The following is a 72,089-nucleotide window of genomic DNA, read 5'->3' as shown; positions in this document are numbered from 1 at the left end:
ATGTGAAGACTCTGGTAAGCCACCAGCCACGTGGCAAGGTATAGATTTATGGAAATGGATTAATTTAAGCTATAAGAACAGTTAGCAAGAAGCCTGCCACGGCCATACAGTTTGTAAGCAATACAAGTGTCTGTGTTTACTTGTTTGGGTCTGAGCGGCTGTGGGACTGGCGAGTGACAAAGATTTGTCCTGACTGTGGGCAAGGCAGGAAAACTCTAGCTACAATGGCACCCAACGTGTTGGCAAGAGTTTCTACCTAAAACCTGAGAAAAGATTCTAAGATGGAGCTAAAAACAGCTTCCTAATTGTCTCTCTCAAATGAGCAGCAGCTGCCGGTTTGAGTTACTGGCGGGTTCCTGGCGTGTGCGCTTGATCTGCAGTATGGCGGAAATGAGGCCTCTGCAAGTGGCACATTAAGCTGCGTGGTGGATTTAGTCTTTGCTAGTACAAAACAAAAAAAGAGGTTTCTGGGCTACACGCTGCTTGGATAAAAGCATAGACCCACGATGGCTCCCAGAGCTGGCGGAAAACGTACCACCGCCATGTTGGGAAGCTGAAGTGGGCGGAGCCATCAGCCACAGCACTGTTTCAGGCTTAAACGGCTGCAGTTTAAAGCAATAGGCTCAAGGTAATATAAAAAATAAGCCACGTAAAGATGGCTACCACACAGAGAATCTGGATTATGTTCTCTTTGATATTCGTAACTGAAGAAAAAACATTTGATTGCAAAAGCTGTTGAGTTATGCCAAAATGTATATTTTAAAGGTACCTTGACTTCAAAATTTGGATTTAAGGATATGTTGCTTTGGAAAAGGGGTTCTGTTTTTGTTTCTACAGAAAGCCAGGGGCTATGGATTTGTTCCAGATTAAGATACATCAGGTTTGACCAGCCAAGACCCCCTGAAAGGTCTTCGATGACACCATGGCCCAGATGATCCAACATCCAGAATCGTTTCAAGGCAACTGGCTCAGACGATACAGCCTCGCAGACTACTCCATGATCCTTAAATTTTCTTTGTGTCCCCATAAGATACAGCACCCCCCTCCAGCAGGAAGTAGTAAGAGAAGTTACGCCCAAATTCCCAAATATACCAAGCTGGCTTTGGAGATGTGTAAAAGTTAAAACCTTCCTTTTTAAAAAAAGAAAAGGGGAAGTGCTGTGGGATGGTCTATATGTCAAATTGCTCTGATTGGTCAATAAATAAAACACTAATTGGCCAGTGGCCAGGCAGGAAGTAGGTAGGACAAGGAGAGAGGAGAATTCTGGGAAGCAGAAGGCTGAGGCAGGGAGACACTGCCAGCTGCCGCCATGACCAGCAGCATGTGAAGACTCTAGTAAGCCACCAGCCACGTGGCAAGGTATAGATTTATGGAAATGGATTAATTTAAGCTATAAGAACAGTTAGCAAGAAGCCTGCCACGGCCATACAGTTTGTAAGCAATATAAGTGTCTGTGTTTACTTGTTTGGGTCTGAGCGGCTGTGGGACTGGTGAGTGACAAAGATTTGTCCTGACTGTGGGCAAGGCAGGAAAACTCTAGCTACATATAACCTCACCAGTGGGGATAAGAATTTGTGCTGAGACAGATCCACAGAACTCATTGGCCAGCCACTGAATGGCTTTTTCAGTCCAATATTCCAAAATCCTTCCACAATCTTCCCAACACAATTTGATCAGGTCTGTCACAGCAATAACCCACTATTGTGGCACCAATTTCTGTATTATTTATGGTTTCTATTGCTGTGATAAAACATCATGACCAAAAACAACTTGGAAAGACTTATTTTGCTTACATGTCCACATGCCTGTTCATCAAAGGACAGAAACTCAAATAGGGCAGGAACCTGGGGGCAGGGGTTGATGCAGAGACCATGGAGGAGTGCTGCTTACTGACTTGCTCTTTGCAGTTTGCTCAGCCTGTTTTCTTATAGCACTCAGAATCACCCAGCACAGGAGTAGTACCACCCACAATGTGCTAGGCCTTCCCCCATCAATCACTAATAGAAAAATATGCCTTATAAGCTTGTCTGCCTATATCATGATCATATGGATGTATTTTCTCCATTGAGATTTCCTCTTCTCAGATGACTCTAGCTTGTATCAAGCTGAAAAGAAAAATAGCAAGTATGTGTACTAAGTCTGCTCAGTTACCTTGTACATGGCCTTATGTCCAGTCTGCATAGGTGCCTGGCCCCACTCTTGTGCACACAAGTCAACTCCCTCATAAAACACTTCTTAAAGTAGAAGCCCAAACTGGAAAAGGTACCACATATTTTTTTCTGTCTATGACACTCCACTTTTAAAAACAAAGCTACAACTCCTTGTCTCCTGAATGCCCTTCTTCTATTAAATGGGTCCAGGCCTGAGAATACCTAGTTTATACTGACAGCTGATTTTGTGAGCTTTAACCAGTTAGTTGTTTCATGCCTCTGAACCATAATTTATGTAAAATAAATGAATATTTATTTACTTACTTTGTTTTTCTGAGACAAGATTCTCACTATGTAGTCATCACTGGCCTAGAACTCACTATATGAATCATGCTTACCTTGAGTTCACAGAGATCCCACCTCCTCCCTCCCATGTAATGGAATCAAAGGAATAAACCACCATGCCTGGCCATTTATAGATTTTTTTTAAGATGGTGAAAATGTCTGACATATGTAAAGCCACTTGTGATACATAGTGACTGCTCAGAAAATGTTGTCATTAGTGTTATGTGTCCTAATGCAGATTCTCCCTTTCCCACACAATGATATCATGACCCTGATATCAAGTTGCCTTTGAACAACTTTTTCCTTGGACTTTAAGACTTCATTCACTTTCATGGTAGTTCACTGCTTTCCTCTTGGTTTTTAGTTGACTGGGATTTTCTCTGATATTTGACCCTCCTGTGTACCACCTGTGGACTTGATATACCTCAACTCACAGTCCTCATCCCAGTCACAGTGGAGATGCTGTGAACAGAGAAAGATGACCTCCCCAGGAAACTTTCATCCAGGCTCATGTCCATTCCCACTTCCTATCAGTTGTTTACTAAGTTGTGAGTTGAACACCTGACACTTGACCTTGCCATAGAAATAGCCTAAGAGAAAAAAAATTGAACAGTGAATCTGTTTCTGGCTGTCTTCAAATCTATTTTGCTTATAATGCTTTAAATAAGGAAAGTAAATTTGTTGAAATGCAATGAATTTATGTCTGCCTGTGTCTGTTTTCTGGTTACCTACAAATCACATTTCTAATCATCCACAATGTGCCCTTTTCTCCTTTTTTGCAGGAAACGTAAAAGCTCACAAATGTGTCCTTAGATTAATCTTAGAACCTATAAATTGGTTACTTGATGTGGCAAAAGGAGTTTATAGATATTGTTAAGGGAAAGAGCATTGAAAGGAAACTCCTTGGTCGTCTGAATGGGCTTCATCCAATCATAGAAGCCCTTAAAAGCCAAGAACCTTTCCAACCCACAGTCAGAGAATAATCAGCGGTCTCTGAGAGCCACAGTGTTGGTGTCTTAAAGATGGAGGAAGTCTCCACAAGCTGAGGAAAGTAGGCAGTCTTTAAAAGCTAGAAAAGGCAAGAAACAGATTCCTCCCTATGCTCCCCAGGAAAGAAACTGAGTAGGTAGCTTGTGCCAAGACATTCACTACACTCAGAGGCTGAGGCAGAAACTTCAGGAACTCAAGGCCAGGCTGAGCTATATAGTGCGTTTCAGATTAGCATTGGTTAAGTAGCAGAGAGGTTGGGGGGAGGGGTCTGAGACTACAGTTCTGCTTGCCCCTGTACTTTAGCCCAGTAAGATCTGTTTTGGACTTTTGACCGAAAGATATGGTAATTAAAACCCATGCTCTTTTGAACCATGGTATGTTCATTTCTTTTAACAGCGAAAGGAAATCAGTAAATCTGTTGTTAAATTTATGCTTTGAATTATCATAGAATTTTCTTCAAATTCGTGTTGGTCGGTGGGAATTAAATTTCACCAAGACACAGGAGACAGGTGTAAGTCTGGTGTGCTGTGGGCGCGATCCGTGTAGTGAGAGTGGGCATCCTCAGTGCAGGTTCAAATGAAGTCTCCCTGCACATCTCTTAGTGAAGCTGCACAGCATTTCCGGTTCACAGTCAACAGTCTGTAGGATCGCTCCTTTGCCTGTGGTGTTAGACTCAAAAAAGCCAAGTGAGGCTTTCCGGAACTGCACGCCATTCTTACAATGTGCGCAATAATCATATCACAGAAGCGACTTTGGTGAGCTGTGGCCCAATTAGGTCATTTATTAGCTTCATGAATTTAAATAGCCACTCATTACTCATTTCCATTTGTCTGTATCTCATATTGCATACCTAGAAACATTAGAACATTTATTGAGATCATGTCTCAGCTCTCTGTATTTCTCCAAATTACTGTACTCTGTCAGAATATACACTTCAAGAAAAAAAATCCTGCTTCATTGCTGATATATAAACTGAAATACAGTGTTAGTCTCTTGTTCCTGCTGTCCCCTCCACAGGAAATGGCTTCCATTTACTTCCTTTTAACATTTATATCCCTTGGCTAGTAAAATCCTATTCTACTTTCAAGTCCCAAATGTCACTTTTCACAAAACTGCTTTGACCACAGCACCAGGAGTTAATTTTGCTTCTGTCTAGAAAACTAGCACCTCCTAGCTATGGCTAAGCACAGACAGTTATTAATCTCCTTTTTAAAATGTCTTGCATGCAAGCAGACTACAGCCTCCTGCAGATGGGGCCATGCTCCTTGCTGTTTGCCAATAGTAAGTGCTTAGTAAGCGCTCTCATCTCACTCTGCTGCAGAAGTGGCATTCTGGCCCTACCTCACACCCATTGTCTCTCTCCTCTGACCTTTCCTCTCCTGCCTCTCAATATACTCTGTGGCAACCTTTATTACCTATCTCTGCTTTCCATCTAACTTCAAGCTGTCATCCAGTCTCAGCCTATCAACTCAGCTCTCTCTTATTTTCAAAAATTCCTTCATAAACCCCACATCAAACGCTAGCCACACCACTGGATTTTTCCAGGGCCATTTGTCTTTGACCAAATAGAGTTGTTAACAACTATAGACTTGTACTTCAATATCTCCTACTCATGCTCCCATGCTCTGCCCACTTCAGTTGAATTTCCACCCCTGACACTTCCTAAATGTGCTTATTGGAGGACTGCTAGGTGCTGTCCAGTCAACATAGCCAGTGGTTTCTCTAATACTTCTCTTCTAGACATTAGGTTCCATCACTGACAATGACTCCCTTCTTGAGATGCTCTCTCATGATTTCCCTTGGCCTTTTACTTCTCCTTGCTCATGCAGCTAACTCCTCCCAATGATAGGAACTCTAACCCAGACTCTCCCCTGTTTGCTCAAAAGAATTTTCTAGAGTCTTTCCCTCTCCAAAGCACCAATTTTTGTGGGAGAAAAAAGGCAAATTAGGCTAAGGTACTGGTTTATGTCAACTAGACATGTATGCCACAGTTATCTGAGAGGAGGGAATCTCTATTGAGAAAATGCCTCCACAAAATCAGACTTCGGGCTCTCAAGCCTGTGAGCACCAAACCTGCTGGTTCTGGGTTCTCTAAGAAAGCAGGCTGCATAAGCCAGTAGGCAGCACTCCTCCATGTTTTCTGCTGCATCAGCTCCTGCCTCCAGGTTCCTGAGCTGTTTGAATTCCTGTCCTCACTTCTTCAATGATGAACAGTGATAGAGAAGCACAAACCAAATAAGTCCTTCCCTCCAACTTGCTTGTGGTCATGGTATTTCACCATAGCAATAATCACCCTACTTAACATAGTGTTATTGTTTGTGGTGCCATGTTTGAGTTCCTGCCTTGGCTTCCCTTGGTAGATTGTAGTTCAGGATATGTAAACCAAACAAACCTCTTTCCTGCCCAAGTTGCTTTTAGTAATAGTGTTTCACATCAGCAATACTAGCCCTAAAAAAAAACATTCAGTAAAGCCATAGTTCTCAAGAAGTTCATCTCTTACTGCAAAGGGCTCATGGCAGACTACCTTATCCTGAGTTTTTGATTTCCTAAAGGAAGTGAAAACCCCTAGTCTCTGTGCTCTAATACACCCTACACTGCTACCTCCTACCTCTACACACTCAGAAATAGTTTTTCACCTGCTATACACTCCACACAAAGCAGGTCTGTCTCTTTCAGAACATCATCCTTCCCAGTACCTGAAAGTCATTCAAGATGAATTCAATGTAATCAGTTGAAAGCAGCTCGCAAGGTAATTGAAAACAGTTCTTCACACTGCTATTTCCATCATAAAGTTTGTTGAACAGTTGTAAACTGATTAATGTGATTTCAGTGGAATACTCAGTGCTAAAGGTCATCCAGTTGCATAGCAAAATTAGAGAAATAGGAACCCAGAGCAGCTGTGAAAACCACAGCAAACGCCTATTGTTTTTACTAATGTATTATTGGACACATAAAATATTCATCTGCTATAAAACTCAAAGGGCACATAACTGAAGGGAGAGTGTTTCTTACTCTCTTCATTTAAGCTATCTCCTTCTGGAGACATCTGACTGATTTCTTCTATTTTACTCTCCTGCCCTTGGCTTTGGTATATATAAAAATTCTGGGCTCTGGGCTCTAATCAACCCTAAACTTCTACTTCCAACTCTGTACACTCAGAAATAGTTTTTGACCTGCTATAAACTCCACATAGAGCAGGTGTGCCTCATCCAGAGCAACATGTCATGTCATATCATATATATATATATATATTATATATATTCCCATATCTCAGCTCTGCAGCTATTAAAGTATGGGATCCAGTGCCTCCCTTAAGAGGCACACTCTGGAATATTTTTTTCTCTTGGCCATGATCTAGAGAATTCACATATTTCTCTACTTGAATTAGAATTTAGAATTGGAATTCTTTCTTCCAAATCATTATGCTTACTAGGTTCTTTTGCACTTGGATACTACTGTTGTGGAAAATTGTTTAACTATGTAAAATGTATTGCATTTGTTTATGTTGCAGAATATTTGTCTAACTATGTAAAGGTGTGTTGCATTTGTTTAATGTAAAGATGTGTTGCTGTTTTACCTTGCCTGCCTAAGGCACCTGATTGGTCTAAAAAAAGACTGAATGGCCAATAGTGAAAGAGAGGTATAGGCAGAACTTCTGGGCCAGGAGTGTAAGGAGGATGAGGAATTTAGGCTTGGGAAAGAAAAAGAGATGAAAGGGAAATGCCAGGGACCAGACAGACAGACACGAAGAAGTAGGAAAATAAGACATACAGAATGAAAGGAAGGTAAAAAGTCCTGAGGCAAAATATACATGAATAGAAACAGGTTAAATTGTGTTAAAAAAAGCTAGTGGGACAAGCCTAAGCTAAGACTGAGCATACATAATTAAGTCTCCATATCTTTATTTGGGAGCTGGTTGGTGGCCCAAAGAAAATTTCAACTACATATTACCAATCATTGAATGGAGTGATAAATCTCATTATACAGTTATCTTTCCCCATGTACAGAGTATTGAAAAACCAAATCTATCTTTTCACATACTGTTGAGATCCAAGATATTACATGTCCACTCCTAAGACAAAAAGTGTCAGTGTCAGAATGCCTGAGAAAGAATGACAGGACATAAAGCAAACCTTTTCAAAGATAGTCATAAATTTTTAGTTATACTTTACCTCAGTGTCCATAGTGCCAACACTTTATTTGTGTCTCTGTGGATCCAACAATGACCTAGTAGACACTACTAAAGGTAAAACCAGAAGCTAAAAGATGCTTGATTTGCATTTATCATAGCCCTCTTGTTCCCATGGCTCTACCTCTGACCATACTGATACCAGATAACAAGGCTCCAAGAAGGAATCAGACTTAGTTTTGGTGTCTCTTATCATCCCAACAATGAAAACACAGTATCTGTTTGAATGCCACTAAAATGCATTCCAAAACTTTCAAATTTTGGTGTTTGAATGACGCATTTATTAAAGTAACTTATCAATGCGAACTAATGTCAAAACATCCATTTAATCTTGTATATATACACCCAAAAGACTCTACATCCTACTACAGAGATACTTGCTCATCTATACTCATTACTGCTCTATTCATAATAGCCAGGAATGGGAAATAGCCAGGGTGTCCATCAACTGATAAATGGATAAGAAAATGTTGTGTGTTTATTATGATGGTATTTTATTTGTACTGAAATGTGATTTCCATTGTATGTTAATAAATAAAGTTGCCCAGGGGTCAGAGCTATTAGAGCCATAGAAAGAGTGTGGCAGTGGTGGTGCACGCCTTTAATCCCATAGATCTTTGTGTGTTCAGGGATACAGCCAGCATTGGAGCCATACACCTTTAAGACCTGGAGGGCTGTACTTACAGGCAGTGACGAGGCAGTCATGTGTTTGGGTTTACAACCAATGAGAAGGCAGAACAGAAAGACTATATTAAAGACAAACACACAGGAAGTAGCTCTCTTTCGGAGAGGTAGGAGCACCGCAGGAGTAAGGGTAAGGTTTTAGCTCTGAGCTCTGACCTCTTGGCTTTCTCTTTTACATTGGTTCTGTGTTTCTTATTTAATAAGACACTTGGTTACATCTACAGTTTATGAAACAGGATATGAAAAGCAAAATAAAATAATAAAATGTGAAGATAAATGGATGGAAGTAGAAAAAAATCATTTTGAGTGAGGTAACACAAACCCAAAATAACAAATACTGCATATTTTCTCTTATATGTGTATATTAGATTATAAGTTGTACATATCTGTAGATGAACTTCCTTGTTGGAACTGCCAGTTCACAAATATGAAAGCTTGGCCTTAGCTTAGGCTTGTTCCTAACTAGTTCTTATAATTTACATTAACCCATATTTTTTAATCCACATTCTTTTACATGGCTCAGTTAACTTTACGCTGCACTACCCATCCTGTTTCCTCCCCATCTGCCTGGCAACCCCATTTTCTTCTTCCCTGAGTGCTCTCTCTCTCCAGAAGTCCTGCCTAACCTCTTCCTGCCTAGCTAATGGCTTTTCAGCTCTTTATCAAACCAATCACAATGACACATCTTCACACAGTGTAAGGAATATTTTGCAACACATATATGTCTTCAAACCAAATAACCATTGAGGTTAGTTAGCTAATAGGGGACCAGGGAATCCACAACAAGCTGCTCCATCTCTCAACATATTGTCTACCATTTTGTTGATGTTAGCTGCTGGGGCTGATGTGTAATACTGGTTTACTTTTCTAGTCAGTGGAACTTTCAGGACAAGGGAACCTATCTCTACGCTTCTTTGTTGGCAAATCATCCCTTGAATCACAAACTTCTAGAAAAATCCTACCAACTTGGATGGTTTGTGAGATTTCCTCAGGCATAGCTGCCAGGCAAATGGACAGTAGAAGTCAGAAATATTTAACCAGAGAGAGAAAATCAGCAATCTTTGTGCATCCTTATGCTCCATACCTTTGACTGAAAAAGATTGTCAATGGAGGCAACTCTCTTGTTACCACTCAGAAGCTCAACATAGTTTGCAGAACCTTTTTGCCATCTCTACTACCAAGTGAATAAACAGAACCTGCATCTGCTGTGGGATGTTCTATATGTCCTGTGGGAGCTCGTTCTCGGGTTTCTTGTGGCTTTACCCAGCAGGTCCGCATAGAGGATGATTAGGACCACAGACCTGAGTGCAGATGTCTGAGATGGTCTGCACTTGGCTGTGCTGTGGGATGGTCTGTATGTCAAGTTGCTCTGATTGGTCAATGAATAAAACCTGATTGGCTGTTGCTAGGCAGGAAGTATAGGCGGGACTAACAAAGAAGAGAAATAAAAGAACAGGAAGGCAGAAGGAGACTGCGTGGAGGGGCCACCAGGACAAGGAAGATGTAAAGTACCGGTAAGCCACGAGCCACATGGCAAAGTAAAGATTAATAGAAATGGGCTGAATATAAGAGTGAGAGCTAGACAATGATAGGCCTGAGCTAATGGCCAAGCAGTTTAAATAATGTAAGAGTCTGTGTGTTTATTTTATAAGTGGGTTCCGGGACAGGCAGGCCTTGGCGGCAGGAGCTGGAGAGAAATTCTCCAGCTACATGCATCCTACAAACAGCATCTGTACTTTAAATGTTTGTTGCCTGCATGGTCTCCTGTGTTGTTTCTCACAGATTAGTCATGACACGGAAGCTAATCTCCGACAATGAGTGTGCCCCCTCTATCCCACCTAGGCCTAAGAACGTGGAGCTCAGTGAACCTCATGGCACCATCACTCAAAAACCTGAAGAAACACCCAGCACTGAATGAACCGAGTCACACACACACCCTACAGCATGAACAAAGGGGTGAAGTAGAAAGCACATAAACCTTCATCTGTCTTCTTTTTGTCTTGAACTTCTTTGGAAGGTGAATGGTGTGGTGATGTTTTTCATACTTAATAACATGTGGGCATCTTTTCTTCTTTTTTGAAATGGGGTTTTACTCTGTAGCCTTGGCTGGTCTGGAATGCACTATGTAAACCAGGCTAGCTCAAACTCAACAGAGATCCTCCTGCTTCTTTCAATGCTGGGAGTTAAAGGTGTGCATCCCATGCCTGGCCCATATTGACATTTTAATGGAAAAACACATTCTCAAGGGCCCCTGATTCCACTGTAAAATATTTTATTATAGCATCATTCTTTATATTGCATTTATTTATTTCTCTCTTTATCCATCCATCTCTCTGTCTCTGTTTCTGTCACTCTCTATCACCTATTCTCTCTCTCTCTCTCTCTCTCTCTCTCTCTCTCTCTCTCTCTCTCTCTCTCTGTGTGTGTGTGTGTGTGTGTGTGTGTGTGTGTGTGTGCATTTTTGTATGTGTATGTGAGGGTGAGTGCCAATGTGTACATATGAGGCCCTTTTGATGTCAGTTCTCTCCTTCTACTGTCTGGGTCCTGGGGATCAACACATGTCATTAGGCTTAATGATAAGTGCCTTTACTCACTGGGCTGTCTTGCTATCTCTACAGTATTATTCTTAATATGTATGTACTTTATGTAAAAATAATGTTTATATATTGTTGCTATACAATAAAACCAAAGCAAAACTGAAGGTCAACAAATGTGGGAAACATAAAATTAAAATGATTTTTTTAAATCTCAAAGACAATTTTATTAGGGATTAAGAGAAAACATACTACAGGTTAGTACAAAATCCTGGCAGTTGCCAAAAGAGATGGATAAAATGTCGCACTTCTTAAGTTAGCCATGGGCTAGAAATAGTTTATTAAGAACAGCAAAAGCAGTTAAGAATACTTGCTGCTCTTGCAGTGGACTGAGGTTCAGTTGTTAGCATCCACATGGCAACCTGAAGCCATCCCTAATTCCAGTTCCAGGAGATCTCACACCTCCCATTGTCTCCACAGGCACCAGACATGCACATCTTTAAAATAAAATACTAATTATTAAGAACAATTTAAGTGTTATACCCCAGTTGATTCTCTACCCTGGTTCGGTAGTAACTTGAAGATGTTATGCTTCATAGTCCTGTTCCACTCTTGTTCCTGCTCCTGTATGAAAAGTCTTCACTGCTGAGCCATCCCTCCTGATTTTGATTATGTATTTTGAATAGTGACTTACTTAACTTAGTGTGGGTATAGTCTTTTTGGTCTCATTACTGACTTTTGTCTCTGCGGTAATGACATATGGTATTAAGGACTGACTCATATATTTAACATAAGGACTATAAATATATGAAAATAAGACAAATATCCTAGAAAATAGTTGAGTTGGTTTTCTTAACTCTTTGGCTCTTTCGGTGGCCCACCACCAAGATCCCAAGTAAATACACACATGGAGTCTTATTCTTTCTTATGAATACCCAATCTTAGCTTTTCTCTACTTAAATTATCCTGACTACCTTTTGCCTCTGGACTTTTATCTTTCTCTATTCTATATAACTTTTTTTACTTCTTACTCCATGGCTTGCTGTGTAGCTGGGTGGCTGGCCCCTGGAGTCCTCTTCTCCTCCTTTTCTTGTTCCTTATCCTCTCTTCCCAGATTTCTCTTCCTATTTACTCTCTGACTGCCAGCTCCACCTATCCTTTCTCCTGCATTGCTATTGACCATTCAGCTCCTTATTAGACCAATCAGGTGTTTTAGACAGGCAAAGGAGCACAGATTTACAGAGTTACAAATGCTACATAAAAGAATGCAAACACATCTTTGAATTATTAGACAAATGTTTTATAGCATAAATAAATGCAACACATCTTAAATTAATATTTTACAACAAATACTGTTTATTATTTGCTAGGTTTAAATTGTACATACACAAATATATATATATATATATATATACATACATATCCTTACATAGTAAATATCTAAAATTTATCTGAATTGAACTCTTTTGAATATGAGTAGTTTAAATAAAACCTATGGTGGGATCTCCAGTTAGTTAAAATTCACTTGTCTTGTAATTTTGATTCTAATGTTGGATTTACTCAGAATGAAATATATGTGTATGTAGAATATAAAGATGCATGTACATACAAAAGCCCTTTAAAATAGAATTCATCTTTTCCTATAACCAAAATGTTCTCTACCTATAAAATAGATTTTTGCTAGCATTAGCATCATTGCTCAGGTTTGTATTTTCATGTTTCTGATCTACTGTTATAGCTAGCTATACATGTAAATTTCTGTCTGGTCCTTCCTACCCCCTCATAAACCAGTAAATTTTAAAGTTATGATTAATTCTATAAAGTATAGACTCAGTGATCAAATCAATACAGCCAGCATATACAGAATAATTCATTCTACTCACAAAGCATTTCTATTTGTAAAAATGTAAATTGCACTTCACTGTAATAAAATCTGATGTAAGAAATTTTAGAAGAAAGGAAAAAACTATTCCCAAAACAGAAGTGTTCTGATGAGCTGAAGAAGGAGCCTCAAAAGCCTGATTTTTTTTTTTAAGATTTATTTTTATTTCATGTATGGGTTCGTTCTCTCTCTCTCTCTCTCTCTCTCTCTCTCTCTCTCTCTCTCTCTCTCTCTCTCACACACACACACACACACACACACACACACACACACACACACACACACAATGAGTGCAGGTACTGAAAGAGACCAAAGACTTCAAATCCCCCTGAAAATGGAATTCAGGGCCTGTAAGCTACTTACAGGGGCTGAAAATCAAACAGAGGGCCTCTGCAGGAGTAGAAAACACACTTAACTGCTGAACCATCTCTCCAGCTCCCAGATAAACAATTTCAAGATGGTGAGACAAATGCCCAATGGCATGAACTGGCACTGCCTGTCCACACCAGGCTCTTCCGGTTTCAGTGTGCCAAGCATGAGCTTTGTGATGACCGCATTAACTCAACAGTTCATCTCATCTATATCACATAGAACCCTCTTTTGTACCTCCTGTGGGGAGGTAACATGGCTGTTGCTTGCTAAGAACACAACGTTAGTCTATGTTCATTCTCATATTCCTCTCCTCTCCTTCCTCTCTGCCTCTCCCTCTCCCCTGCCTCTGTGTGAGTATGTGTCTCTCCCCACTTTCTGTCAGTCTCTCTTGCTTTCTTTTTCCTCTCTATGCCCACGGTGCCAACAAAAATCTTTATCAATGACAAGTATGCAATGGCTAAAAGGATAGGACAGCTGTCACTTGGGGTGATTATCTATTGAACCAAAATATGTAGCTATTTATTATTACCATGAAAATGAAAGCACATAATTAAATTCTTGTAGAGACTTTAAAACCCTTGAGAATATCTGCAAATTTTCTAGTATCTTTAGGTCCTAATTCAGGAAATGTAAATGAAAAGAGGTTCCTGATTTAAAATGAAGGGGGAAAAAGACAAACAAGGCCAAGTAAAAATTCCAGCCCTAGAAGTAGGACATGGTGGCACATTCATATAAGCACAGCATTCAGAAGGAGAACACATGAGGATCAGAAGTTCAAGGTTTATTCTCAGCTTTATTTATTGTGAGTGGGCCAGGAATGTTTATCTTATAACCCTACTAGCAAGATTAAATAAACTCATAGTGATCAAATTCCCTGTGGGATTATCCTTAAAGTAAGTTAGGAAATGTTTTAATGTCTTAGCTGAACCTCCTGAGAAACAGGAAGAAAAGTGCCTTCTGACACCAATGTGGAGTGCAGAGTTCTGTTATGGGCTACAGGAATAAAGGCAGGCAAGCATGGGCTGTGCTGTAATCATCAAGGTGTGCTTTCATACAATATGAAAAACTAGAGTATACTTCTAAATTTAAAATACACAATTGTTCTATTTTTAGGACATGGACAGACTCTGCCCTCATTTGTACAAACAAGACATGTATAAACAGACTAACTTGGGGTTTGTTTTAATATAACCTCACTTCCTGATTGTGGTCATATATCAATGAAAGTATCTCTGCTGACACTAGTCACGTAATTGGAAACGCAAAACTTTAGAACCTCAAATATGCATTGCAAATAAAGAAAGCACCATGTTCAACCCAGACAAACCTAATCCAGAGCAAGTCTACTGTTAATAATACAGCTGGGAAATTCAGAAATAGACTAGGGAGAGCCATGTATATGCTAGGAAAAGTGGATGAATTCAGGAGGATTGTAAATTCCAGGCCAACCAGGGACTCAGAAAACAAAACAAGGAACACATGGTGTCTCTAACTGTTCTTGGTTTGCTGTAAAGATTAGTCTTACTTTATCTATGAAATGATTATAACAATAATGTTGGAAAGAAAACTATCAAAAGGATGTCCTTTATGTCTAATTTTTTTCCTACCCAGCTGTTTGGAAATTTTCTCCTCTCATTTCCAGGCTTAGGCATTCGGTCCTACCAACTATATGCCACAACATTTTAGGCATGTATTAACGAACAGTAATGATTAGGCTTCTGGCAACACAGCTAGCTAGGGTTAGAAGCTCTTGCATAAGACAATGCCACTGTGTTGAGTGAGCAAACAGTGTTCTTTCAGTCCCCAGGAGGTTACTTCTACTAGAGGACTTTAAACACTCCACACCCCATCATGGCACTTGGCAAGGCAGAACGGGAAAGGCCCTTTCCTGAGGACAAAGGCCAAAACAGCACAGTTGTCCCAGCAAATTAACAGAGGTAATATAACTGAGTGGGAGGAAGTAGACATTTCTGCTCAGATCTAGCTGGAGATGAGGGGTGGGAGGGGAAGGGAAAAGAAGAAGAAAGAGGAGGAGGAGGAGAAAGAGAAAGAGAGGAAGAGGAGGAGGAAGAGGAGCAGGAGGAAGAGGAGGAAGAGGAGGAGGAGGAGGAGGAGGAGGAGGAGGAAGAAGAAGAAGAAGAAGAAGAAGAAGAAGAAGAAGAAGAAGAAGAAGAAGAAGAAGAAGAAGAAGAAGAAACCATGAACCCTGTCCAAATAATACAGAAATGCCACTGAGGAGTAACTAATAGTGAACAAAATATAAGCTTCCCTTATATGGTGCTTTATAAAGACATGAACATAAACTATTATGTTTTTTATTTGCTTTTGAGTATAGTACAACCAATATATTTTGCCCTCTTTGAAGTTTCAATTTATAAATACATAAATATTATCATTGTCAACTTATAGAAAGTCAGGATTTGTCTGATTTTTTTTTTTTAGCAAAATAGTAGTTGCCAAAATGGCTAAAATCAGATCAGACAGAAAGGTTTATGTGTTCTGATATATATATATATATATACATGTATGTATAAAATGTGTGTATGTGTGTATGTTGGTTTAATGAGAATGGCATCTACAGGTTTATATATTTGAATGCTTGGTCCCTAGTTTAGGGAGGGATTAGGAGGTATGATCTTGTTGGAGTAGGTGTGACCTCGTTGGAATAGGTGTGGCCTTCCTGGAGGAGGTGTAACATGAGGGGTGGGCTTTGAAGATACAAAAGCCCATAGAAGGCCTGCACTCAATTTCTCTGCCTCCAACTTTTGGATCAAAATGCAGTCTTTCAGCTACTGCTCCAAGTGCCAGGCCTGCCTTACTGCTTCCATGCTCTCACCATGATGGTCATGGACTCAGCCTCTGAAACTCTAAGGATTTCCCCAGTTAAATACTATCTTTTATAAGTTGCCATGGTCATGTTGTCTCTTCACAGCAATAGAAAATTAAAACTATATACATGAGGTGTATGCATGTATGTATGTATGTATTCCATTGCATGGGTTAGAGTTGTCATGCATGTGCTATATCAGAAACAGATAGACACATTTGTATCTATTCACATGTCTGTGGCAAAAATCTGTCATCTATTTTTTGCTTTCTTTGATAATCCTGGCTGAGACAAGAATTTTTGGGTTTTTTATTCCAATTTTAATTGTGAACAAATTTCAGATTACATATTACACATCATGCATATATATGTATAGACATATATATTTCTCTCTCTCTCTTTTTTTTCTCTCTCTCTCTCTGTGCAATTAATGTATAGTGGTAGCTACTGTTCTGTGTGACCACAACCTGTTTTTCCCTTCAAAGAAGAAACTTGGAAATGGTCTTTGTGATTCAAGACGCATGATGAAGAATCTCCATTGTCAAATTGAAACATTCATAATCACTATGGAAACACATTTGATGTGTCTGTGTCTTAGTTAGGTTTTTATTGCTGTGAAGAGACACTATGACCATGGCAACTCTTATAAAGAAAACATTTAATTGGGGTGGCTTGCTTACAGTTTCAAAGGTTTGGTCCATTATTGTCATTACAGGATTTATGGTGGCATACAGGCAGACATGGTGCTGGAGCTGAAAATGCTACATCTTATAGGCAAAAGGAAGTTGACTAAGACACTGGGTGGTATCCTGAGCATAGGAACCTCAAAGCCCACCCCAGCAGTGACACACTTCCTCCAACAAGACCATACCCACACTAACAAAGCCAAACCTCCTAATAGTGTCACTCTCTATGAGATTATAGGAGCCAATTACATTCAAATTACCACACTCTGTGAAGGTGCTTCCAGAAAAGTTTAACTGAAGAGGTAAGACCCATCCTGAATGTGGGTGACCTCATCCAAGGGGCTTGACTTATTATGTATATACTGTCAGAAACATGGACAGACACATTTGTATCTTTCCTGTAATCTAAATTTCCAGAACACCAATATGTTCTCTAGATGCAGCAATTTCATTGGCAAAAATCTGTCATCTATTCCTGCTTTCCTTGATTTTCCTAGCTGATGCAAATCAACATTGTTGGGCATTTTATTGTAATTTAAATTAGGAATAAACTTCAGATCATACACTATATATCACATGGTAACTCTGTATGTGTGTAAGCCTATGTGTCTCTGTGTGTGTAGGTTATGAGGAATTAAAAAGGCAAGAAGTTTCTAAGAGGCCCAAAAACCAAAGCAGAAATTGAGAAGGACATAATAATATCCAACATAGTGATGAGGTAAGGAGCTCAAACTGAGCTTCAGGCAAGAAGATGAATGATGTAGGTCTGCAAGCAAAGCTGCAGAGCTGAGCCTAGCTGCAGAGGTGAAAGGGTATAACCAGGTCCAGACACAGGAAAAGAATGAGGAATCAAAACCCAGTCCCAGGGTGAACAGGAGGATAACCAGATGGCAGTTAAGTGGACTACACCAACAGCAAGGACAGAATCAGGCTGAAGCCATGGGGACAGTTGCTAGTTCTCTGAGTATTGGTCTTAGATGTACATACCAGTGGTCAGATGGCAGGTTGGCAGGGACCCTGAACATTATGGTGGTAGGTAGTCACCTCTTTGTGGAGTGTGGGTAAGGAAGTTACACATTTTCTTTGAACTGGTATATCTAATAAGTTCTTGGGCCCAGTTTCCCTGATGAAATTTTAATATGGGGGCTGGATACATGATTCAGAGACTAAGAGCACTTGTTGCTTTTTCAGAGGATGCAGATTTGATTCTCTGTACCCACATAGTGGCTCACATCCATGTCTAATTCCAGTTCCAGGAGATGTTCTCTCTCGCCTCTGCAGGCACCAGGCACACAAATGATATGCAAGCATACATTCAGGCAAAAACACCTATACACATAAAATAAAATATATTAGCCCCCACTGACTTTTTTACGGGCCAATCTCATGGAAACATGTTCTCATTTGGAGGTCCTTCTTCCCAGATGACCTTACCTTAAGTGAAACCAACAAAAAACCAAAACAAAAACAAACAAACAAACTAGAAAAAACAAATCAGCACATAGCTTAATGGGTAGAGTTCTTGCCTAGGATACCAGAGGCCCTTACTTTGTTCTCCAGACCTACCTAGTCTAGGTAGTGGAAAACAGGCCTGTAATTCCAAAACTCCAAGGGTAAAACTAGAAAGATCACCATGTTGACATCATCCTCTGTTTTAGCCAGCTCCTAGGCCAGGTAGACTAAATACCACATTGCCTCAGAACAATAACTATAAAAAACCAACACTAAGAAGAAAGGCTTCCTTATATGAAACCAACATGCACACTATAGATTTTCTCAAGATTTTTCTATCTGTACTTAAGAAATAATTATAGATAGAAAATTCCACAGGGATCTATGGTGATATTTTATTCGTACTTAAATGTGATTTTATTTGTATGTTAATAAATAAAGTTGCCTGGGGGGTCAGAACTAATAACAAGTCATAGCAGAAGCCAGGTGGTGGTGGTGCACACCTGTAAACCCAACCACATGACCTCCTCATCACTGCCTGTCTATACAGACCTCCAGGTCTTCTATGATTGGTATTGAGATTAAAGCCATGTATCTCCATGCTGGCTGTATCCTTGAACACACAGAGCTCTGTCTGTCATGTGATCGGGATTAAAGGTGTGCACCATCACTTCCTGGCTTCTGCTATGACTTGCTATTAGCTCTGATCTCCAGGCAACTTTATTTATTAACATACAAATAAAATCACATTTCAGTACAAATAAAATATCACCATATTTCCCCTTTTCTATTTTAATAAAAAGAAAAAAGGGAAAAAGTTATAACTAATATAAGAAAAACTATATACAAAAGTACAATAACTATAGACCATACATACAAGCAATAAATACCTAGACAATATCTAGTCCATTTGTATTTGACAAATTCAGAGAAAATAATTCCATTATCTATCCAGTTTTGGTAAGTCCAAAATGTACCTGATTCACTTTCTATCCTAACTTATCTTATCACGTCTTTCAAATTTATACACTTACACCTTTTTAGTGAGTCTCTTTTCTGAAATTCTTACCAAGGAAAACTACAACTATCTAAACTTTAACTATAACTATCTAATCTTCAACTCCCTCAGAGATCCAAGAAGGAAATATTACCTAACAAAAATAAAAACAGGAAGTGTACACAAGCAGCTTCCTCCAAAAAAATATGAGTTGATAGAAATAGCCAGCTGCCTGGATAGTCATCTGAGGTTTCTCCACAGTGTTGGGGCATCATCTTCAGCCTATAGGCTTAGCGTATCTGACAGACTCATTTGTGAAGTAGGATGTACACAAAGTCAACAGTTTGACCTCACATTTGGTAAGAACAGTTCATGTACCAGAAACACCTGAATTCTACTAGTGTCATGTCATTATTCAGGATTATAAATTCTAGAAATTGTTGATGGTTTTTTTTAATTCAGCTGTTCATTCTTCTTGGCTGTGTGTGTGTGGCTTCATCTCAGCATCCTGTTCTTCCCACATCCCTCTATTAAATGCCAGTTTACTATTGAGAGGTGTGAGCTTAGTTACTCTTCAAGAATAACTGTTTCAGCTGCTGTTCCACTGCATATCAGAAGCCATCAGCCCACTGCCTGTTCAGTTGCCTTCGAAGAAAAGGGCACTGTACCTTTTCCAGATTGCAAAGGCCACTTTAGGGATGGTGCCATATTGTCCTGGCCTCAGAAGATGCCTTTTGATAAAGCCACAACCACACTTGTCTTGGCAAGAATCTGTAATCCTTTGTTTCGTGTCCTGTCTGTCCATTTTGTCCTGTTTGTCAGCAGTTGATTTGAGGATACTTTGTTGTCCAGTGGCTAACTTTTGCCACAATGAAAGTTAACTCCATATGCAGTTTCTTCAGTGCCCATATTTTCTCTGAAGTAGATTGGTACTGCCAGGATCTGACATGTCTCATAGTCATAACAAAAAAAGAAAAATTTTCTAAGTTATTAAAACATTTTAAATGCCATATTCTGTAGGGTTTGAAGATGATCTGTCTATCTAAAATATATCTGCTCAATCTTGAAAATGTACCTAATATGACTACAAGTTCTACTGTAATGTCTAACTACTAACTTTCATTTCTTTATATCCTAATAGTTGGTAATAATAACATTCAAGGATCAGCAAATTGCATTACATCGTTAAATGAATGATATAAGTACAATATCCTGAACAAGATTAGAAATATATGTATGGCATTTTCTAACAATATCAATCTCAATATATATAATTTGTATGCAATATTAAAAAATCCAATCCAATGTAAAGTATTTAAAACTAGTAATTGTCTTTTTCTTTTTCTTTCTTTCTTTTTTTTAAACATGAACCTTAAATCTAATCTCCCTTGCTTAGCCCTTTAACTCACTCTTAACAACAACTTGTAACCAACCCTCCTAAACAATGAAAATTATGCCAGACCCAAAACCCATTAAAAGACCAAAAAACCACCCTCACCACACCACCTTTTTGGGAATATGGGCATTGTATTATTAAAATTGCTTCTTGTTGGATATGGGCTAAGGTATCTTTTTTTTCCTTTAGAATTATTTTATTAAATCATAAATGTACAACAGTTTCTTAACTCTATACACGCACTTAAATTTTTAAAGGAAAAACGTTATGTCTTATTACACCATGATCCTGGCTAATAGCTTTTTAAAACTTTTGAGAAAAATCTTAAAAAAGGTTTCACATGTCACCTGAAACTTACAAATTTAACATTATCAAAGAAGGAATGCTTCTACACTCTTACAAAGACCACTAGAAAGAAACAACAATTAAAAAGCTAAGAAACTGTCTCAAAGGCATTTTTTTACAATCCTTCCTCCACAGTAAGGTACTGTTATTAAATAATCCAATCCATTCACAAAATGGCTCTCTGCATCTGCTCTGGTGTCTTCTGCCATATCACTGCATATTTATGCATGACTGAGATAAGAGTTTCCTTAACATTGTTATTTCGATAACCTGAAGCTGTTCTGTTACCTCTGGCCTCTCATCCTCTCCTATTTATACAGTGAAGGCCATGGTAAGTAGGAAGAAGCTCAGTATCAGCCCTCCCACCATAGCCCCCACTTCCACCACTTCCTCCAGGACCATAGTTTCCTCCTCCATATGGTCTTCCCATGTTCCTGCTACCACCAAAGTTTCCACTCTTCATTGGGCCATAGTTAGAAGGTTGATGGTTATAATTTCCAAAATCATTGTAATTTCCACTTCCATAATTTCCTCCTCCATAGTTGTCATAACCACCTCCATAGCCCCCACCCTGGTTGCCATATCCAGGTCCTCCACTACCATATCCTCCTCTTCCTCCTCCATAACCAAGGCTACCTCCAAAATTGCCACCTCCAGGTCCTCCTCCATACCCATTATAGCCATCCCCAAATCCACGTCCACTTCCATATCCATCAGATCCCCCCCTAAAGTTGCTTCCTGGTCCTGGTCCAAAATTGCCACTGCCACCACGAGAATCCCCGAAACCAAAGTTTCCTCCTCTTCCACTCCTTGAACTCTGGACTTCCTGCATTTCTTGTCTAGACAATGCCTTTCGAACTTCTGCATTGTGACCATTGATGGTGTGATATTTTTGCAATACAATTTTATCCACAGGATCCTGGTCATCAAAAGTAACAAAGCCAAAGCCTCTTTTCTTTCCAGACTGCCTATCAGTAATTATTTCAATAGTATCAATTTTTCCATATTCTTTGAAATAATCTCTAAGGTGGTGTTCCTCAGTATCTTCTTTAATTCCACCAACTAACAGCTTCTTCACAGTCACATGGGCACCTGGTTTTCCAGACTCCTCTCTTGCTACAACACGTTTTGGCTCAACTACCCTGCCATTAATGGAATGAGGCCTTGGGGCTAAGGTATCTTTATTCTGAAAAGAAAAATTTGGGGTTAATTGTCAAATTCTAAGAAAGGTAGCTATATCCTTTGTTGTCCAGTCTGTGTATAATGCCAAAGTTCAGGGTTTATCTCAAGTCCTATTCAAGTAGTCTTTGAAACTGGATCATCTCAGCTAGCCATCTCAAAATTGCTCTGAGCACTTTGTAGTCCAAAGCTGATCTGTAGATGATGTTTGTCAGCTTAGTGGTATTATTATTGTCCATGTGGAATTATTGTTGTTGTGGGGCTCCGTCTTCTTTACAGACCTTGAAAGAGCAATACTCGACTTCATATAGAAAAACAAAAAAACCTGGATACCTAAAAGAATACTGTACAATAAAGGAACTTCCAGAGGTATCACCATCCATGATTTCAAGCTCTACTACAAAGCTATAGTAATAAAAACAGCATAGTATTGGCATAAGAAACAGACAAATGGATGGATGGAATCGAATCAAAGACCCTGATGTAAATCCACACACCTACGGACATCAAATTTTTGACAAAGAAGCCAAAATTATACAATGGAAAAAATAGAGCATCTTCTACAAATGGTACTGGCATAACTAGATGTCAGCATGTAGAAGAATGCAAATAGATTCATACGTATCACCCTGCATAAAGCCCAAGGCTAAATGGATCAAAGATTGCAACATAAATCCAGTTACAGTGAACCTGATAGAAGATCAAGTGGGAAATAGACTTGATCACATTTGCACAGAACACAACTTTCTGAATAGATCTTCAGTAGCAAGACACTGAGACTGACAATTAATAAATGGAACTTCATGAAACTGAAAAGCTTCTGTAAGGCAAAGCACACTGTCAATAAGACAAAATGAGCACTGGGGAGGCAGGGCCAGGCAAATCTCTGTGAGTTCAGGGCCAGCCTGGGCTACCAAGTGAGTTCCAGGAAAGGTGCAAAGCTACACAGAGAAACCCTGTCTCGAAAAATCAAAAGAAAAAAAAAAAAAAAGACAAAATGAGAGGTGAGCCTACAGGATGGGAAAAGATCTTCACCATCCCCACATTTGATAGAGGGCTGATCTCCAAAATATATAAATAATTAAAAAATTAGACATCAGAAAAATAAATAATCTAATTAAAAATGGAATAGAGATCTAAAGAGAGAATTCTCAAAAGAAGACTCTTGAATAGCCAAGATACATATAGAGAATTATTCAATATCCTTAGCCATCAAGGAAATGCAAACCAAAATGACTCTGAGATTCTTACACCAATCAGAATGACTGAATTCAAATACACTAATGACAGTTTATGCTGGAGAGGATGTGTAGCAAGGGGAACACTCCTGCACTGCTGATGAGAATGCAAACTTGTAAGGCCACTTTGGAAATCAATATAGTGGCTTCTCAGAAAACTGAGAATCAATCTACCTCAAGACCAAACTATACATCTCTTGAGCATATCCCCAAAGGAAGTTCAATCAAGGACACTTGCTCAACTATGTTCATAGCAGCTTTATTTGTAATACCCAGAACCTGGAAGTGACCTAGATGTCCCTCAACTAAAGAATGGATAAAGAAATGGTGATATATTTACACAATGAAGTATTAAGAAGCTGTTAACAAACAATGGTATCAGGAAATTTGAAGGCAAATGGATGGAACTAGCAAAAATCATTCTGAGTGAGATGACCCAGACCCAGAAAGATAAACATGGCATGTACTCACTCATAAGTGGATATTATTGTAAAAATAAAGAATAACTGTGCTACATTCCACTGCCCAGGAGAGACTAGGTAACAAGTAGGGCCCAAAGGGGAATGCATGGATTTCCCTGGGAAGGGGAAATAGAAGAGATCTCCTGGGTAGACAGACTTGAGGTGAGTGTGGATGGGAACATGAGGTATCGATTTGAGGGGTGGGTAGAGCAGGGAAGTAATGAAAGAGATGACTTTATGGTGGGGGTATTCTGGGGTCAGGTAGAAACCTGATGTAAGGGAAACTGCCATGAATCTACAAGAATGACTCCAGCTAAGATTCCTAGCAATAGTGGACAGGTAGCTTGAATTGGTAACTACCCCAGTTATCATCGGACAGCCTTTGTCCAGTAACTGACAGAAACATGCAGAGATCCACAGCCAATCACTGGGCTGAGCCCAGATAATCCTGTTGAGGAGAGGGAGGAAGGATTGTACGAGCCAGGGTGGTTAGGATCATTACAACGGAACCCAGAGAAGCAATTGGTCTGCTCACCAAAGCTCACAGATTATGGACTGAAGGATAGGGAGCCTACATGGAACCACCCTAGCTAGGCCTTCTGCATATGGGTTATGGTGTGTGGCTTGCTCTACTTGTGGGACTCCTGGCAGTGGGAATGGGGCCTATCCCTGATGCTTTGCCTGGCTTTTGCTGGTATTTTGGAACCCTAATATTCTCTCTCCCTCTCTCTCTCTCTCTCTCTCTCTCTCTCTCTCTCTCTCTCTCTCTCTGTGTGTGTGTGTGTGTGTGTGTGTGTGTGTGTGTGTGTGTGTGTGTGTGTGTGTGTATCCATGAGCTTGTGCAAATCATTTATGAAGGATGTACTCCCAGAGAAGGGAGTGTTGATGTGAGCAGGGGAGGAAATCAGGCAAACTCCATTTCTTAGCCAGATTCTTCATTTGGGCTCCTGGTTTTTTGTTTGTTTTTGAGGCTGATTGCCACATAACCCAGAATGACTTGGAACTCACTATGTAATCTAGGCTAGTTTTGAACTCCTGATCTTTCTGCTCACATTTCTCTAGTGCTGGGAGCTCTCAAGGTTCAGTCACATTCCAGACAACAAAGTAGGAACTTCAGATGCTCATACCTGCCTCTCATTAGCTAAATTCCATCTCTAACCTCAGGCATTCCTGCCCTCTGCACAGTTGAATAAAGCAGTCTCAAAAGCCAGAGAAGTCAGGAGAGCCCCCAAAACAAAAGGAGGGCCATACTGAACCAAGAAAAGGGAACCATTGAAGGAAACATCCAACATGGGATTTTGGGGAGTTTGGCTGATTACATCCCTCTCTCAGTGGTAGCACCCTGTGTGGTCTAAACCCTTGAAGGCTCTATGCATGCTGCCACCATCTCTATGCATTCATATATGCATTAGTCCTGCTGTTTCTGAAAGATGCTATTTCCTTGGAGTCATCCATCTCCTCTGGCGCTTGCATCCTCTCCACTTCCTCTTCTGCATATTCCTCTGAGCCCTGAGAGGAGAGGTTTGATGAAGACATTCCATTAAGGGCTGAGTGTTTCCACTGTTTCTTACACTATGCACATTGTCTATCTGTGTGTAGCTGTGTTAGCTCCCACCTCCTGTAAGAGATAACTTATGTAATTATGGCTAAGTGACACACTGATCTCTGGATATAGCACTGATCTCTGGATATAGAGATATGTTTCTAGAAGTCATTTTATGACTACATTCCTTTAGTAGGACAATAGTATTTGATTTTCCCATAGGTCCATGGCCTATCTAATCTCAGGTTGTTTGCCACCTATGAAGGGTCAAAAACTGGTTTCATCTCATGGAATAGGCATTAAATCCAATCAAAGTGGTTAGTTACTCCCACAATGTTTGTGGCACTATTTTATGAGCATCTCATGCACACAGGTCACTGATATAGATTGCAGGGTTTGTAACTAGGTTGGTGGTTATCATTTTCTTCTGGTAGAATTCAGAGTAACTTCCCATACCAGGAACACTAGTCAGGAGAGGTGAATACTCTAGAGGGCACCAGATTGATTTCTCCATGTTCAATGAGCTATGCGAGTATTCTCTTCAGCAATAGGATTCCACTACTTACCATCAGTTTGAACAGAACAACCAATAGCCTTGGCAATAACCTGAGATGTTTGGGGGTTTTCATGGGGACCCTTTAGGCAACAACTCAACTAAGTGTAACACATTTCTGGATCTGGATGATTCATTGGGTAGCAAAAATATCTAGTTGGGTCATTGTCTCCCCCATTATTTGGTGAGTCTGCTTAGATTTCGCGCGCGCGCGCGCGCGCGCGTGTGTGTGTGTGTGTGTGTGTGTGTGTGTGTGTGTGTGTGTGTGTGTTAATATCTGGTCATGTCTTTGTTCCATTCCTTTTTTTTTTTTGATACCCTTAGAGAAGTGTCATAATTGATGGTTCACTTGTTGAAAATGTTTTTAGAGATCCATGAGTGGCATAGAGAAATAGAGACAGATTGAGAGAAAAAGGCTAAGAGGGGATTCCAAAAAGTGCTGAGAGAATCCTATTCACATCAAATCACTAGGACCACAGGGAGTTGGAGGTGTGGTAGGTCCTCCTACAAGTAGGTTGCAGTAAGATAGAGAGTGTGTCTGAAAAGACAGAGATGAAAGGGTTAGGGGGAAGCCTGGAGATGTATGAAATGTAGGGCCCGCCAGAGAATGGAGGTGGGAAGAGGGGCACCTACAAACAGGTTACTAAGGGGCCGAGTGTGAGAATGGAGAGATTCTAATGGAGGGCCAGAAGGATAATGTGAATCACATACCTGAATGTACCTGAACCCAAGTATGGTATTGCTACTGAGGTGTCAGGTTGAAGTGTTTCTAGGTATCAGGAGCTGACACAAATGAATGGGGATGTGTTAGAAGCACATGTGAAGGAGCAAAGTTGGGTCCACACCAAGCTTCAGAAGAGTCTTCTGGGGAATGAAAGTATTCTGGTTCTGGTTTTGTTTCATTTTATTATTAAATTTCTGATGGGGGCTGGTAAGGGTACTTCAGTGGTAATGTGTGTGCTTAAATAGATACATTTCTGGCTATTTGTGTTTCACATGGATTGACTTTCAAACTTATGTCACTTAAAATACCTTAATATCTTCCTTTAAAAAATCTTCCTTTATTTGAAAATAAATGAAATTTGTATTTCTATGGACAGTAATCAAAGTGATCTTAAATAATAAAGTATAGAATGGTTGTTGTCTCATTTCTCAAGGAATATCATGAAAATGAAACACAGATCAGACACGAGGTGGTGATTCTCATTTACAACTATTTTTACTGACTATGATAGGTGGCTTACCCTAAGTTTAGCCTTAAGCACTAGGCTGGTATCAAAGCAGAAAAAGAGACAGACAAAAAAATACTACTTGATATCCACATTGTTGGAATTTTACAGTAATGAAAGGAATTGCTGTAGGAGATAGTTAAAAAGAAAGAGTGAGGATTTTCAAAGGAGTCATCTTTCTTTCATTCTTTTTTATTATGTCTTTGTAAACCCTTAGCTTCTGAACTTTTTGCTCCACAGGCAATGCAGCTGGGAAAACCACGGGTGGTCTCATCCTGACTCCATAGAGATGACTCACTCCTGGTCACTGCCCCTGAATACACAGCCCAAGGCTTGAAGAAATCAAAGGAGTTATTTTTACAAGAGGGCTTTTCTTTCCTTTACTGTTCAGGGACATTATGGGAGTGCCTAGCTGGAAACTGGGATGACTGAAATGAGTGTGGCAAGAAGAGACAGTGACCCAACACCCTTTTGCTTATCTCTTCTCTTCTGTTTCAGTCCTTCCCTCCACAGCTAAGCCTTTCTCCACATGGCAACCGAAATAGCAACACCTCCCTGTCTGACTGAAAATTTCCTGGAATCCCATGATGACAAAGTTAGGAAATACAAAGGGTTTGTTAGTTGGTTGGATATTGATTTGCTTGAAGAAAAAGACATTTCCCATCATGTTAGTGACAAGGAAAAGAGAAGAACAAACAGCACGATAAATGAACACTTGGTCAGTTGAGGAGCACCGTTTCTGGGCTCTTTTTCCAAACAACCCAGCATGGGTCTGGGTAGTATAGAGCTAACTTGCTCAGGAAGGTCACAACCTCTACCACTTACTAGATGTGTGCAGAAAATTATGAATTTAATTAAGAAACTCTGGAGCCTCTGTGGTAAAGAGTATGTACTGCTTTGCAAAGCACCTCACAGTCACCTGTAACTCCAGCTCCATGGGATGTGATGCCCTCTTCTGGTCTCTGGAGGCACCCTTATCTTCTACACACAGAGACAGACATACCCATACATATAAAAACAAATATAAATAAAATTAAAAAAAAAAAACAAAGAAAATCTGAAATTGTCATACATATACACACATATAATTTCTACATGTAGACTTCTCAGTGTTTCATCATGGAAGAAGTATAAAGTCATTACAAATGAGTCATTATTCTCCTGGCTATTCCCACATGCCAGCACTACCAGGAAGATGGACCTGTTGTTAGTGAGATACAATCTAAACTTTAGACTAGACATTAAACTAGATTTCAGACTAGATATTAGACTTTACCTTTTGAAACTTTGTGGCCTTTACATAATATACATTAACAATGGCAGAAGGAAAGGCCCAGAAAGGAGTCCTTTCATAAATGTGTTTGTTCTTCTGGGCTTTGACCAAAATGACTATATCACATAAAAGAACCTTTATTTAAGGTTACATAAACTAGGTTACTTTTTCATATTACCCAACTATTCAAGAGAGGATTTTATATGTATTTTTAATTGCTTTGGTTGAGTATGAAACCCTGTGAAATAATTTTATTATTAGAGCCGTGTGCAGTTATATTATTTATTACTTACCAATTTTTCTTGAGTCTTTGATCAGTGGTTCCACAGCACTTGTGCAGGATCTTGTGGACTTGTTTTACAACTGGGCTTTCATGTGTGTTAACAGCAATATCTGTTAGAGACAATAGCTGGACACTTGGAGTGAGTGGTAAAATCAGATTATACTCAGGAACTGTTGCAATAGAGGCAAGAGACTTCCTTAAGGCAGGTATAGTTACAAACACTTGTAATCCTAGTTCTTGGGAAGCTAAAGCAGGAAGATCAAGAGTTCAAGGCCATTATCTGGGCAGATGGCTCAGTAGGAAAGAGCACTTGCTCTACAAACATGAGGATGGGAGTTGAAATATTGCTGAAGCTTGCTGGCTGACAGTATAGCTCTAAGGTCAGTGAGAGATCCTATCTTAATACAACAGAGCAGAGAGTGACAGAGCAGAACACCTGACATCAGCCTAAGATCCCTGCATATATAGACAGGTATGCATATACACACATGGGGTGATATTTTAATTATGCTGAAATGTGATTTTATTTGTATGTTAATAAATAAAGTTTGCCTGGAGATCAAAGGTCACATAGTGAGGTCACACAGTGAGCCATAAACAGAAGTCAGGAGGTTGTAGCCCACACCCTTAATCCGATCACATGGCAGGCAGTGTCTCTGTGTGGTCAAGGACACAGCCAAGTGTGGTGACACAAGCCTTTAATCCCAGTACCAACCACAGAGACCTGGAGGTATGTATAGACAGGCAATGGCAAGGAAGTCATATGGCTGGGCTTAGTGCCAATAAGAAGGCAGAACAGAAAGGCAATAAAAACACAGGTTAGATGGGAAGAAGCTCACTCTGGGGAAGTGATGGTGGTAAGAAGGTAAGATAAGGCTAGTCGTGGCTTTTCACTACTTCTCTGATCTCTTTGGCTGTTACCTCTGTATTTGGCTCTGTGTTTCTTATTTAATAAGACTGTTTAGAAATTTGCCTATACACACATATATAGCTACAAATAAAAATAGCTTTAATTAATTAAAAAAATAGAGTTCAAGTCCAGCCTTGACTGCAGAGTAAGAACCTATCTCAAGAATGAAAAAGGAAAAGAAAAGACCCATCAGAGAAGGAGAGAAGGACTTAATTTTGATTGTCAATGTGACAGGATTTGGCATCACCTAGGAAACAACTCTGGGCACCAAGAAGGACATTTTCAGAGATGGAGGGAGAAAGACTTATCCTAAAATTATATGGCACCTTCCAACATAAGGCTAAGATATAAAGAGGCAGAGAAAGAAATTGAATCCTTTACTTCTAGAGTGTTTCAAGTTGCCACTTTGGCCATCCTCTGTTGACATCAACCTGAAGCTTCTTTGGTCTTTCAGTGCAGACCTGTTAGAAAAGCACACTCTCAGCATAGCACAACGAAACACCAGAAAAAAGCAAAAGTAATTGAGCAAGGCAATTTCTTTAGTTAAAAAAAAAGGTGTTCCACAACCCAAACTAGGCTACTAAGCAGTGCATGTAGCCCAAATGGCCTCTGTCTTTTGTCTTTAATCCAAGGGGGAACTTGGCTGTTACTATTGGCTGAGGTTCAGTCTCATGCTCTACTCCTGACTGGAGAACTTCTAAAGAAGCATAAAAGAAATGAGCTTCTGGATCATCAAGTTCCAGGATACATGGGCCTTTGCAGAAACAGAAGTTTTACATGATTAGGAAAAGTAAAAGATTTACATGAACATTTTGCAAGGGTGGGGAGATCTGTGGCATGTTGGCCCTTAGTGGGTTAGACACCTTTGATTACAAAATAAATAAATAAAAACTATTTTCACATATGGGATACCAGCATCTCTCTAGTGGGCCTATAGGTTGGGATGAAGCAGCTGTGTGGTCTGAAAAGCTAGTGGGATACGGATAGTCACTGTTGAACTACCCAGTCCCTATCATGTGAGCCAATCTAATAACCCCTTTAAAATATATATACACTGCTTTATAGAGGCATAACTAATGCAGATTTTGGTACTAGGAATCATTCTATAATTTCATGACAAATGAAGATTTGATCAGCTGAATAAATTGCTTTAATGGGCTTGATGATATGTAGAGCTGGCTCTCCAACTGCACTAAAACTACAGTTGCTGAGGACTCTCCTGGTATCATGGAAAGTCTTAATTGCATGTAAAGTTTGTGAACATTTCCAGAAAACTAAAGAACATAATGATGCTGGCTGGCTGCTTCTGGTGTGTCTAGGTAAAGTAATGAATGAAAAGCATGAGCTCAGAGATGCAATTTTCCAGCTCCAGATGTTTATAATCACTGTAAAGGCTAAGTGTGCCCTATGAGACAGTATTTTCTATTACATCCATAAGAGTGAAGTTGCGGAAAACCAAGAACAAGCCTTCATCAAGTGTACAACATAAGCTTATATTCCAGGGATGAAGTATGCCTGCAGTTAAAGCGAGAGCACTAATTGGAGTAGAATGGGACTCTGTAGTTTGGTATATAGGTGTATGGAAAGAGACTGACAAGGCTGATAATTTTGAACTCTTAAGATTTCAAAGGACTTGTTCTCTCAGAGCAAGTGCCTTTCCCCGCTGTTAAGTGTAGATACAGATATTTGGCAGACCTAGATACCATTTAGGATGGGCCCTTTACCGCATAAGGCACATTGGGGAACAGCTCCAATATTCATTGTGAGACATCAATTTTAAAGAATAGATACCATAATAAATTTCTCCTCCTTAAGATTTACAATACCATATGGGAGAGAGGAGAGCAGGGATATCAGGGCTTTGTTAAGCCCATCAAGGGAAAGCTACTTTATTCCCTTGGTGAGATAATTAACTGAGATAACCCAAGACCTCCTCTCTAAATGAATCTGTTTACAGATCTTTACTACAAATTATGTACACTTTTCTGAGTTTTATTTTTAAATGATATGCCTTTTCCCCCAGTTTCTATCTCTTCTTTGGATTGCTCTGGTTCTTACACTCTGAAGACTTCCTGCTTCATCAGGTGCTTGGAAACCTCCATTACTGATCCTGCCTGCTCTCTAGTATCTAAATTAAAAAATCAACCTTCACTTCAGGAAACCAATCATGCATCATCTGTGGTAAAAGGCATGACTCTTTATAAAAGAGATACCACACAAAACAATGCAGATGCCTCTGCTGTGGATATCACTCTATATAAATAAAACACTGATGGCCAGTGACCAGGCAGGAAGTATGGGTGGGACAAGGAGAGAGGAGAATTGGGGAAACAAGAAGAAGGAGGGGAGACACTGCAGCCACGGCCAGGAGAAGCCGGTAATCCACCAGCCACGTGACAAAGTATATATTTCTAGAATGGGTTAATTTAAGATATAAGAACAGTTAGCAAGAAGCCTGCCATGGCCATACAGTTTATAAGTAATATAAGCATCTGAATGATTATTTTATACGTGGATTGTGGGACTGTGGAGCTTGGGGAACCTGGAGAGAAGCCCTCCAGCAACAAATGGCGCCCAACGGCTCAAGTTTCCACCTTAAACCTAACAATATTTAATAACCAATTCTAAACAGAGCCAAAAAACAGGTTCCTGCTTCTTGTCTCATACGGGCAGCTAGACGCCGCAAAACGCAGGTTTGAACACTGGCGGGTTCCTGGCGTGTGCGTTTGACCAGCAGTATGGTGGGAATGAGGTGTCTGCCAGCGGCACATTAAGCTGTGTGGTAGATTTAGTCTTTACTAGTATTAAAAAAAAAAAAAAAAGAGGTTTCTGGGCTACATGCTGCTTTGATAAAAGCGTAGACCCACTATTTCTGAGACTTAATGACTCACAGAGCTGGAGAAAATGTACCACCACCATGTTAAAAAGCTGAAGGGGGCAGAGCCAGCAGCCACAGTGCCTTTTCAGGCTTAGAAGGCAACAATTTAAAGCAATAGGCTCACAAAAAGACTGATTCAGATAAAATCGTTTATAATGTGTGTAAAATATACGTAGGCTTCAAAGAGACAAAAAAAATTAATATAAAAAGCCACATAAAGATGAATATTACACAGAGAATCTGGATTATGTTGTCTTTGGGATTTTTAACTACAAAAAAAAAAACATTTGATCGAAAAAGATGTTAAATTAAACCAATATGCATATTTTAAAGGTACCTTGACTTCAAAATTTGGATTTAAGGATATGTTACTTTGGAAAAGAGGTTCTGCTTTTGTTTCCACAGAAAGCCAGAGGCTATGGATTTGTTCCAGATTAAGATACATCAGGTTTGACCAGCGAAGACCCCCTGAAAGGTCTCCAATGACACCATGGCCCAGATGATCCAACATCCAGAGCAGTTTCAAGGCAACTGGTTCACACAATACAGCCTCACGGACTACCCCATAGGCCTAAAATTTTCTTTGCATCCCCATAAGATACAGCACCCCCCTCCAGCAGGAAGTACTAAGAGATGCTATGCCCAAATTCCCAAATATACCAAGCTAGCTTTAGAGGTGGAATTGGCTCACTCCCCCTCTAAACCCAAACATATTGCTTTAAAAAAAAATGGTTAAAAGATTATTGTGTCCCAAATCAAAAGAGCCCTCTGGTGTGGGACAGAAAAAAAAATCAATATTTTTATTTAAAACAGGTTGATTATAAACGTGATCTCTTTCTAAAAAAGAAAAGGGGATATGATATATAGGAGGATATAGAGATGATAAGATAAAAGGGTAGATTAATGAACCTACTTTTAAAGAACAACTTGTTTAAAATGTTTACATTGGTATAGATTTTAGTTTATGTTTAAAATGTTTTACATTGGTATAAATTTTAGTTTATTGATACAAACTTGAAGTTAATTTTGTTATACTGTATATATATATATATATATATATATTTCTATTCTTGTTTGAGGTATTACGTTTATGTAACTCATTTAAAATTGTAATGGAAAATTAAAAATAGATTAATAATTAGTCATCTATGATAATCATATTTGTAGCCATGTTAGTTAAGTCTTCTAGGTATAGATAGATATATTTCAGATAGATAGGTAATCTTCAAACACTTCATAGGCCTAGAGAATATGGAATTTAAATAACTTAGAATTCTGTTGACGTGAGACACAATTGCTCCTGGCTGCACCAATTTGATCCCGAGAGGATGTTGGGCTTCTAAGACAACAATGCTGAGAAACATTAGGTGACTGTCCAGGCTGCCAGCTGTCTTGGTCTACTTTTACAAGATTCCCGAAAGTTGCTTGAATCCATCTACCATTTCTCAGGTACCATTATATTCCTTCTCAGGTCTTTGATGTGGTTAAAGACTAGATAGTTGTAATTTCCTCAGTTATGATAAAAGATAAGTTAGATATAAAACCTTAAACTCACAAATATAAGATAGATAGGACATCTTTAATATTGTAACTATAATTCTTGCTTGATAATTGTTTTGTTATATGTAATTTTACTATGTTAAAACCTTCCTTTTTAAAAAAAGAAGAAAAGGGGAAGTGCTGTGGATATCACACTATATAAATAAAACACTGATGGACAGTGACCAGGCAGGAAGTATAGGCGGGACAAGGAGAGAGGAGAATTGGGGAAACAGGAAGAAGGAGGAGAGACACTGCAGCCACCGCCAAGACAAGCAGCATGTAAAGACACCGGTAAGCCACCAGCCATGTGGCAAGGTATAGATTTATAGAAATGGGTTAATTTAAGATAAAAGAACAGTTAGCAAGAAGCCTGCCACGGCCATACAGTTTGAAGCAATATAAGTCTCTGTGTTTACTTGGTTGGGTCTGAGCGGCTGTGGAACTGGCATGTGACAAAGATTTGTCCTGACTGTGGGCAAGGCAGGAAAACTCTAGCTACATGCCTCTGTGGACCCAATCATTTTTGCCTACAGAGATAACCAGACTCAAAGTCTCAGTAGGCCCCCAATACAAAATCTGCACAGTGTAACCTCTGAGAGGTTCTCTATTTCACACAAACAGCATATTGAGATCACTCAATGTTATGTTTTTAGTTACTTCACATTATATGAAACAATGTTCTTTCAGGCTGTACTTTATCCTGAGAATTTTATTTTCTAAAAATCCTTTGCCACTATTTTGAGTACAAATGCATGATCACAATGACTCTAAACCTTAGAGGACACATAAACAACACTATCTGCTCAGCACTACCCATGAGGTATAAACTGATCAATAACATCCCTAAAAATGAAAAAAAAATGTCACCTATAAGATTATCAAAGGAAATAGGACCATATGAGACATGGACATGTTAAAGTCAAATCAAGAAAACTCAGATCAAAAACTTATTGGGCCCTGAAGAAAGAATGAAAAACCATCATCTGGATCCCCTAAGGAGGAAGATGCCTAATATTATGATGGCAATGGAATCCACCAATCTGTCATCAAACCAACAATGTGTGCATCAACCAACCAATAGGTGAAGAACTCCCAATGGTCTCAGCAGATCCAATGGTCTCTCAGATACCCCTCTTTTGATGCAGCCTCTTCAAATTGTGGCCTATTCATCTACACCTGGAGCTGCACCTATGCTTTACTACAATAGTCTCCATGGTCATGTGCCTGATTTCTGCAGCTAAACTCTTGAGTCTCATCCTTCAGCATGCAACTTAAGTCTATCACAGCAATGTTTCCAGCACACCTCAAACAGGATTAGTAACCCTGACTTGTAGTCAGACTCAATTGAATCCTTAACAGCTTCTCAATTCTACCTCTTAGTTAGGCTGTGTGGTGGTTTGAATGAGAATGCCCCTTATAGGCTCATATGTTGGAGTACTTAGTTCCTAGTTGGTAGAATTATTGGCAAGGACTAATGCCATTGTTGGAGGAGGTGTCTCATGTCTCACTAGGCGGTGGGCTTTGATGTTTCAAAAGACTCATGCCATTCCTAGTGCCCTCTCTCTGTGTCTCATGGTTGTTGATCAAGATGTGAGATCTCAGCTGTTGCTTTGTCCAACCATCATGGACTCCAACCTTCTGGAATCACAAGCCAAATTAAATGCTTTTCTTAATAAGTTGCTTTGATAATAATGTTTAATCACAGTAATAGAAAAATAATCAAGACAAAAGATGGTACCAGGGAGCAGGCTATTGCTGTAACAAACCTAACTATGTGGGGGGTGGGTTGTTTTTGTTGTTTTTTGCTTGTTTGTTTGTTCATTCATTCATTTGTTTGTTTGATTGTTTAGAGGAATGTAGAAGTCTTTGGGACTTTGGACTAGAATAGCAATTGAGCAATCTAAGCAGAGCTTAATGGACCATCCTAATAGGATAGTGGAAGACAGTAGTGTGAGAGAAATGTGGACTATGGATGCCAAGACCAAAAAGTTTCTGAGAGGAACAATATTAGAAACTGGGCTAGAGATCACACATGGTATTTTGGTAAAGAATGTGGCTGCTTTTTTACCTTGTCCTAAGAATATGCATGAAGATAAATTAAGAAGTAGTAGACTAAATTGCTTGATAAAGAAGATTTCAAGACAGCCTAATATTGACTCGGTTATTTGGTTATTAGTAACTACTCTCATGCAGGTTTACAATGTGTGGTGGATTGTAAGAAAATGGCACCCAAAGGAAGTGGCTCTATTCAGAGTTATGACCTTGTTGGAGCAGGTGTAGTCTTGTTGGAGTAAGTGTGTCACTGTGGAGGTGGGTTTTGAGGTCTCATATATGCTCAACCATGATGATAATGAACTGAACTTCTGTAAGCAAGCCACTCCAATGAAATGTTTTTCTTTATAAGAGTTTCTGTGGCCATGGTGTCTCTTCACAGCAACAGAAAACACAACTAAGACACAATGAAAAAGAGCAAAAGGGACAAAAAAATATATAAAATGTATGGTTTAAAGAGAAAAAGAGCACCAGGAAATTTAACGTTGGAGCCAAGGCTTGTCCTAAAAGAGATGAGACTATCAAAAAGATCCTAGATCCAAAGTGGAATAAAGGGAGTGGTACCCTCCTGGCAAGATCCCACCCATCAAAGGTTCTAACTTGTGGAAATGAAAGGCCTAGGGAAATTTGTAGTCTTACAAAGCAACAACAGAGGAATCATCTTCTGTGATTCAAGGTGGCCCACTCCATAGCAAGTAGACAGTCAAACTTAGCCATGTTGTGTACATGGTTCTGACTTTAGAGTCATGAAAGATACATAAGCAAATGTGTTGTGAAATCTTCTTCTATGGTTAAAGGCAATTTCTGAGGACAGGCATGTGGCAGGGCAGGAGAGCCCCTCCATTAAGGTCCAGATAGGGCATTAAGTAAAGCTGTGAAAGTGAAGCCTGGGTTGCAGTGGAGAATCCAAGATTTGTAGATGCCAGAGCAATGAGATATCTTCCAAGTAGAGCTAAATGCATAAAGCAGAAGCATCCCAATAAAGAGAAGTGTGTTTCCCTTGGCAAATCTAGAAGTAATGGAGTATAGGAAAGGCTATCTCAGACATTTGATATCACACATAGAGTTAAATGATTTGGAATTTGCCCTGGTGAGTTTTGGTCTTGCTTTGGTCCAATATTTGCTACCTATGCCCCCATTCCTCCCTTTTGAAATGGTAATGTATATTGTGTGCCATTGTATGTTGGAAGTATGTAATTTGCTTTTTGATTTCCCAATAGTTACAACTAAGAGATTGCCTTCAGTCCCAGAAGAGACTTTGAACTTTCAAGCTGTGTTGAGTCAGTGAAAGACTATGCACACTTTTGAAGTTGGACTAAATGTTTTGCATTTATAATATACCATGACCTATGGGGGATAGGGAGTGGAATTGGTGGTTTGAATAAGAATAACCCCCAACGGTTTACATGTTTGAATATTTAGTTCCCAGTTGGTGGAACTATTTGTGAAGAATTGTGGGGTGTGGCCTTGTTGGAGAAGGTGTGTCACTGAGGGTGGGCTTTGAGCTTTCAGAAGACTGGCACCATTTCCAGTCCGTGCAGATCAAGATGTGAGCTCTCAGCTGTTTCTTCACTATTATGGATTCTAGCCTTCTGAAACTTTAAGCCTAACTATGCACTTTCTTTTTTAAGGTGCCTTGGCCATGGTGTTTTATCACAGCAATAGAAATGAAACTATGACAGGGTTATTTGAAACTTCTTGAATTCTGCTGTGGTTTTTCTAATCCTTTGTAGTAATTCTGTAAGATACACTTATACAAATTAGGTAGATAAAGATAGATTGATGAAATGATTGACTGACAAATTTGTATGATGTAATATATAGCCTGAGAGTTAATGTCAGAGGTTAAGATTAGAATAAGTGTGCCTTACCTTGTTATTATGGGAATATGAAGTACTTGGAAAATTACTGCCATAAAATTGCTGTTCTTTGTTTTTTTTTTTTTTTTTTTTTTTTTTTTTTTGGTTTTTCGAGACAGGGTTTCTCTGTGTAGCTTTGCGCCTCTCCTGGAACTCACTTGGTAGCCCAGGCTGGCCTCGAACTCACAGAGATCCACCTGGCTCTGCCTCCCAAGAGCTGGGATTAAAGGTGTGTGTCACCACCACCCGGCAGGGTTTTTTTTTTTTTTTTTTTTGGTTTTTCAAATTGCTGTTCTTTATGACTCTACTGTTATTCAACAAATTCTGACAATCTGAAAAGAAAAAACTGTGTTCATCTGTGTCTCTAACACACCATGCTTATGATACAGGTGTGGGGAATATGTATGCTAATAGAATTTAAGGGTATGATAGAATGAATGGTAGACAGAGCATAAAATTAGGTCAGGCTAAATTTGTCAATAGGTATCCATTGAGCAGAGATTCTGAACTTAATGTTTCAGCTCACATAATTATAAAATGTACTCACATTGTATTCAATTGGTTGGCTGAATGTAGGTCAAAAGATGGGTCTCCTGGAAAGGAGCTGGAAATGTGTGATAGCCTTTGATTAATACTGATGAAAGGACCACTGGGAAAAGTACAATGCTGAAGTAGATCTTCCATGCAAAACCTATTCCTCCCTAATGGGAGAGTCTAGAAGAATATTATAAGAAACATGTTTGTTAGAGGAGCACCAGCATATCTGAAGAGTTTTGTTATTGATTTTCTCTGTTCACCAGACTTTAACAAGGAAGCTGCAGTTGGTCAATTGGATAACTGAAATACAATATGTCTAATTCAAGCATTGAGTAGTAAGAGCCAAGTGATGGCATTGAATCACCATCAAAGGCAAGGTGAAAGCATTTACTATAACGGTCAGCAGAAACAAAGAAATGATCATAACAGTCTGATGGATAGACCTATGGTGCTGGCTAATTAAACATGCTGTATCCAGAAATTAATCAGGTAGGAATCTGACTAAATTCTTGTTCATTCTGCAAAAACGAAATAATTCCTGAACAAATGGAAAAAGTATTGCCTTGAGTCATGGCAACAGAGAATCATGACCCCTCAACCATTTTCCAGGCTTAAAAGAAGTATAGCCTCAGACCCCTTGAATGAAAGAGAGCCAGGTCCCCTTTAGGAAGGGGACCTTAATACACTACAGGAAAGTTTTACTGTTAATCTTTCTCCCTCATCTCCCCCAAAGGTTCATGGCCTTTGACCAGGTTAACATTAAAGACAAGGAAACAACTAGACCTTTCAAGATTTACTAGATCCTAGCTCTGAACTGATATTGACTCTAGAGAATTTCAAACTAGCTAGTCAAATTAGAGGTTTATAGAGGTCAAGTCATGAAGTTTTAGCCAAGGTCCAACTCACAGTGAGTCCTTTGGGTCTCCAAACTTATCCTATGGCGATTTCCTAGTTCCAGAACACATAACTGGGACAGTTATACTCTAAAGTTGGCAGGATCCTTGCACTGATGCCCTGACCTGCAAAGTGAGGGTTATTCCACAAGAAAATACCAATGGACACCATTATATCTGTCTCTATCTGGGAAAATAGTGAACCCAAAACAGTATTACATACTTGGAGTTTAAGTTTTAGCTCTTATAACTCCCCCCCCGCCCTGTTTTTAGTTCCATTTTCAATTATCCTTTAGCTGAGGACAAAACTATGCTAAGCTAAAGACACAGAAGTAAGCTATCATCTCAAAGATACGAAAAAATAGATATTATATTTATGGCATAATAAAACACATCAGGATCCTCTATAAACCTTAAGATGTCTTTGTATATCTTTAAGGTGGATAAGCAATTTTTTAAGTAATCATATTTTTACTTAGTTTACAGTTTTTAGTATTGTATCTATCCTAGCTTGACAAAAGTAAGGAATTTACAAATGGTGTTTTTAGAAGACAAAAAAAATAATATCTAGAAAAAAGTGTTCTTAAGGAGTCAAAAATTATAAAATGTTCATATATACATGCTTAACCATACACACATCAATATACAACAGGCATCTTAAATTTAGACCTATGCTACAATAGTGATTAATAACATCTAAAAGATTCATAAATGAAGTGCTAACATTTTGTTATTTAAGTTTTTTTCTCATGACATAAAATTAAACATAAAGGCAATTATATGAAAGCTATTACCGTGGACACATTTAATAGTGGCCACAAGACAGAATGACAACATAAACAATTCCAAGGATCTCAAATACCATACAACAAGATTTCACTAAGAGAATCATTAGCTTTTAACTGTTTGCTGAATTTTCTATATGAGGCTCCAAAGTAAGTGTGAACGGAAGGAGTGTTTTTAGGAAGACAGCTTAAACATTTGGAGAGAGATTTTTCACTGCAGAGATCAGAGAGGGGTAAAGAAGAAAGAAGAAGAATATTGTTAAACAGATGTGTGGCTGAAGGCTTTTTTGCCTGGCTGCAGGGAATAACATGAGATTTTCTTTTCCTTTGTGCATCTGTGATTGAAATTGGATAATTTTTTTAATGGAATTCAGGGATGAGTTGGGGATGCTCACAAACTGAAACTGGTCAAAAATCAGCTAAGAGAAAGAGGAACTCATTGTTTTGGAGAAACTGAAAACCTACCTACTTGTTCTTATCAGGAAGTCTGGCTGGGAAGAAAAACTGCAGGAACAAAACCTATAAGAGAAACAGGAGCTCAAAATAAAAGATTTATTAAAACCTCAAGCAGTAAAGTGTGTCGAGGATAGGAGTTCTGGAGTAAGAATCTTTAGTACTGTCAAAGGGAGTCGCCTACTTTTTTAATTTCTGAAAAAAAATCCCATAATATATATAGTATGTATGTGTGCACTTGTGTGTGTATTATCATGCATGTCCAGGAGTTGGTTCTCTTCCCCCGCCACATGAGCCCTAGGATTGGAACTCAGGTCATTAAGCTCGATGACAAGAACCTTTACCTGGAGTGGCTTGTTGTTCTTTTGCTCTTTTGGGGCACCTGCCACCAAGCTCCCAAATAAATCACATACAGAGACTTATTCTTAATTATGAATTCCCAGCCTCAGCTTGGCTTGTTTCTTGCCAGCTTTTCTTAACTTTAAAATGAACTCATCTGTCTTTTACCTCTGGGCTTATACCTTTCTCTATTCCTGTACACCTTTCTTTCTTACTCTGTTGCTGGTCATGTAGGCTGGCCCCTGATGTTCTCCTTCTTCTCTTGTTCCTAGATCTCTCTCCCTCAGATTTCTCTTTCTATTTATTCTCTCTGCCTGCCAGCTCCACCTATACTTTCTCCTGCCTCGCTATTGGCCAGTCAGCTCTTTATTAGACCATGAGGTGTTTTAAACAGGCACAGTAACACAGCTTCACAGAGTTAAACAAATGCAACACAATCAAAAGTAACACACCATAAAATAATATTCACCAACAGTGGCTAGGTGTCTATTATTAATGATTTAAGAAGAGGAGAAAAAATCCTGTACCATGAGGTGATCTTATTCTTGTGCACCAAGAGGGATATTTATCTCCATATGATATGTTCAAGGGGAGAAAGGATTCAGGTATGTCCTGTCAGCCCTTTCTGTGAGCTATGGGGGGAGGGAAGACTGCAGATGCTTTGGTGGGGTTGGATCTATAAGGCTCTTTGGAGCAGTATCTGGAAAGTCTGAATTCTATCACTTAATATGGTTCTTACTTTACTAGCTTGAATAGTAGAATGGCCTTTTAAAGACACAGCAACAAAGAAAACCATGTAACAGTATCTTAGATAGCTGGGATAGAATTCTTCAGAAGGCTGTTTCTGCTTGGGAAAAGCATCCAATGTATGACACTGTTTCTCCTGTATCCAGGATTCAGGGGCCCAATAATCAAGGGTTGGCAGTGGAAATGGCATCACTCACCATCACCCCAGTAACCAGCTTACAAAATTTTGTCTTAATATTACTGCAGCCTTAAGCTCTTATTGCCCAGAATTCTTTGTTTCATAGAGAGAGATTGCTTCTAAGAAGAGGCACATTTTATTGAAATGGAACCCAAGACTTTCCCTTTAGTCTCTTTGGGCTCCTGATGCCCTTGAGTTCACCAATTAAAAAAGGAATTACATTATTTGAAATAATTAAAGTTTCATTGAGAAAGAGGCTTAAAAGATACAACTTTGAATGTCATAGTTAGCTTCCTGTTATTATAATAACCATCATGACTGGAAAAAAAACTTAAAGGAATAAAGGGTTTATTTGGCTTACACTTCCACATCACTGTTCATTATTGAATAAGTCAAAACAGGAATTCAAGCAGGGCAGGGACCAGGAGGAAAGAGCTGATAGCCATGTAGGAATACTGCTTACTGGCTTGCTCTTCATGGCTTCCTCAGCTTGCCTTTTTATAGAACCCAGAACCACCAGCTCAAGGTTGGCTCCCCCAAATATGAGCTTGACTCTTCCCTATAATGTAGTTGGACTTTCTTTTTACTGCCAGCTCCCAAATAATGACACAGAGACTTATTAATTATGAAAGCTTGGCCTTAGCTTAGGCTTGTTTTCAACTACCTCCTGTAACTTAAATTAACCTATTTATATTAACCAATGTTTGGCCACGTGGCTTGTTACTTCTCCTCATACTGTACATCTGACTCCCTCTGTGTCTCACTGGCAAATTCCATGCCTCTCAGATTATTCCCCCAAGTTCCTATCTCTGCCAGAAAGTCCTGCCTATCCTCTTCTGCCTAGTTATTGGCCATTCAGCTCTTTATTAAACCAATCAGAAGGTGCCTTGACAGAGACACAACTTCACAGTGTACAAAAAGATTATCCCACAATACTATAAATCACTAATTAAGAGAATGCTTTATTCCTAGATTTTATGGAGGCATTTTTTCAATTGAGGTTTTTCATCCTTTTTGATGACTCTAGTTTGTGTCAAGTTGAACATTAAAGTATCCAGTACAATTGAATCCTTGCCAACTTGACACATAAACACATCACTATTAAGCCCCAGTATTTCTTTTCTTACTCATGCCCAAGATTACACATTAATATCAACATCACATTACAAATATTCCAAACTTTAAACATCCCACAGTCTATAAAAATTCAAATATTTTAAAAGTTCAGTCTCTTTAAAATATCTGGTCTCTTTCAAGTTTCAGAGCCTTTGAAAAATCCACTCGTTCAACTGTGAGCTCCTATAAAATTAAAAATAAGTTAAATATGTTCTTACTTCAAGAGAGAAGAAACAGGGCACAGTTACAATGTCATAAAGTAAAAACAAACTCCAACTGTGTAAATAACTCAATGTACATTATCTGTGATTCACTCACAATTTTCTGAGCTCTTCCAAGAGGCTTGAGTTACTTCTCTGGTTCTGCCCTCTGCAGCACACACAGCTTGTGTTATGAGCTCAGGCAGGCTCTACTCCATGGCTGCTACTATTCTTAGTGCTCTTCCCATGGTACTGACATCTCTAAAATTTGGGAGTCTTCTGCAGCAACTAAGCTACACATTCATCAATATCCTCTTCTGGGCTCTCTGCATGGTGCCATCCTCAACTTATCATCATGACTCCTTTAATTTTAGGCCTTCAACTGCTAGTGAGAATATACCTTCAAAAAATGGCCACTCCTGGCCTCCCACAGTCCTAAGCTTCAGCTGCTCCATGACCCCTTCATGCCTTCAAAACCAGTACCAACTGGAAGACCCTTACACTATCAAGTTTGGCTGCCAGTGTGCAGTATAAGCTTGGCCATCTATGGAACAAAATTTCTGTGGCTGACTCTTAGGAAATACTTCCCAGAAATTTTCATTTCAATGATACTGGTCTCTTTTTAACCAGGACTAATTTCTCAGCTCCAACTAACCAGCATCAATTATCCTCATAAATGAAAAGTTTCACTTCAGTAGTACTCATCTCTTGTTAATCATGGCTGCTGACTCTACAGCCCTATGACCAGAACTACAAAATCCTAATTCAAAGCAACTAATGATCCCAACAGAATATTTAAAGTTCCCTCTGAAACTTCATATGCCAGGTTTTCATTTTCTGCATTTCTGTCAACACTCCTTTCTTCCAAGCTCCCACAAAGCAGCTCATCAGTCTTTGAACATTCAATATCTTTTCTAGCCCCAAATTCCAAAGTCCTTCCACAATCCATTCCAAAACAGCATGGTCAGGTCTGTCACAGCATACTGTACTCCCATTACCAATTTCTGCCCTAGTTTAGGGTTACCACTACTGTGATGAAACACCATGACCAGAAGCAACTTGGGAAGGAAAGGGTTTATTTGACTCACACTTCCCTATCACTGTTCATCACTGAAGGAAGTCAGTAAAAGAACTCAAGCAGGGAGGGAATCTGGAGGCAGGAAATAATATAGAGGCCATAGAGGAGTGCTGTTACTGACTTCCTGTGCCTTGCTAAGCCTGCTTTCTTGTAGAATCTAGGATCACAAGCCAAAGTCAAACAGTGAAAAGATACAGTGTACATACACCTTATGCACAGCCATACACATATGCTAAATAAATAAATAATACATTAAAAATAATTTTAAGGACCCTTGCTAAGTTGGTGTCTTGGTATCTATCCTCTGACTCTCTGTGAACCACACTCTTGGAAAACTCTGAGCAAGTGTCATAGGACTACATCCTGAACCTTAGCTAGCAGAGCAGTCTACATTTGTAAGGAAGAAGGACTGAATTAGAACTGCAAGGATTCAGTAGGATGGAAACCTGGTCAGAGCCAGAGTCTGCAGAGGCATGAAGTTCCAAGTGTTTCACCAAACATCAGGAAGGACCACCCAAGAGTAGGGTTTGCATTTGCTACTGGCCTTCTAAAGTATTTTCCAGATGTGAAATAAACATCTGCAAGCTGGTCTATGATGGAATGCCTAGTGACAGAGCCACCATCTATGACTTGACTTCCCAAAGTATCATCCAGAGGGAAGAACTACATTTACAACCTGACAAATGAAAAAATATTTATAATTGTGACCAGCATCTTCCACCTGACCTGAGAAGAACCCCACAACTGAGATCAGCATCTGTGACTTGCTCTCCCAAAGGACAACCCAAAGATGAAAGTATCATTCACAATGTGATCAGCATTTGTGACCCAACCTTGTAAAGTATAACGTAGGGGTATGACTTGTGTCTGGAAGCCTGGGAAGGAATTCCAAGGCTTGAAACTGAAACCAACAAATAATCCAGACTGTGTTGATACTCTATTCCCTATTTAGCTCTCTCCAGTCACATTTGTTCCTCCATATTTCAGGCTGAATATAAAGGAGAAAGTGAGCTGAGCACTAGCATTAATAACTGTTTCATAACTGCAGATACCTCAAATTCCTGCTGTCAGGAATTTTTCTACCACAATGGATGGGAGGCAATAAATCCTCCCAAGCTTAAGTTGTTTGCTGGGTATTGTCTCACAGCAAGTAGAAAAGTAACTAAATCAAACGCTAAATGTACCAGAACAAAGAAAGTATACTGAAACCTACAAGACAGAAATATGAAGTTCTGTGTAAAGGTAACCTATTAGAATAGCAGCAGATTTCTCAATAGAAACTTTGAAAGTAAGGAGGACTTGGTATGCAATATTAAAAATTCAGAATAACAACACCTGAAAATCCAGGCTACTATATTTGGGAAAGTAAGAGGAGGAGGAAAAGGGATCAAAATCAAAACATTGCCATGAATGAAGGAAAAAGAAAAACCTATCACTATCAAAATTGGGTAAATGAATTCATGACAATAGAGTTAGTTAGTGCTACAAAAATTACTTGGAGGAATTATTCAGACTGAAGAAAAAGAAAATTAAATCCATGAGGCTACAAAAAAAAATACTAGAATAGTGTTTCAGCAAATCAAGAACAGAAAAATACTAAATATTGATAGGAATTAATAAAAAAAAACTTCCAATAAGACCTCTAATATCAGTGGACTTAACCCACCCATTCAAAAAACCATGAATGAAGGGATAGATTTAAAAAATAAAATCCATCTACTTATTGTTGACATGAAACAGTCTTCACAATCAAAGACACACGAAATCTTAGGAGAAAGTATGGAAAAAGAAACTCGAAGAAATGGAATTAACTAAAATCAAACCAGTGTTACTATTGTAACATCTGATGAGATAAATTTCAGACCAAAATTATTAAGACGTGTTAAAGCTACTTTGTCCTGGCTAAAGGAACAGCACATCAAAAGGATATTACAATTCTATACATATATGCACTAACCACAAAAGTGACCCAAGTTCATACAACAAATGACAATAGATGTAAAGATACAGATTAAATGCAGGACAATAGTAGTGAATTACATCAATATCACACTCATCAATAGATAGGTCATCTCAACAACAACAACAACAAAAATCAATCGATAAATAGTGCAGTTAAATGAAATGGCTCAAATGGATTTATAAAAGATTTATTCCAAATATTCCAAAATGCACATTCTCCTTAACAACTCACTGAACTTTCTTTAAATGAATCATTTGACTACACAAAGCAAGTCTTAACAAGCCTGATAGCCAAAGTTCAATCCACATGATGAAAGGAGAGAACTGAAGACTGCAGGTTGTCATCTGACCTCACATGCCCTTATGGATCCAGTACTTTCTCATTTTACCACAAGCAAGTTCTTAGGACAGGGACAAAAGGCAAGCAGATTCTTTGTCAAACTATCATACATATGGCTTCTACCACAGTTTCTAATAGAGGACTTTTCCACCTCTGAAGCTTCATGAATGATGCCTCCACCATTCAAACTAGTCTAAACACTACTCTCTTAGAAGCTCCTATTAGAACATCCCATTAATCTCTGCTTATAGCATTTCTCCCTGAATTTCCAATGTCTTCCATGTTTCTCAAAAAAACAGTGCAGGCAGCTTCTTCATAGCAACAATGGCTATCTGATACCAACTTCTGCATTAGTTACTTATTGTTGCCATGATAAACACTATGACCAAAGCAATTTATAAATGGGAGAGCTTATGTTGGATTATGGTTCCTATAATAGAGACCATAATGACAGAGCTACACTTTAGTCTTTCTATTATTACTTGGAATAGCAACAAACTGAAAACATTTCAACTGGTACATCCAACAACAATAATTTGGCCAAATAAATTTGAGGAGTCATAAAATTCTGTACTTGTAAAAAATAAAAAGCCTTATAAAAATATGTTCTGGAAATAGGTTTTAAAACTTGGGGCCAATAACAGAAATGAGTTGGGAAGAGTACAGAAAAGTAGAGGCTCATGAGAATTAGCTACTTTATTCTTGATTCTACATTTTAAACTGCGGCCTTAGTAAGATTATATATAGGCACTAGTAAAGCCAAGTAGAAAATAATTAGAGTTGTGGAAACTGGAGCAGAGACAAGACGATTTCTGAATCCCCTAATCCTCATTTCCATAAAGTTGAACATGAACTGACTGAAACAATTTGTTAGCACTAGTGCATAGCTCTTACTTTAAACAAATCATGATGACTCATGCCTGTAATCCTACCACCTAGGAGGCCAGCTTGAGTCACACAGTAAGACCCTGTCTCACAAATAGTTAAATAAACAGAAAAGGTTTTCCTGAAAATTTTTCATTTGCCTAGTTGGGTATTCCCCTCACTGGGACACTAGAGCAGGAGTCTTTTGAGTTTAAGATTAGTCAGTGCTACAAAGCAGAATACTGTCATAACCCATTAAGAAATTATGGAGCTAGTTGAGTGGTTCTCTGGGTAAAGGGTCTGTCACACAAACCTGGCCACCTAGGTTTGATCTCTGCATTGGTGTAAAGAAGGAAAGAGAAAATCAACTACACAAAGTTGTCCTTTGAACTCTACATGAACATGGAACATGCCATTGTATGTATGTATGTATGTATGTGTGTGTATATATATATATAGTTATATATACATATACATATATATAAATCTAGTTATATATACATATACATATATATATATAACTAAATTAAAATATTAGGGCAGTAAAAATTTTAAGAAAAAAATTCAGGAATATTGACTGACTGTAAGAGCTTTCTGACAATTAGTTTTAAGTTTTGTGAAAACACTATGTATTTAAAACTGAATTACTTAAACAAGATAGTTCAAACTATTAATTGTTACACTGTAATAAAATGAGGTTTAGTTAAAACACACTTACTAAAACAATTGTAACTAAAATAACTTAAGTTATATAATGAAATATAGTACATCATACCCTTTTGAATATTTAATTTTAGGGACTGTAGAGATGGTTCGGTGGTTAAGAACACTAGCTAGTCTTCTGGAGGGCTAAGGTTCAATTCCAAGCACCAACATGGTAACTAACAACTATCCATAACTCCAGTTCCAGAAGATCTGATACATTCTTCTAGCCTTAATGAATACCATGTACATGCACAGTACACAGACATATATGCACCTAAAAAAACCTTAGATAACAAATATTTGACAGAATAATCACCCTATAATTTGTTGAAAAAAAAAAAAGAATTTTGTGAAACATTTCCAATCCCAAGTATTTTGGATAAGAAATTCTCAACTTGTGTTAGAGTATCCTCTCTAACTTGAGATATGAACAACTGCCACTAAGGACTCAAAAGTCAAATTATTAAACAGTGAAGATAAAGGAAGGAGCTGGTAAAAAAAAATAATAATAATTTTAAAACACTGCCTTGGTGCTCACTGGAGACAGAGCTTACTCCAGAAAAGATGAGCAGCAGCTACAGAAAGGTAGTGCCCAAAGCAATATGGAGACACACCAAAGAGAAAGCCAGGGTGAAAGGGTTATCCAGTGCCAAATCTGAGAAAGTCTGGGGATCAAAATTGACAGTAATATAACTTATTGAATAATCTAAGAATCTATGAGTACTTAAATACTGTTCATGCTTAGCTAATAATATGCATAGGGAATAGAAAGCTCTTCTTACAGTAAAATGACAACTAATAGTAGTTCCAAAGATGGTTCAGCAGTTACAAGAACTACCTAATCTTCCAAAGAACCTGGGTTTGATTTCCAGCATCCACATGTGTTGGCTCACAACCAACAGTAATAGCGGTTCCAGTAGATCTGGCACCTTTCTGGCCTCACTGGACAGCAGGCATGTACATGATGCACAGACATGATGCACAGATGCATGTAGGTAAAGCCAAAATACCCCAATATGCACACACAATAAATAAACAAGTAAAATTTTGTCAACTAATAAAGTTATAAAGAATGATGAAATGAGTGTATGTTTAGTGGATACTAAAAAAAAAAAGGATAGTTTCTCAAAACATGCCCACAACCTAGCATGCTGCTGCACATCTATAATTCCAGCAGACAGGATGTTGAGGCTGAGGCCAGAAGATCCTGGATTTAAGGCTAGCCTATGTATACATGAAGAGTTTGCCTCAAAAAACAAATGACATACAATTAGTAGAATAAAGGCTCTAGTTTAGCACTAGAGAAATCGAAATGATCAGAGCTGATATCACTTTTGACTATGGATTATATAAATCAATGCATAGAAGGAAAGATACAAGACCATGAAATATAAATAATGAAAGAATGTAAAAAGTTCATTCAGAAGTAATTGTGCAATTTTTTGGCATGGAAGGGAACACTTGCTCTTGAAGCGCTATATTGGACTGCTGAGAACACAGTGCTGCTTCCTTTAAGTCTTTGAATCAAGTCAGTCTCTTGAAATGGCTGCTTTTCAGTTCAAACATGAACCACTACCCCTTGTGATTGCAGGAGACTAAAACATATTTATGATATAGTTCACACAGGTGCTGACTTACAAATGCAAACATTGGAGCAGAAGATAAAGCTCCCATGAGGCTAGACCTGTGTGTCTTTGTTATTGCTATAATATTTCATTAATGGTCAGAATAATGCTGATGTCAATATTCCTATAGTCACAGGAATGAGAAAATGAATCACCAGGCAAACTATGATACAAAGACATTCTGAAAAATGTTTCTCCAATATAGTAAAGATGCCAGCCACTGTCATGAATTTTAAAACCTAAGGTTTCCTTGCTATTAAACATTGAAGATGTGAAAAAGTTTAAGTGGTTTTGAAAAGAATTTTTTTCTCTCTTTCATATAAAAGAAAGACAGAAATGGGACATATGCTTATCTTGTTATCTTTTGAGTAGTTCAAGAAAAAAAATTACCTCTGAGTTTGTTTGTTGATGGCTAAGTACTCTTGAGTATGAGGCCTGCCCTGAAATATGGTTAATATACTCAGTGACATTCCATTAGAAAAACCTAATTTAGCCGGGCGGTGGTGGCACACACCTTTAATCCCAGCACTCGGGAGGCAGAGGCAGGTGAATCTTTGTGAGTTCGAGACCAGCCTGGTCTACAGAGTGAGTTCCAGGAAAGGTGCAAAGCTACACAGAGAAACCCTGTTTCGAAAAACTAAAATAGAAAGAAAGAAAGAAAGAAAGAAAGAAAGAAAGAAAGAAAGAAAGAAAGAAAGAAAAAGAAAGAAAGAAAGAAAGAAAGAAAGAAAGAAAGAAAGAAAGACCTAATTTTTCCTTTGCCAGCAAGGTGTCAGTTGCAGATAGTTTCTTGGTGAGGAATGGGAGCATATGTCTATTTCACCCTCTCCATGCTGGGACCCCATCTGACTTGAACCTGTGCAGGCCATGTGTATGTATCAGTCCTATTGTATCTGCAAGTTACTGTGTCCATGGAGTTGTCCATCCCCTCTAGCTCTTACAATCTTTCTGCCTCCCCTTGCACATAGATAGATCCCTGATTCCTGAGGGGAGAGGTTTGATGAAGACATCTCATTTAGGACCGAGTTTTCCAAGGTCTCTCACAACCCAGTTATGGGTTTCTGTGTTAGTTATAAGAGGAAGCTTCTCTGAAGATGGCTAAGTGACATATTGATCCATGGGTGTTATAGAATGTCTCTAGTAGTCATTTTATTGCTACACGTCCTTTAGCAGGATAGTATTTGGTTTCCCCTAGAACCATGGTCTTTCTAGTCTTAGGACCTTAGCCAATGAAGCAGTGTCAGTTATGGATTTTATTTCATTGAAATGGATCTATAGTCAGAGTGGTTGGTTACTTCCACAGGGTTTGTGCCACTATTTCACCAACAAAACTTGCAGTCAGGAATTGGGTTGATGATTTTCGCCTCTGGTACAGTGTAGAGTGTAGAGTACCTTGCAGAACTTTGGTATTTTTTTGTTTCTGGTCCTTGTTTTTATTTATTTATTTTTTTGATGTTCATATTGTTTTAGATGCTAAACCTTTAACAGATATATAAGTAGTAAACATTTTTCCCATTCTGTAGCCTGTGACTTTGCCAGAATGGTGGTGTTCTTTGCCCTATAGAAGCTTTTCAGACTCGTGGGGTCTCACTTACTAATTGTTGGCCTTAGGGTCTATATTTTTGGTGTCTTATTCAGAAAGTCTTTTCTTGTGTCCATAACTCCAAGCCTATTCCCTTCTTTCTCTTCTATCAGATTCAGAGTATCTGCTCTTATATTGAGGTCTGTGATCCATTGTGAGCTGAATTTCAGGCAGAGTGAAACACATGAATCCATTTGAATTCTTCTCAATGCAACCATTCATCTTAAATAGCACCATTTGTTGTGGCCACTGTCTTTTCTCCAGTGTGTATTTTTGACTTCTTGTCGGAGATCAAGTGTCCATAATACTTATAACTAGACCTTCCATTCAATTCCATTGATCAAATTGTCTGTTTTCATGCCAATACCCTGATGATTTTATTACTATAGTTATGTTTAAAACTTGAAATCTAGGATGGTGATACCTTCATCAGGTCATTTTTATTCAGGATTGTTTTAGCTATTCTTAGTATTTTGTACTCAGGATGGTGAGGCAGGAGGTTTACAAGTTCAGGCTTGCCTGAACTACATAGTAAGTTTAAGGCCAATCTGGAAAACTTAATGAGCATTTGTCTCAAAGTAAACTCCAAAAGATGCTGGGGATATTGTTTCAGTGGTAGAACACTTGTGCCATATAATCAAGACCCTTGGTTCAGTTGGTGCTGCTACAGAACATGTTACTTTGGTGGTTATCACAAGCACATAAGTCTGCCTTGGACTTAAAAATTTGGTAATCAGTTCCCTCCTGTCTTCTGACAGCAGGATCACCTTGGTAATTTAATAAACTTTGTGCTGTCAGCTCCACATTTTATGGATTTGAGTTTGAGGAATTACTTTGGGAGTTATAGCAGGGTTTTACTCACATCTGCCATCATTAATAGTGGCTTGTGAATCATGAGGTTATTTAAATATTACTTCAATTTAAACCTCACAGGGAATCAAATGAAATTTATGTTGTGATTTTAATTTTTAGAATTATAATTTTAAAATGAGTTTTAAAATTATTGTTATTAAGTGAATAAGCATACTGAATAAATGTGATTACAGTCCTATGCTGTCAGGCTCAGCTGAAATTACATAATTATTGAATGTGGTAAAACCATTTATAAGTTCTGAAAGATGGCAACCTTGTTTATAGTTAAAACTAACTAGAAATTCTTAATTTTTCATTAAACATGGGACTACAGCTAGGTGCTGGTAGCTCTCATCTTTATTCCCACGTCTCAGAAGACAGGGGCAGGCTGATCTCTGAGTTCAAAGCCTGCCTAGTCTACAGAACAAGTTCTAGGACAACCTGCACTACTCAGAGAAACCTTGTCTTGAAGAAAAATGGGACTAGAGTAGTGGAAAAACAATCTTCTCTGTGCCATTTAATTTTTATATTTATTAATAAAATTCCATAGTATTGTTTATTTTATCATAAATCCTATGTCTCAACTTTATTATAAATCCTATTTCACTTAATAGATGACTTTATGAAAAGTTCATCTAAGTTGCTATTCAATAGGAGCTAAAGTAACCCTGAGAATATTTTGCAAAAGATATTAGAGACATAAAACACTATGAAATACCCCATAGCTATGCTTCCTGGTATTAATTGTAAATATTACATTCTGAGATGTTATACATAACTCAGAAAATTTAAAAGTGTATTAAAGGTAATGCAGCTTCATGTCCCTATAAGTGAGCAAGGAAAACAGAGTGGAAAATGTCACTGGCTGCAAGATTATCAGTCCCACAATGTGTGTCTAAGCTTCAAATATTGTTCACACCTATGTTCAGAGGTTATGCCACACAGCTGAACAGCTATGAATTATACATGCTTTGAATATATGAGCTGTTTGGAAAAAACATTGCTCTTTCTAATTCCTTGATTATGTGATGCCCTTTAGGCATGCAAAGAAAGAACTTGGCTCATTTAAGGTATCTTCTCTTCCCTCTTCCTTCCTCTCTGTGTTGGGTACCTACATCATTATCTTCTGTAGTGAGTACCCCTGTAACATTTATAGTAAGTCACATCTCAATTTCTCATTCAAAGGTGGGTCAATATCTTAGTTGCAGAAATAAGTGAATAGATACATCTCTATTATTTTTTTAAATTTTACTTTTTGCTTCATTCAACTATACTTTTATATTCTGAAGATCAGTGTACACTCTTTCATAAGAATACACCTTCTCTTAGTTGTTTTGATAAGTACCATGACCAAAAGGAACTTTTTGAGGAATTAGTTTATATCAGATTAAAGCTTGTAATTCATCATGAAGGAAAGTCAAGGCAAAAACTCAGTCAGGAACCTGGAGGCAGGAATTAAAGCCGAAGCCATGAAGGAATGTTGCTTACTGGCTTGCTATCCAGGCTTATGTTCCACTATCTTTCTTATACCTCCAAGGACCACCAGCCAAAAAATAGAACCATCTACCAGTGGGTTGGCCCTCCTGCATCAGTCATTAGTCAAAGAATGCCACACAGACTTACCTATAAGCAATCTGATGTAAGCATTTTTCAACTGAGGTACCTTTTCCCAGATGACTTTAGCTTATATCAAGTTGACAAAAATCTAATGAGGAAACCCCCTTTTATGCTTAGGTTGGCTGAAGAGATGCTAATTAAAGAAACTTTCAGTTGCAGATGACTAGTTCTAGAGATTTAATATGAAGCATGTTGACTAAGGAACAAAGCCAGGCTAGAAAAATGGCTCCCTGGTTAAAAGCCTTGCTATGCATCATGAAGACATAAATTTCAGTCGTAGCACTGCTGTAGAACACTCCATTTCTACACTGTGAATATGTATTACTTCCATTGGTTAATAAAAAGCTGACAGGTCAGTACCTAGGCAGGAAGTTAGGTGGGAAAGCCACACTGGGAATAATGGAAAGAAGGAGGGTGGAGTCATGAGAGATTCTAGCCAGCCACTTAGGAAGCAGGATGTGTAGAAAATGAGGTAACAAGCCATTAGCCACATGATAAAGTATAAATAGAAATTTTGATTAATTTAAGTGTAAGAGTTAGCTAGTAACAAGCCTGAGCTAATAGCCAAGCATTTATAATTGATATTCAGCCTCTGAGTCAGTTATGTAGGATGGGGCGATTGGGATAGGAAACATCCAATTACCTAGCACAAACCAGATGTGGTCTCCCATGCACCATCATTAATGCCAGCTCTGTAAGGGGCAAAAAAAGGAAGATAACTCAAGCATTCTGGTTGTCAACGTAGCCAGAAAAACATGAGCTGCAGGTTCTGAGAGAGAACCTGCTTTCAAGTAAGTGATAGAGGAGGATGTCATGGGCCATGACATAAATACAACAGATGGCAGTCAATAATTTGACTCACCAGATGAATAACTCTCTGATGGAGAAATCTTGTTAAGCAAGGCTTATGTGATCACAGACTCTGAAAAATGGTTGCTTATGTCTGTAATTTTTATCATGTGCCGCTACATTTCTTCCCTAAAAAAAAAAGCTATGGGTATTTTTCCCACTGTCTGTGTGTTTATCTCATAAATATATTTCATCAACTGGGCATACATATAGTTGTGAATGGTCAGAAAGAGGATTTCTGCTTAAATTGTATAATTTTGATGAATAAAATAATACTAGGATATTTTTTTATAACTCAGACTGACATAGGAAAATAACAGTATTCTCAGCTACAATGACAGTTTTTACACATTTAGCTGATTTTAGAATTTAAAGGAAATGCAAAATAGACTAGTTGCCCCTGGAAACAAATTACACAATGGCAAGTTCCCAGATGTCTGTTTGTTGAACCAAAGTCAGGCTGGTAACATTCAGACAGATATAACTCCCTGCAGCAACTGACTTTCTACATGTACTCAGGTTAAGATACAAGATTCAAGGTTCAGCCAACTAACTATTTATTGTTTAAGTCCTGAATTTCAATGTCACTCCCTGTCTGGGAACATTGACCACTTAGAGCTATGTGCTTGCTTACTCACTGGCTGGTCAGTGTGACATTCTAAGCCTGAGAGAAATCATGTGATTCCTTACATCAGAATGGCTCTGTCTCTTATTGTTTACTCAAGCAATGCTATGTGGTCCTGAATATGTAACTCATTTATTGTCCAGAGTTTGTTCTGGGAAAAAAGAGTGAGTGAAGAGTGAGTAAGTGAGTGAGTAAGTGAGTGAGTGAGTGAGTGAGTTAGTGAAGAGTAAGTGAGTGATGTAGAAGAGAAATGAAAGATATGAGGGAAGAAATATAGTAGGTGGAGAGAAGGTAGGTAGAAGAAAGATGAAGAGAGATGTGTAGAGGGAAAGAAGGGTAGAAGAAAGGTCTGTATGAGATAGCTGTGTGAGAGAGTGCGTAGAAAGGGCTGTGTCAAGACAGAGAGATTGTCAGAGGAAGATTTTTTAACATAGACAAAAGACAGAGAAGTAGCTCACATTCAAATCTCCAGTACCAACATTTAAAAAGACAAGATAACACTGCCGGGTGATGGTGGTGCACGCCTTTAATCCCAGCATTCAGGAGGCAGAGCCAGGTGGATCTCTGTGAGTTTAAGGCCACCCTGGTATACAGAGTGAGATCCAGGACAGGCACCAAAACAACACAGAGAAACCCTGTCTCCGGAAAAAAAAATACAGATAATGCTTGTAACTCTAGTACTAAGGATAGGTCATTGAGATAACATCTCTCAGGGGATGACTGGCCTGCTACTTGAGCCAAAATGTCAAGCCCCAGGTTCACTGAGATATCCTGTCTCAAGAAAGTAATGTGGATGGATATTAATAGAAAAAGAAACCTGACATGGAATGCTGGCCTCTGCATATATAAAAATGCATCTTTCTCTCTCCCTCCCTCCCTCCCTCCCTTCCTCCCTCCCTCCCTCCCTCCCTCCCCGCCTCTTCTCTCTCTCTCTCTCTCTCTCTCTCTCTCTCTCTCTCTCTCTCTCTCTTTCATAAACACACACACACACACACACACACACACACACACACACACACACATTTAAAATTGAGGGAAAAACCCAAATGTCTTAGTTGGGTTTTATTGCTGTGAAGAGACACCATGACCACAGCAACTCTTAGAAAGAAAACATTTAATTGAGGTGGCTCACTTACAGTTTCAGAGGTTCAGTGTATTATCATCATAGTGGAGAGCATGGCAGTATGCAGGTAGAAATGGTGCTGACTACATTTTGATCAAAAGCCGACAGGAAATGGACTACAACACTGAGTGAAACTTGAGCAAAAGAGACCTCAAAGCCTGCCCCCAAGTGACACACTTCCTTCAACAAGGCTAAACCTCCAACAGTGCCATTTCCTATTGTGAGACCAAAATGAGCCATCTTAGAAATAAGACCAAAATGCTTTCACCCTAAAATTAAGGCCTAAGATTTCTCCTTTTGGGAATAGGCCATTAGTTACTGAAACCAGTCAGTTCAGATTCCAGAAACCAGGAAGTGTAAAAGTACAGAGTCACAAGATAGTCACAAGGTAATGCCTGCCAGACTATGGAATGTCCTCTCCCTGGTTTCCAGGGTAACTGACCACAGAAATGCCCCCACCTGAGGGCAGCCAATGAGAAATGGTGGCGGGCAACCACTCCCTTAGAAGTAATTTCTAGAAGTCCCTAGAAGCGAGCCAATCAGAATTGTATCTATACTAGCACCCCTAAATAATGTAACCTTGTGACTTTTCCCTTTAAAAACTGAGCTTGCAGACAGGTGGGCACTTCCTCCAGCCTCCACTGTGTTGGATGTATTGGACGAAGTCCCTGCCTAGGCTTGTATTGCTTTTGGATATCCAGAATTAAACCTTGCTTTTGCATTCCGGCATGTTCGTCTTTGGTGGTCTCTCTGGGGGTCATGATCTGGGCACAACACTATGAGCTTACAGGGGCCAATTACATTCAAACCACCACAGACACCCTTGTGAAATACCTGGCCTCTCTCTCTTTTCTTAATTGCTGAGGGAGATTCCATTATCCCTTTCTTCTATCCTTGACTCTAAAGTCACAACCATATGGCTGAAGCTGCCAAGTTCTGCTGCTTGCTGGGGTTATAACAAGGCTCCCCAGTTCAGTTACATCTTCACCAACTTTCTGTTTTCAATAGTTTTCTTCACTGCCTAAGACTGTTTGTCCTGAAAGCCAATCTGTAGATGAGGCTGGCCTCAAACTCCGAGATCCACCTTCCCCTGCCTTCTGAGTACTGGAATTAAAAGTGTGCACTAAGACTTTTCAGACAAGGGTAAAAAGCAGTCATATTCCTCACCAAAATATCACAAGACCATTTTCCAGGCCACATACTAATGTTCTTCTTTGAAACCTATTAAGCCAGGCCCCCACAGTTCAAATCACCCCCAACACCACTGTCTTTCATGCTCCTAGTATGGCCCATTAAGCCCCACTTAAAGCATTCAACTTCTTTTCTAATCTATAGTCCCAAAGTCCACATTCTACCAAATAAAAGCATGGTCACACCTTTTACAACAATACCCGGGTCTCTGGTAACAACTCTGTCTTAGTTAGGGTTTTATTGCTGTGAAGAGACACCAGAACCATGACAAATCTTACAAAGGAAAATGTTTAATTGGGGCTGGCTTACAGTTTCAGAGGTTCAGTCCTTTATCATCATGGTGGGACATGGCAGCATACAAGCAGACATGGTGCTGGAAAAGGAGCTGAAGGTTCTACATTTTGATCCACAGGCAGCAGAAGGAGACTGTGTGCCACACCGGACTTAGCTTGAGCATATGAGACCTCAAAGTCCACCCCCCTACACATACACATAATGACACATTTCTTTCCAGAAGGTCACATGTGGTGTTGTATTGTGTCACCCAATATATTGTGTCCCCCAATAAAATTTATCTGAGGATCGTAGGAAAAAGCCAGCTACTATATTAAACATAGAAGTCAGGCAATGATAGCACGTACCTTTAATTCTATCATTCAGGAGGCAGGGATCTGTCTGGATCTCTGTGAGTTCAAGGCCACACTGGTAACAGAGTCAGGCATGGTGGCACATGTCTTAAATTCCAACACTCGTTAACCACAGAGGTCTGGAGGTCTGTACAGAGCAAATGAGATAGCAGAACAGAAAGGCATATAGGCATGGGTATACAGGAAGTAGGTCTCTTTGGAAACTGAGGTATCAGTGAAGTGAGGTTAGCCTGTGGCTTTTCCAATTCCTCTGATCTCTCAGGCTTTCATCCCTATATCTGGCTCTGGGTTTTTATTTAATAAGACTGTTTAGCAATTTGTCTACAGCCACATCTATTCCAACAAAGTGCCACTCCCTATGGGCCAAGCATTAAAACACATGAGTTTATGTGGGCCATTCCTATCAATCTACCACAACAAGCCATTAGAAAACATCACAAACAGAAACCCTGTCTCAAAACAAAACCAAGAACTACAGTAACTGAGGCTGTAGTCTCAACCTTCCTAATACTGTGAGTCTTTAATACAATTCTTCATGCTGTGGTGACCCCCAAGAATAAAATTATTTTGTTGCTACTTCATAACTGTAATCTTGCTACTGTTATGAATTTGTAATGTAAATATCTTATATGCAGTATATCTGATATGGGATCCCGTCCCCAAGGAGATTGCAACCCACCTGTTGAGAACCTCTGAACTAAGGATTGCTGATAGCAGAAGAAATAATCTTCTCCTGAAATGAGCATGTAAATTAGTTATCCAACACCAAATGGTCACCTTGTAAAACATACATACAGGCAGCATTATACAGACCAAGCATGTTGCATTTACATATTTAGAAATATAAATCGAGACAGAGAGAGAGAGAGAGAGCAACAAATAAAGAATGAAGCCATAAATTTGAAAATGTACATGATGCAGTAGGTAAGAAAGTTTGGGAGAAGGGAAAAAAGATGTAATTATAATATCAAAATTTTTAAAAATTAAAATTATCAAAAAAAATTCTTAATTTGTATTGAACATGGGTTTTTTCATACAGTGTATTCTGATTATGCTTTCTGTTCCCTGCATTCCAATAGTTTCTCCCCACTTCCCCTTGCATGTAAATCCACCCCCTTTCTGTCTCTCATTAGAAAACAAACAGGTTTCTAAGGGACAATAATAAAATAAAACAAAAAGAACAAACTGGAATAGGACAAAAATAGAATGAAAAGAACCCAAGAAAAGGCACAAGAAACAGATATAGACAGAGACAGACTTGTTCACACTCTCAGGAATCCTGTAAAAACACAAATCCTAAAGTAATAATATCTATGCAAAACACATAGGGTAAAAATTAACAAATAAATAAATAAATAAATGGCTCTGATATTCCATGCCATTGAGACAAGGAAGCTTTAAAGATTCTGATGAGTTCTGACATTATGAGACAAGGGAAGCTTTAAAGATTCCATTGAGTTCATTTTCTGTTGGCCATCTGCTGATGGGTATGCAGCCTACACTTGAGTAGTTTGTTTCCCCAGTGAGACTCCCTTGGAGAAAACTAATTTTTCATTTGCATTTAGCTACCAATTGGAGATAACTTATGGGTTAAGCATGAGGCATGTATTCAATTCTCCTATAAGCTCTAGGGCCCTGTCTTAGTTAGGGTTACTATTTCAATGTTGAAACACCATGGCCAAAAGCAAGTTGGGGAGGAAAAGTCTATTGGGCTTATACTTTCACATCACTGTTCATCATTGAGGCAAGTCAGGACAGAAACTAAAACAGGACAGGAACCTGGAGACAGGAGCTGATGCAGAGGCCATGAAGAGGTGCTGCTTGCTAGCTTCCTCCCCGTGGCTAGCTCAGTCTGCTTTCTTACAGAACCTAGGACCATCAGCCTAGGGATGGCCCCATCCACAATTGGGTAGGCCCTCCCCATCTATCACTACTTAAAAAAATACCTTATAGGAGTATCTTATGGAAGCATTTTCTCAGTTGAGGTTCCCTCCTTTTAGATAACTCTAGTTTGTGTCAAGTTGATATAAAACTAGACAGCACAGATCCTGTCTGATGATGAATCTTGCAGGCTTTGTGCATGCTGCCTCGGTATCTGTGAGTTCCTATGTATGCTGGTCCTGCTGCATTTAGAAGGCCTTTTTTCCTTGGTGTCCTCTATCCCCTCTGGCTCTTTCACTCTTTCCAATACTTCTTCCACACGGTTCCCTGAGCCCCATGAGGAGAGATTTGATGGAGACATCCCAGTTAAGGGTAGCTTTGCCTTGCATTTTCCTAATTAAAAAAAAAAAAGATGCTGGGTACAATTGAAGTGTTTCTGAGCCATTTGAGTTTCCTCTTTTGAGAATTATCTGTTTAGCTCTGTACACCATTTTGTAATTGGGTGATTTGTTTTCTTGACATCTAGTTTCTTTAGTTCTTTGCTTATTTTGGATATTAGCCCTCCATCATATGTGTTCATTGGAAAAATCTTTTCCCATTCTGTAGGGTGCTGTTTTGTCCAAATGACGGTGTCCTTTGCCATAGAGAATCTTTTCAATTTCTCTTCTATTTAGTTCAAATATCTGATTTTATGCTGAGGTCTTTGATCCATTTGGAGTTGAGTTTTGTTCAGGGTGATCAGGATGGATCTATTTACATTCTTGATCTTCTACATGCAGCAGTTCAGTTTGAGCAGCACCATTTGTTGAAGACACTGTGTTTTTTCCAACGTGTGTTTCTGGTCTCCCCATCAAAAATCGGATGTTCACAGGTATGTGCATTTATGTCAGGGTTTTCTATTTGATTCCCATGATCACTGTGGCTGTTTTTGTGCCAATACCATGCAATTTTTAATACTATAGCTCTGTAGTACAACTTGAAATTGGGAATGGTGAGTCCTCCAGCAGTTCTTTCATTATTCAGGATTGTTTTAGATATTATTGGTTTCTTGTGTTTCTATATGAAGCTGAAAATTGCCCCTTTCAAGATCAGTGAAGAATTGTGTTGAAATTTTGATGGGGAATACATGGAATCTGTAGATTGCTTTTGGTAAGGTGGCAATTTTAATCCTATCCCTACATGAGCATAGGATGTCTTTCTGTCTTCTGATATTTTCTTCAAAGTCTTAAAGTTTTTATCATACAAGTTTTTCACTTACTTCACTAGAGTTGCACCATGATATTTTATATTTTTGAGGCTGTGGTGATATTGTGTGCCCCAATATAGTGTGCACCATAATAAACTTATCTGGAGCCAGAGAACAGAACAGGCACTAGACAGACATAGAGGCCAGAAAATGGTGGCACATACACATCTTTAAAACTAGCATTCCAAAGGCAGAGATCCATCTGGATCTCTGTGAGTTCAAAGCCACACTGGGAACAGCCAGGCATGGTGACACACCTTTAATCCCAGGAAGTGATAACAAGAAGGAGAAAGGTATATGAGTCATGAAAACCAGGAACTAGGGTCTGGTTAAGCTTTTAGGCTTTTAGCAGCAGTTCAGCTGAGATTCATTCCAATGAGGACACAGAGGCTTCTAGTCTGAGGAAACAGGATCATCTGAAGAATTGGCAAGGTGAGGTGGCTGTGGCTGGTTGTGCTTATCTGATATTCCAGCATTCACCTCAATAGTTTCTAGATTTAGTTGTAAAGAGTTGAGAATTTGTCATCCATTTGAAGAAAAAAATTGTCTAAATTTCTTTCAGTCTTGCAGAAACAGTTACTCCAGCTTCTCCTTGACCAAGATCACCAGCTCTCCCTCTCCTAGCTTTTCCCTTTGTGTGCAACCAAGAGAAGAGCCATCAGTGAGGTTAAACTATTACTGACCATGAAGCAATAGCATTTTGAATAGCACTTTGGGGGATAGAAGGAGTTAATCCATCTCTTGGCCATGCCTACTTCACAGCTTTGGAATATTTGAGGCCCTGAAAATTTAGACTATTTATTAAGAGAATGAAAATGGCCTAGTAAGTGACCTCATTCACTAGGCAGAAAGAACATGATTACACATGACATTTGAACATAAGGTGTCAAGAAGGCTTTACTAAGAACAGTATGGTGTTGAAATTAGTTCACATCAAATTGTTGGTTAAAATAAAGCACAGGGCTATGCCTCAGCTAAGGAGACCAGTAGTGGCAGTTTAAAAAAATGTCCCACAAATGGAATGGCACTATTAGGAGGTGTGCCCTTGTTGGAGGAAGTGTGTCACTGTGGGGGCAGGCTTTGAGGTCTCTTTTGCTAGTTTCCCTCAGTGTGACAGTCACTATTGCAGTGACTTCCTGTTTCCTGCAAGATGTAGCACTCTCAGCTCCAGCACCACATCTGCCTGCATGCTGTCATGCTCCCCACCATGTTGATAATGGACTAAACCTCTAAAACGGCAAGCAAGCCCCATCAATGACATGTTTTCCTTATAAGAGTTGCCATGGGAGGCCTTGCCTTCTTGTGGGGGAGGAGTGGGGGAGTGAATTGGGAGGGAAAGGCTGGGGGAGTGGGAGAAGGGAAGAGGGGGATCTTTGGTGTGTAAAATGAATAGAAAATTTTTCTTAATAAAAAAAAAAAGAGTTGCCATGGTCATGGTGTCTCTTCACAGCAATAAAATCCTAAGTAAGACACCAGTCATCATTAAAATCCTGCTTGCTGAGATGAAGAGACAGCTTGGCAGTTAAGATCACTGTCTGCTTTTCCAGAGGGCCAGGATTCAATCCCCAGAACCCACATGGTTGTTCACGACTGTCCATAGCTCCACTTCCAGAGGATCCAGTGCTTTCTTCCGGCCTCAAAGGGCAGCAGGTATGCATGTAGTACACAGACATACATGCAGGCAAAACACTGATACAAATAAGTAAATAGGCTGCTTGTTGATTTGGACCCAAAGAGATTATCTACAAATAAGTCCAATGTTCTGTTGTTCTGTTCAGACAGGAAGAAAAAGTAAAGAGTAACAGGGCCCCAGAGCTTAGTAGGTTCGCAGACATTAGTAGGTTCCCAGACCTTAGCATAACTGACTCTGTGATGAAAGCACCATTCAGGCAGTAAATTCAGCATGTAGACAGTACCACCTGCCAAAATGAAAACAAAGAGCAAATCCATTAAAGTCCATAGTTGTGGGAAAGTCTCTAAATGTACTAACTTTCCTTTTTGGACTTCTGTAGTTCTGCTTCTGGCTAACTGTACTTGTTATCTTAAGTATGTCAACCCAGAGCATGGTTTTGTGTGTGTGTGTGTGTGTGTGTGTGTGTGTGTGTGTGTGTGTGTATGTGTGTGTGTTTAATAGCTCACCCTGAGAAAGGTTAGGAGCTACACTGGGATCCTGAACAGTTGGTGTCATTGCCAGCCAGCTAGTAAAGATTTTCTATTAAACCCATGTTTAAGAAGTGTTCTCTGGTGGCTATCCCACAACATAAACTTCATATCCATCAACATATTTTGCATGACATTGTTAATAATTTCTGGGAACTCAAATGGCTACTATTTTTAGGAATTAATCACACGGTGATTAAGGTTCTTTTGTTTATAAGTAAGAGCAATTATAGTTTCTAAATATGATTACCTAATATCTATTCTAGCCACACGATCTTATAATGTGATTTTAACACTTTTCACAGAGACACAAGGTCTCCTTGAACCTGGGTGAATTCCATAATTCATGAAATTCCACGAACAGGATGAAATGCAAATGATAGCCAGTATACATACTAAGACTAGGGACCCCAGGAACAATGAGGCTTCGGCCTTGCCCATCTCCTTGGGACCTAAGCCTCTTGAGTCCAGTGACTTTCTTTGATGCTCCATCTATCCTGAAAACCATCATAAAGCAGAGACCAAAGAGAGATTTAAAAAAATTCTCATGTAGCCCCCTCTTCCATTCCAGCCCCTGGAGTTGTGAAGTTCTGATTCTTCCAGGCATCCTAGCCTAGTGGGATGGTTGGTTTTTTCCAACTCTATACAAATCTATACATATCTGCATTGTTCTTTGCATTACTTTCTAAGGTGCCACAATGGAACATTTAGCTCTAAATTTAATAATTTTTCTATCCAAAAATTCTAAATTCTTTCTATATTCTTCCCCCAAAATTACATGGTCAGGTCTATCACAGTAATACTCCATGATCCTGAATAATTTCTGTCCTTATTTGTTTTCTCCTTCTGTAATAAGACATCATGACCAAAAGCAACTTGGGAAGAAAAATTTTTTTGGCTTACACAGCTCAGTCACAGTCCATCACTGAGGGAAATCAGGACAGTAACTCATGGTGGGAATCTGGAGGCAGGAATTGAAACAGAAGCCATGAAGGAATGTTCCTTACTGATGTTCTCTCCCTGACTTGTTCAACCTGCTTTCTTATAACAACCAGGACTACCTGCCTAGGGGTGGCATGATTCAGTGTGCCACAGACAGGATCCGCACTGATGCTGAGGCTCCTGTCACCATCAAAGGTCATGCAGCTGCCTGGTACCTGAGACCACACCTGGGGCCATGTGGGGGTTTTAGGACCATGCTGCCATTGTGTCCATGCTGTTCTAAGTGACCTACACTGCCAATAGGGGCCATGGTGACATTCAGGTCCAGGATGCTGCCAAGGACCATGTCTGTAGCTAAAAGTTTTCCTGTGTCCTGCCTGGTCCTGCAGCCATTCAGACCCAAATAAACAGACAGAGGCTTATATTGTTTTTAAACTATGGCCATGGCAGGCTTTTTGCTAGCTAGCTCTTATATCTTAAATTAACCCATTTCTATAAATCTATACTTTGCCACGTGGCTTGTGGCTTACCAGTACTTTACATCTTGCTTCTCCTGGCAGCAGCTAGCAGCAACATCTCCTCTCTGCCTTTCTCCTCCTGCTCTCTCTAGTTGGAATGGCCTGCCTAACCGTATTCTGCCTTACCATTGGCCAAACAGCTTTATTTATCAACCAATCAGAGCAACACATAGTCACAGCAACAGAAAGACATTCTACAGCACTTCTCCTTTTCTATTTAATCAAAAAGGAAGGTTTTAACTTTAACCTAGTAAAATTACATATAACAAGCAAGAATTATAGTTACAATATTTAGTCTATTTATATTTTACAAATTTAAAGAAAATATTCTATCCTATATTTATGAGTCTAAAGTTTTATATCATAGCCCAAACACAGCTGCGGTCTGTAATGATGTCCAAGGCCTGTCATACAACTAAGGACCACATGGACATCAGGGGCCTGGATTGCTAGGGCCAGATTAGTGTACTGCTGGGGCAATGCAGATCTGAATAGTCTATGCTGCCATCGGGGCCATGTTGTTATCCAGGCCTGGGATGCTGCCAGGGGCCATGTCTCGGTCAGTGGCCCTCCCTCCTCTTGCCCCTCGCCATCAGCAGCAAGTGAGAGAGCTGGCCCTGGGGCCACAAAAGTGGCAGAGCTGGCTCTGCCCCTTACCAGCTACAGCAAATGAGAGAGTGGGCATGGTACCTCACCTGGGGAGCACACTAGAGCTGACTCTGTTGGCAGGGTGCAGGTGATCCAGGCCTGTGGGCATGAGAGCAGAAGAGATATCACACACACCCCCAGTATGCCATGGGATGGCAAAGGTAAGGGAAATATGCAGGAGAGCCAGCCTCAGGGGCATGAGAATGGAAGAGCTGTCATGCCCTTCACTAACTGGAGCAATTGGGAGAATGGGTCCTGCATCTTACCTGGGCAAAACAGAACTGGCCCTGGTAATGTGAGTGCAGGTGAGCCGGACACAAGGATATGAGAGCAGGAGACTTGCCCTTGCTCCTTGCTCCTTGCTCTCTGCTATGTGGGGTGAGCTAGGCATGGAAGTGCTGGAGAGCTCACCCAGGTGGTTATGATGAAAGAAAGCTGGTGGGCTGACCAAGCCAGCTACCATCCAAGCTCAGAACCAGGACTACGAGGTAAGCCCACCCCAATATCCATTTCATCTATGAACTGCTGGATCATGTGAAGTTGCTGGACCTGAAGATTTCCTGGCTATAACCTGATTCACCATAGGCCAGAGCAGCTTCTTTATTAACCAATCATAGTAACACATATTCACAGCGTACATAATGAGCTCCCACAGCAATATATATTTTTAAACACACTGTAACCCATTTAGATGTTTTTGTTATTGTTTTTTTTCTCTTAATCTGTCTTTACTGCATATCTCTATCTTTTTCTGACCACATGAGCATTTAAACTACTAAGTGGATGTGGCTAGGACTAAAATGGCAGCTTTGGCAGCTGGCTCTGCCCAGCTCCTTGGTCTGTGAGAGCTTAGCTTCATGGAAGAGGTACTGGCAAGAGCCACATTTACCACCCCAAATCTGGGAAGTTTTTGGATCCATGCTGTCACCAAGTAGAGCACCACTTGCTGCTCACAAACCCCATTAAGTGTTCAGTAGTAGGACCTCCCAAAAGAGCTGTCCATGTTGCCAGCATGAACCAGGAAGCCACATTTTAAAGGAGCTGCACCTCTGCTTACCTCCAGCAAATGGAGCCCACACAAGAAAATGCTACTACCAAGAAGCCATGCTTAACCTGTTCTTCTGTGTGTTTAGAATCCTTTTTTTAAGCTTTCTCAGGTTTTATGTGGACATTCTTGCCAAATGCTTGGGCACCATAGGTAATCTCAGGGTCCTCCCCAACCTGATCACAAATACATAGCAGCTGCTTCCCAAATAATTGACTCAGAGGCTTAATATTACTTATAAATGCTCGGCTGGTAGCTCAGGCTTATTACTAACTAGTTCTTACACTTAATCCATAATTCTTATCTGTGTTTAGCCAAGTGGCTTGGTACCTTTTCTCATTATGGCATTCTTATTTTGCTTCTTCTGCATCTGGCTGGCAACTCCTGACTCCACCTTTCCTCTTCCCAGCATTCTTAGTTTGGTTGCCCTGCCTATACTTCCTGCCTGGCTACTGGTCAATCAGCATTTTATTAAACCAATTCCAATGACAAATCTTTACAGTGTACAAGAGGATTGTTCCTCCACAATCCAGTGCTCTGAAGCATTTATTTCCACTCATTTCTGCCCTCTCCCCCTCCCTTCCTCAATAAAGAGCTTTCTGAGAACATGGTGACACACATTTTCCTTTCACACACAGAATCAGTCAGGTGTTCTGACCTTATGTTCTGACCTATGTGGTCCAGAGCAGGCAAGCAACTGATGAAGGAGAGAGAAAGGTGACAGGAATACACAGTGAGCAGCAGAGGCACCACCTCCTCTCCAGCTAAGTACCAACATACAGTGTATCTCTGTGTAGTGAGGAGGTGGTCTCTTACCCATTAGGGTTTTTCCAAGGAGGAACAGGCTCTTTCTGGTTAAAGGTAAATGCTGGTAGCCAAAGAACTCGTGTTTGAATAATACCTCTGACACTAAACTTAGATAAGTAGTCTAAACTTGCCGCACCTCAGTTTTCCCTCCTGCAAGATAGGGAGAATAATGAGCTAACAATTATAAAACACTAGAAATAATGATCACCCAATCATTGTTAACTGTTGTTATTAAATTGTTGCTACTGTCACGTTGGACTATCTCCAGATCCTAATTATAATGCAACCTCATTATATTTTCCTCCATGCACGCTATCAAGCCACCCTACAGACAAGTTATGACATTCTTTAGTTACTGAACTCTTTGTTATAAAAATCAACATGAAACACTTTAAAGCTGCTTTGGCAGTAAAGATAATGGGAGCTACTAGGAGAACTCAACTTTTCCAGGAATCCTACTTCAAGGCATTCCTTCTGAAGCAGTTTTCAAATGTACAAAGAAAAGACACCTCCATATTATTTACAGGTGGGAAACTGCACATGGCACCAAATAATTGTGGAAGAGTCTGGGGATGAGGAAATAAATCCCAGCCTCAGACTCTTGAAAATTATAATAAGCCATTAAGAGCAGCACTTCTGAAGAAATGTTAATGTCTAATGATGTTCATGAATTACAGATAAGTAGAACAGAAAAGCCACTTTCAAAACCAGGTGTGGTTCATGCCTTTAATCTCAGCACTCAAGAGGCAGAGGCAGGTGGATCATTATGAGTTCAAGGCCAGCCTGGTCCACATAGTGAGTTGCAGGCAAGCCGGGGCTACATAGTGAAACATTATCTTTCTTCTACAAAAAGTTTATTCATAAAACCAGAACATTTAAACATAGAGACAATCTTTTGGAAAATGCACAGTTGAATAAGATGAACTATGGCTATTCTTCCTACCCTCCTGTTTTGCTTTGAGCCTAAAATGAGTCCCCATAACAAAGACAGGAAGGGTTCTTCTTAAATTTCTTTATTATGGAAAGAAAAGCTAAGAGTAATCTCCCAGTTTTAAATGTACATTGATGGCTATAGAAGTGGATTACCAAGTAAAGAAAGGTGCTTGCTGCCAAGCCAAACCTGATAACCTGAGTTCAGTCTTCAGAACCCAGAGGGTAGGAAAGAACTGACTCCCAAAAGTTATACTCTGACCTCCATACACACCTAGACCAAGTATGCACCTGAATATAAACACACACAAATATACATATAATAAATAAAATAATATGTAATAAAACAATTTAGTGTGCACACATATGGACAGTGGTAACTCCATGGATGAGCACCTCTCCTGGATCTCAGGATACAAGCCAGAACTGGCAGATTGTAACTACTTGTTTTCACAAACTGGAGAGACTCATCTTTGGCCTTCAGTTAGGCAGTAGAAAGTTATCAGTCTATCAGTTTTGTTGGAAGAAATTTTGTTTTTTAAGGAAAAGAAGATAATTAATACATGTAGTCCATAAGACAAATCTAGGGAAATACCAGAAATAGCAAATCTTCACACTTCTGTAATACAATAAATAGGATACAAGTTACAAAAGGCTAAAACTCACTTGCAGCTGTGCATAAGAAACATTTTCAAAATCTTTTGACTTTTAGGTATTTTTTTTTTTTGGAAGGGCTTGCACAAGAAACTCTATCTCACTGTTTTAAGATGGGATCTCAAAATGAAGCCTAGCCTGTCCTCAAACTTATAATCCTCTTGTTTCAGCCTCCCAAATTCTGGGTTACAAACAAGCAATGTCATGCCCAGTGTGGTGGTTTGAAAGAAAATGGCCTGCAAAGGAAGTGGCACTATTTAGAGGTGTGGCCTTGTTGGAGGAAGTATGTGGCTGTGGGCAGGTTTTGAGGTCTCTTTTGCTCAAGCTTCCCTCAGTGTGACTGTCAGTCAGCTTCCTGTTACCTGCAAGATGTAGCACTCTCAGCTATTCCTCCAGTACCATGTCTTCCTGTATACTAACTACCATGCTCCCCATCATGATAATGGATTGCACCTCTGAAACTATAAGCAAGCCACTCCAATTAACTGTTTTCTTTTTAAGAGTTGCTGCAGTCATGGTATCTCTTCACAGCAATAAAACTAAGACACCCAGCATAACTTTATTATAGTTCTGATAACTTCCCCCTTTGTTGCTGAACAACATTCTCTGAAGATATTGTTCATTAACCACCTGGTAGTTCATTCTCCTTTGTTCTGTGATGCCAGGGAAGGATTCATCCTGGTTGATCTGATTTGACCTCATATCAGCAGTGGGGGGTAAGTGATAGATGTCAAAGAATTCGTGTTAATAAACCTTTAGGCCTGGTTTAAGAAACCGAGGTACATAGATGTGGATCTTAGGAAGGTAGATCTGAGGTCCAGTCTACTTGTCCTGTGGATAATGCCCTAGCATCTAAAAATGTTGCTGTTCCTTTGTTAGAGGTTGCAGGTCTGTATACTAACCAGTTAGTTATAAGACTTGACAAAAACATAACTGTCAAATAGAACACAGTGGTTAGGTACAAGATTTTATAGAAATACCAAAAAGAGTAAAACTATTTGGAATGTTAAGTAATCATGTACAGATTTATAAATATCGAACACCTGTAAATCTTTAGAAGGCTTACATAGTTTAAGAAGTATCTATACATAAAACTAGAAATAATTAGCATAATGAAACAGAACCACTATACAGAAGGTACTTTTAAGACAAAAATCAAACATTTCTGGTTGAGTAAAAGGAAGCAGAAGAGCATTTTTTAAATGTCTTTTTAAAGTTTGCAAGACATGAAGAGTTCAGCATTATACCACACATGTAGTGGAACCTTTTCACAGAGGGAGGGAGGGTCTCCGAAGGCCCAGTGCTATCTATATTAAACAGGTACAAGTTGGGTGCAGGAGCCAGTAGTCAGAGAGACTAAAGAAAAACAATAGCAAGGACCAACTGACAGCGTATTATTTTGTATAAGTCAACTGTGCCATAGGGAAGACTTTCATTTTAATTTCCCCTTAGTCCACAAATTGTCTCTCTTGCTCACCCAGGTGCTGTCATGAGGCTTTTTACATCTTTTTTATCCTCCATGTAGTGAGCTTAGGCTCTTTGCCTTGCCCATGGGCAAACGGAATCAGGGCTTGTTCCAGCCTGCTGTGCCTGTTGCTCAAACTGGCTCCTGCCAGATGCAGCCCTGTAATTGTTTCTCCTTCAGCCACATCTGGCTGCTACAAAGATGTTGTACTGAGCAACAGCACTTGATGGGGATTTCACAGAGTGTATAATGTTTAGATACACAGCTCTACATGTTCCTAGACAGGTACATTAACAGGGACCAAAATCAATTTGAAATACTTTGCTTACAAAGTTAACATTCAAAGACTATGACGCAAACTGATGCTTAGATGAACCTTAACTTGAAGACAATTTCCTAGGAAACCAAAGGTTGAAACACAAACTGTAGAAAACATAGAACACTTTTAAAAATAAACTGTAAAATCTTATCTTAATTTATCACATAAAACAAAATAATTTCTTTCAGAAGATGGCAGGCAGACAATACATATGCATATGTATTGTCCACAACAGACAAATACAGGCAAAGCACACAGATTACTTTTAAAACAACCACCCAGATCTATCCACCATACATTAAGACCTAAACAACTGGAATTAAAGGAGACGTATTTTTAATAACAATAACTAGATGAGTTTACACAGTTTGGAAAATAAAAGCTTACAAAATTACTTGAAAATTGTGTCTTCTAAATCACACACCACACACACACACACACACACACACACACACACACACACACACACACACATGATGAGACCAAGACACACAGCACAGTCACATTTTAAAACTAATGAGCCTGTAAAACTACTGAGATATTAGGTAGTCAGAGGGAAGAGTGATCGAAACTAGCTAGTATAAGCCACAGAGAAAGCATTTGTTGAAACTAGAATTTATAAGAAAGTTTATGTTAGATTAGAACTAGGCTATTTAGGCCATGCCTACCCTCCCTCTCCCTCCTTCACTTCCTCCCTCCCTCTATCCTTCATAATAAATAAATAAATAAAAATGTCAGGCACTCTACTGTGTGCCTACTTGTGAGTCTTTAATTTCTATTTTTCATGGGTAGCATTCTGAAGCCTTAAGTAATTAGAGCTCATTTTATATGACGGGCACTATTAACTAAACTTTTGCTTTTCCCCCTTTTAGTAATAGTTTACAAACAGCTAACGGAACATGACAAGCACAGAGTCAGAACAGAAGGAAGAAGGCACTTAGCATCAAAGTTTTAAACTCACGAAATGCTTAGCATTAAGCATAGTCTATTATAATATGAAGTTTTGCAAAGGCAACTCTCAATAGTCCAAAAATAAATAATTAACTGTTTGAACAAAACAGAAAAGCTGACAGAATGCTCAGGTGAAGATGGAGAATAGAGCTCATTGTCTTTTATCAGAAAGGCAGAAAATAAAAAGCAAGCTTTCAATAACCCTGTGAGCATAGATTCTAAATCTAGCACTACCCTCCTGTGAATGATATTGTTTTTATTGTAACCGAGCCAACTAAAATTTATAAAGATGTCTTGTCCAGCAGCAAGTAGCTGTCCTTAGTCAGGCACTGATAACGAGAAGTAGAAAAGCCTCTGCCAGGCTGG

General features: G+C 39.2%; 1 protein-coding gene and 1 pseudogene across 1 annotated transcript; one reads left to right on the top strand and one right to left on the bottom strand.

Moving 5' to 3' along the window:
* Nucleotides 1-10,276, top strand: part of LOC114696290 — a 16,026-nt pseudogene extending 5,750 nt beyond the window's left edge.
* A 10,478-nt stretch (nucleotides 10,277-20,754) lies between these two features.
* Nucleotides 20,755-64,732, bottom strand: LOC114696289 (heterogeneous nuclear ribonucleoproteins A2/B1-like). Its single transcript, XM_037203329.1, has 2 exons — nucleotides 64,679-64,732; nucleotides 20,755-22,035 (listed from the first exon to the last, which is right to left on the bottom strand). Exons 1-2 carry the CDS (start codon nucleotides 64,730-64,732, stop codon nucleotides 21,148-21,150), a joined length of 942 nt encoding a protein of 313 aa, XP_037059224.1. The 3' UTR covers nucleotides 20,755-21,147.
* Nucleotides 64,733-72,089: the final 7,357 nt, after the last annotated feature.

The sequence above is a fragment of the Peromyscus leucopus genome, chromosome 2, assembly GCF_004664715.2.
Source record: "Peromyscus leucopus breed LL Stock chromosome 2, UCI_PerLeu_2.1, whole genome shotgun sequence".
Lineage (NCBI taxonomy): Eukaryota > Metazoa > Chordata > Mammalia > Rodentia > Cricetidae > Peromyscus > Peromyscus leucopus.
Note: the sequence above shows the minus strand (reverse complement) of the source record. Positions and strands in the feature narration are given on the sequence as shown.

Coding starts and splice junctions, on each gene's coding strand:
- LOC114696289 (XM_037203329.1), bottom strand. CDS start 64,732: ATGGTCCTTGGCAGCATCCTGGACCTGAATGTCACCATGGCCCCTATT. Junction 22,036..64,678: donor CCATGGCCCCTATTGGCAGT/GTAGGTCACTTA, acceptor TTTTCTTTTCAG/AATAAAGATACCTTAGCCCC.